This window comes from Ranitomeya variabilis, chromosome 1 (genome assembly GCF_051348905.1).
Source record: "Ranitomeya variabilis isolate aRanVar5 chromosome 1, aRanVar5.hap1, whole genome shotgun sequence".
NCBI classification, from domain to species: domain Eukaryota; kingdom Metazoa; phylum Chordata; class Amphibia; order Anura; family Dendrobatidae; genus Ranitomeya; species Ranitomeya variabilis.
Window position 1 is genome coordinate 696,191,473 of NC_135232.1, and position 72,089 is coordinate 696,263,561.

Sequence of the window (72,089 nt, forward strand, 5' to 3'; positions counted from 1 at the left end):
TGTGATACCATTTGGGTTGACAAATGCTCCCGCAGTCTTTCAGCACTTTGTAAATGATATCTTTAGTCACCTGGTAGGTAGATTAGTTGGAATCTATCTTGATTACATATTAATTTATTCACCTGACCTTGAGTTACATCAGGTACATGTCAGGCAGGTCTTATATATATTCAGAAACAATAAATTATTTGTCAAACCAGAGAAATGTATGTTCTTTTTTGAGGAGATCCATTTTCTAGTATATGTGTCATGGTTGACTGGTCTTCGCATGGATCCGGCGGAAGTCCGGGCGGTACTGGATTGAGATCATCCTGAGGATTTGAAGGCATTACAAAAGTTTTTTGGGTTTCGCCAACTACTACCATAAGTTAATCAAAAACTTTTCAGTAGTGGCCAAACCTCTGACGGATATGACCAGGAAAGGGACGGACTTTTCCAAGTGGTCCAGTCTGGCCAGGGAGGCATTTGATACCCTGAAGGAGTGTTTTGCAACTTTGCAACTGCATTGATTCTCATAAAGCCTGACATCACTCAGCCTTTTATTCTAGAAATTGACACGTCTGAAGTGGGGGGTGGGGGCTGTATTGTCGCAGAATGCGTCTCCTGGTAAATAGCATCCATGTGCATACTTTTCTAGAAAAACCGTCATCTATGGAAAGAAATTATAACATTGGAAACAGGGAACACTTGGCAATCAAGTAGGCCTTTGAAGAGTGGTGTCATTTTCTGGAGGGGGCAGTTCATCCACTTATGGTAATCAAGGATCTAAAGAACCTCATATACCTGGAGTCTGTGAAACGTCTAATGCCTCGACAGCCAAGATGGGCATTGTTCTTCACCAGGTTTAACTTTTTTGTTACATATAGGCCTGGGAACAAGAACATAAAGGTGGATGCCTTATCCCATTGCTTTCCTGGGGGTGGAGATAATTGTGAATCAGTTCCCATACTGCAAAAAGTTTATTGCGTCTATATGCTCCAATCTTGAAAGAAAGCTTATGGACGCTCAGGAGAATGCCCCTGCTGCCTTTCTGTTAAGGCTGAGTCACACATAACGATATCGTTAACGATATCGTTGCAACGTCACGCTTTTGGTGACGTAGCAACGATCCCGCTAACGATCTCGTTATGTGTGACAGCGACCAACAATCAGGCCCCTGCTGGGAGATCGTTGGTCGTTGGGGAATGATCAGGACCATTTTTTGGTCACTGATCACCCGCTGTCATCGCTGGATCGGCGTGTGTGACGCAGATCCAGCGATGTGTTCACTTGTAACCAGGGTAAATATCGGGTTACTAAGCGCAGGGCCGCGCTTAGTAACCCAATATTTACCCTGGTTACCATTGTAAAAGTTAAAAAAAAAACAGTACATACTCACATTCTGATGTCTGTCACGTCCCCCGGTGTCCACAGGGTTAAAACTGCTTTCGGCAGGAGCGCTGCTAATGCACGCGCTGCTGCCGAGAGCTTCCCTGCACTGACTGTGTCAGCGCTGGCCGTAAAGCAGAGCACAGCGGTGACGTCACCGCTGTTACTGCCGGCGCTGACACATTCAGTGCAGGGAAGCTCTCGGCAGCAGCGCTTGCATTAGCAGCGCTCTTGCCGAAAGCAGTTTTAACCCTGTGGACGCTGGCGGGGGACGTGACAGACATCAGAATGTGAGTATGTAGTGTTTTTTTTTTTTACAATGGTAACCAGGGTAAATATCGGGTTACTAAGCACGGCCCTGCACTTAGTAACCCGATGTTTACCCTGGTTACCCGGGTGCTGTAGGGGGACTTCGGCATCGTTGAAGACAGTTTCAACAATGCCGAAGTCGTTCCCCTGATCGTTGGTCGCTGGAGAGAGCTGTCTGTGTGACAGCTCCCCAGCGACCTTCACAATGACTTACCAACGATCACGGCCAGGTCGTATTGCTGGTCATGATCGTTGGTAAGTCATTTAGTGTGACTCCAGCTTTAGGTAAACTGTTTGTGCCTGTGAATCTCCGTCTTAGCGTTCTTAGTGAACATCATGTTTCGATCTCTTACATCCTGGTAATAAAGCCACCACAGATCTTCTTACTCAATGTTTTTGGTGGTCAGGGGTACATCAGCATGTCTGGGAGTATGTAGCTGCCATCAGTGTCTGTGCGCATTCTAAGACCTCTCATACTCGTCCGTCTGGGTCTCTCCAACCATGGGTGATTCCCAGTAGACCTTGGACTCATTGATCAGTCGATTTTATCACTGATCTACCCTTGTCGGCAGGTGATACTGTAATTTTGGAGGCGGTGGACAGATTCAGTAAGATGTCTCATTTTATTGCTCTACCCACTTTACCTAATGTTGCCTGCTTACCTTACCTTAATTTGCGGTAAATAATCATTGTCATGAGTCTACTGGTAAGTCTCCGTTTTTCGGAGCATATGGGCTTCATCCTCAGTTGAGCTCATTTAATAGGAATCGTTCTTCTGGATACCTGAAGAAGAATGATTCTCATCATCAATTATGTCTGCAGCAGGAGGTTGCTAATAACTTGAGGAAGATGGGGTCCAAATATAAGAGTGTGGCTGATCGGACATGTTTGGTGGGTCCGGACCTGTGTGTTGGTGACTTGGTTTGGTTGTCCCCAAGGAACATCAAGTTGAAGGTCCTATTTTGAAAACTGGGTCCCCATCGGTCCTTATAAGATTGTGGCCGTCATCATTCCCATAGCATTCCGCTTTGCCACCCACTTTTAGGACCCATAATGTGTTTCATCGATCATTACTTGAAAAATACATTGCATCCTCTGTACCATCACCACTAATACAATCTCCAGTCATTGTGGATGGTAATTTGGAATTTCAAATAGCCAAGATTGTTGATTCTCTCTTACTTCGTCGGTCGCTTCAGTATCTGGTGCACTGGAAGGGATCCTGAAGAGAGGATGTGGGTACCAGCATCTGAGGTCTATGGAGCCAAGCTGATCCAGTCTTTTCACGTGGCACACCCTTATAAACCTGGTTCTGAGGTTCTGGAGGTCCCTTATAAAAAAGGGGGGTACTGTCACTGGTATACCGCAACAGAGAGGGGCCAGAAGTCCGCAGTGTCTGATTTCTCCTCCTCCTGCACAGATTCAAAGCAATTCACCTTCTTATTAAGCAGTGTAAATTTGTTTGGGCAGTGCAGGGGTTAATCTGCACTGTTAGCCACTCCTATCCCTTATATAATCTGGGTCATGGCTAGCACTCATTGTCAGAGGATAGCTTATGCTGCATGGCTGAAGGTTGTTGTTAGTTATAATTGGGGAAAGGTGGATTTATCTGTGACTGTTGCTAGGTTTTGAGTGCGTGATTATTCCCTTTTTGTATCCTACTTTGGTTTAACCCCATCCTCCACTCCCCGGTGCATTCGTCTGTTTTATGTGAGTGTATATTTGTATGTTTGGACACTTTTTGTTACCCCTGTTTGTTTTACTTTGTTAGCCTGGTTGGTGTATTACGGTATACTACTACTCCCCTATTCCATGGGTGGGGGAAGGGTACAGACAGAGGGCGGATTCGGGAGCAAAGGCAAGGTATGTGGTCCCAGTGTCTTCACCATCAGAAGTAATCCGGGAAACAGGGAGAGCTAGAGCGCCCCTAGCATTTGAGACAGGGAAGGGGCCCCTGGTCCCAAGACACCCGACAGAGTCGTGACAGCACCCTTATATAAAGGAGCAAACCCATTGATTTAAGTAGAGATAGTATAATGCTACATTTTCCACGGTGGTGGTGCTGCAGGAAAATTGAGTACTTGCAGTCTGGTTACCTCAGCTGATTGCCGGGGGGTCACCATGTGATCAGCTTATGGTTTGCGGAGGATTATCATGGATGGTATAAGTATAAGGATTTGTGTCCAGGGATAATGAACGTGGAGTGGAGAAAAAAAATCCCACTTTGATTTCCTGCATTTAGTGGCGCTGGTTCACACACTGTAATGTTTGAGGGCCACTCCCAATTCCTTAGAATGGAATTAACCTTGTTACATTAGTAAATGGAATTAGGCAAATTTGTAGCCCAGTCCTAGGTGGGAGTTATGTAAATGACCACATTGCGCTCGTGTTGTGATTATCCCAATGTTCATTCATTAAGCAGTAAAACCATTTACATTTTCCTGCTTAATGATCTCTTTATCGTGTACAAGAACAGTCCACAGGTTCACAGCTGGTATATGAGCAATTTAAAGGGGGTGTGTGCAATTAAAAATGATGGCTGTCTTGAAACAGTGCCACAACTGACCATAGGTTGTATTTGGTGTTGCAGCACAGCTCCATTTTGGAGGTGCAATACCAAACTCAACCAAAAGACAAGTATAAGATAAGAAACAAATCCTGTGTTAATCTATCAGCCAGCAGAGGAGTGCTCCCTTATCCATATTCACATCCCTTGTAAAATAAAGAAAAAAAGGAGTATAGATTTTTTTATTTATATGCTCAATGGGCTAGGAACCATTGAGAGCTGTTGCTTTCTAGTAAGTGTTTTGTTTCATCTCTGTGCTGGATTCAAAACTGCACTGCTGCTTTCTAGTGTTTTGTCCAGTAGTGTAGCTACCGGGGGGCAGAGGGGGCCCACCCGGAGCTACGTTACTGTAAGGCCGGCCTCACACTAGCGAGTTTTACGGACGTATGAGCGCATAAACTACGTCCGTAAAACTCGCAAAATAAACGGCACAATTATTCTCAATGGGGCTGCTCCTATTAGCCGTATATTACGGTTCAGTATTATATGGCTTTCTACGGCCGTACAAAATCGCAGCATGCTGCGTTTGTCACCGTATTGCGCAAAAAAATCGCCAATGAAAGTCTATGGGGGCGAGAAAAATACGGATTCCACACTGACCAGCAGTGTGACTTGCGAGAAATATGCAGCGGTGTTAGTGAAAAGTCGGTAATTCAATTGCCGGCTTTTCATTTCTCCTGCACAAACCCGACAGGATATGAGACATGGTTTACATGTAGTAAACCATCTCATATCCCCTTTTTTTTTGCATATTCCACACTACTAATGTTAGTAGTGTGTATGTGCAAAATTTCAGCGCTGTAGCTGCTGAAATAAAGGGTTAAAGGGCGGAAAAAATTGGCGTGGGCTCCCGCGCAATTTTCTCCGCCAGAATGGTAAAGCCAGTGACTGAGGACAGATATTAATAGCCAGGAGAGGGTCCATGGTTATTGGCCCCCCCCGTGGCTAAAAACATCTGCCCCCAGCCACCCCAGAAAAGGCACATCTGGAAGATGCGCCTATTCTGGCACTTGGCCACTCTCTTCCCACTCCCTGTAGCGGTGGGATATGGGGTAATGAAGGGTTAATGCCACCTTGCTATTGGAAGGTGACATTAAGCCAGATTAATAATGGAGAGGCGTCAATTATGACACCTATCCATTATTAATCCAATTGTTGGAAAGGGTTAAAAAACACACACACATGATTTAAAAGTATTTTAATGAAATAAACACAGCGGTTGTTGTAATAATTTATTGTTCTCTCAATCCATCAGGAACACCCTCGCTTGGAAAAATAATAAACGCACAAGATACATACCTTCTGGTGAACCGTCTCGTCCCACGAAGTAATCCATCTGAAGGGGTTAACTAATATTACAGGCAGGAGCCCTGCTAAATGCAGCTGTGCTCCGTGCTTGTAATTCCCCAGCGAATGAATGAAATGTAGGTCATTGACCTACATTTCCTTCAGTCGCGGTGAGGCGCCCTCTGGTGGATGTTCTCATGAACTGCAGCCTGGGAACTTTTTCCCACGCTCCAGGTCATATGAGGACATCCACCAGGGGGCGCATCACCGCGACTGAAGGAAATGTAGGTCAATGACCTACATTTCATTCATTCGCCGGGGATTACAGGCATGAGCACCGCTGCATTTAGCAGGGCTCCTGCCTGTAATATTAGTTAACCCCTTCAGATGGATTACTTCGTGGGACGAGACGGTTCACCAGAAGGTATGTATCTTGTGCGTTTATTATTTTTCCAAGCGAGGGTGTTCCTGATGGATTGAGAGAACAATAAATTATTACAACAACCGCTGTGTTTATTTCATTAAACTACTTTTAAATCATGTGTGTGTGTGTTTTTTAACCCTTTCCAACAATTGGATTAATAATGGATAGGTGTCATAATTGACGCCTCTCCATTATTAATCTGGCTTAATGTCACCTTCCAATAGCAAGGTGGCATTAACCCTTCATTACCCCATATCCCACCGCTACAGGGAGTGGGAAGAGAGTGGCCAAGTGCCAGAATAGGCGCATCTTCCAGATGTGCCTTTTCTGGGGTGGCTGGGGGCAGATGTTTTTAGCCACGGGGGGGCCAATAACCATGGACCCTCTCCTGGCTATTAATATCTGCCCTCGGTCACTGGCTTTACCATTCTGGCGGAGAAAATTGCGCGGGAGCCCACGCCAATTTTTTCCGCCATTTAACCCTTTATTTCAGCAGCTACAGCGCAGAAATTTTGCACATACACACTACTAACATTAGTAGTGTGGAATATGCAAAAAAAAAAGGGGATATGAGATGGTTTACTGTATGTAAACCATGTCTCATATCCTGTCGGGTTTGTGCAGGAGAAATGAGAAGCCGGCAATTGAATTACCGGCTTTTAACACATATCGCGCTGAATGAAATCTAAATACAGAATATATATATGTGTCTCAATGACATATATATATATATATATATATATATATATATATATATGTATATATATATATACTGTATATATGTTTTCCCGAACATTTGAGCACATAAATCCATTAGATGTCGGTTTTGCAAGCCTGCGCGAAAATCTCGCAGTACGGATGCCATACGGATTACATACGGAGGATGCCATGCGCAAAATACGCTGACACACCCTGACTACGGATCAATATTTTGGGAACATTTCTCCGTATTACGGCCGTAGTACGGACGTATAATACGTGGCGTATTGTCTTACGCCCAGTGTGAGGCCGGCCTAACTGTATTGGCAGCTACATTCTGCGGCAGAGCATGGTGAATAGATTTCCCTGCACTGCCGCCCAGCCGCTATGGGGCCCCTAAGCAGGCGGGGGGCCCGGTGCCATCAGTGGGGCCCCCCGCCTGTCATCGCAGGTTCAGCTGTATCGGCTAGATGCCGATACAGCTGACCGCATTGATGAGAGAACTCTACGCTCCCTCTCCCATCATCCCCGTCAGTGTCGACACTGACAGTGGGCGCGATGATGTCACTACCCGGAGATGTGCGGGCGCTTGGAGCAGCGGAGGAGCCAGGAAGAAGAGAGGTATTTATTTTTATGGGGGCTGCCATATACTACAGAGTCTGCCTATGGAGGGTCTGCCTTATACTACAGAGTCTGCCTATGGGGGGGTCTGCCTTATACTACAGTCTGCCTATGGGGGATCTGCCTTATACTAGTCTGCTTATGGGGGGCTGTCTTATACTAGTCTGCCTACGGGGCAGGGGGCTTCCTTATAGTAGATTCTGCCTGTGGGGGGGTCTGCCTTATACTAGAGTCTGCCTATGGGGGGTCTGCCTTATACTAGTCTGCCTATGGGGGATCTGCCTTATACTAGTCTTCTTATGGGGGGCTGTCTTATACTACAGAGTCTGCCTATGGGGTGGGGGGCTTCCTTATAGTACAGAGTCTGCCTGTGGGGGGGTCTGCCTTATACTACAGAGTCTGCATATGGGGGGGGGCTGCCTTATATTAGAGTCTGCCTATGGGGGGCTGCCTTATTACAGAGTCTGCCTATGGGGGCTGCCTTATACTACAGTCTGCCTATGGGGGGCTGCCTTATTACAGTCTGCCTATAGGGGGCTGCCTTAGTACAGAGTCTGCCTAAGGGGGGCTTCATTATACTACAGAGTCTGCCTATGGGTGCTGCCTTATGCTATAGAGTCGGTCTATGGGGGCTGCATTATACAATATAGAGTAGGTCTATGGGGGTGCATTATACTATATTGAGGACTATCTTGGGGTGCATCATACAGTGTGAGTACAGTTACAGGGCCATCATACAGTGTGGAGATTACAATGAGGGGGTCATCTTACAGTGTTGGAGCCATCAGTTTGGGGGCTACTAAGGGGTCAGTATACTGTGTGGGCGGTACTATACAGTACAGTACGGTACTATACAGTGAGGGGGCATTATACTGTGTATGAGAGCATCATACTGTGTATAGGGGAGCTGTACAGGGGGGAGATTCGGGACATTATTACATGTAAAGTGGGCACTTATTGTTATAGGGGAACTCAGGTTACCGTGACTATTAAAGGGGTACACAGAAGGCATTATTACTTTCTAGGGGGCAAAATATGGCCAGTTTTCTAGGGCACTTGCATCCGGCATTACCACACAGCAGGTGCAGTAATAGGGACACATACAGCAGCAGCGGATCAGTATTGGGGTATCAGGTGCAGTAATAGGAACACATACGGCAGCAGCGGCTCAGTATTGGGGTATCAGCAGGATGAGGGGTTTGTGCAGGTTGGGAATAGATGGTGATGGGGCTGGAATGTGAGAAGTGAAATGTGTCTTTGTTGTATTCTCTGCAGCCGAGTCGTGGCTGGAAGAAGTTGTCATGTCGGTCTGGGCCAGATGGAAGACGGGAAAAATTAATTACTCCATCAGAAGGAACATCAGCGGTAAGTCACCATCTGTAACTGTGCTGAGATCTCTTATATATTATAATAATAATAATTTTTATTTATATAGCGCCAACATATTCCGCAGCGCTTTATATATGTTCTATAGGACTGACCATATGGCGGTAATATTCATGTTGGTCTTTATATAGAGATTATCTTCAGTAACAGCGCGGTCATCTGCTGAGGTTCTCCTCCACTATTAGGGCGCGTCACCCAGTTGTAATGAAGGTTACCTGGTTAGAGGCCCACTCAGAAGCTTCACCCCCCTGAACCAAAGCCCTAGCTACGCCTCTGGTTTTGTCTCACCTCCTCTGAGAGCAGCTACTCTGCTCTATAAAGACTGTAGTGTGACTTCTTCTGGAGATGTGGTAGAGACAGGGTGGGCTGAAAACCCTCATGTCTGTGACATCATAGAAGCTAGTGCTCCACCCACTAGCTAAGAGACAACTGAACAAGTGAAAGAAAAATGCAGGACACAAGTCATATGATGGCTAGAAATTGTCATAGTTATAAAAGGAATTTGGACATTTGTTTTCTTAAAAATAGAAAAACAGATGAAGGAGTTACACGATTCATTAGCATCTCTATAGGCAGAAGAATAAAAAAAAAGAGGGTAGAAATATTCGACCTTGAATTAATGTGGCACAAATGAACATCAATTTCTCATGAATTCTCCAGTCAGGAGACGATGCAGCTTTTAATTTACTATCCTGTAAAAATAAATTAATCTCGATTCCTTGACAGCTCCACAATTAATCAAATATATTGCGGTGCATTGTGCAAATGACTATGGCATAATTTTAAAAAGTAAACACTCCCACCCCCCACAAAAAGTTCCTGCACCAGCGAAACGCCCGTCCCTCAAATATTATCTGGTATCAGTTATGTAAATGCATTTATTGTTACTCCTGGTTTTATGTCTTGGCCCATAAATAGAGCGACGAGCAATATCCGGGGCTTGCGGCGACTCGCCAGGGCTGAGAGCGGCCCGAATATCACAGATGAGGGGCAGGATAAAGAAAACATAACAGAAGATGTGGAGTCCTTACAGCCCGGCGCGGTTGTTGGGGACGGCAGTGTTTGACTTTAAAAATTCAGAGAGTCTGATATCACGTGGAAATATAGTATTACACATAATATGGCTGCACTTCGTTATTTATAACGCTTGTATTGCCCTTTATTAAATCAAGTGGTAGGAAAATGTTTTTTGGCCCTGGGAAAGATGAAAGCAAGAAATACACACAATGTGTGTGAGAGGTTAATACTCAATACTCTCCTTTTAAGAGGCTTAGGGCTCATTTCCACTGGCGAGGAAAACGGACGAGTGCAATCCGATAAAAAATCGGATTGCACTCGGACCAATGTCATTCAATAGGTGTCTTTTCATTTGCGATTTTTTTCTCAGCCGAAATCGGACTGAGAAAAAAATCGCAGCATGCTGCGAGTCTCGGACGAGACTCGCCAATGCAAGTCAATGGGTGCGAGAAAAAAAAAAAATCGCACAGCACTCGCACCGGTGTCCTTTGAAAAGCAGGTAATTCAGCGCGGTGTACAGTAAAATCACACTGACAGGTTAGAATAGAGTAGATATATACACATAGAATAGGTATATATACATATATATATATATGTCAGTGAGACACCTATATATGTATATTTATATTTAATGCAGCGCAAGATAGCATTAAAGCCGCTAATTCAATTACCGGCTTTTCATTTCTCCTTCCCAAACCCGACAGGATATGAGACATGGTTTACATACAGTAAACCATGTCATATCCCCCTTTTTTTTTGCATATTCCACACTACTAATGTTAGTAGTGTGTATGGGCAAAATTTCGGCGCTGAAGCTATTAAATTTAAGGGTTAAATCGCGGAAAAAATTGGCGTGGGCTCCCGCGCAATTTTCTCCGCCAGAGTAGTAAAGCCAGTGACTGAGGGCAGATATTAATAGCCAGGAGAGGGTCCATGGTTATTGGCCCCCCCTGGCTACAAACATCTGCCCCCAGCCACCCCAGAAAAGGCACATCTGGAAGATGCGCCTATTCTGGCACTTGGCCACTCTCTTCCCACTCCCGTGTAGCGATGGGATATGGGGTAATGAAGGGTTAATGCCACCTTGCTATTGTAAGGTGACATTAAGCCGGGTTAATAATGGAGAGGCGTCAATTATGACACCTATCCATTATTAATCCAATTGTATGAAAGGGTTAAAAACACACACACATGATTAAAAAGTATTTTAATGAAATAAACACACAGGTTGTTTTAATATTTTATTGCTCTCTCAATCCATGTGATGACCCTCGCTTGGAAAAATAATAAACCAACAATATACATACCTTCAGATGACCTGTCACGTCCCACGAGGTAATCCATCTGAAGGGGTTAAAATATTTTACAAGCAGGAGCCCTGCTAATGCAGCTGAGCTCGTGCTTGTAAGCCCCGGGGAATGAAGGAAATGTAGGTCAATGACCTATAGTTACCTTCAGTCGCGGTGATGCGCCCCCTGGTGGATGTCCTCATGAACAGCAGCCTGGGAACTTTTTCCCACGCTCGAGGTCATATGAGGACAACCAGCAGGGGGCGCATCACCGCGACTGAAGGTAACTATAGGTCATTGACCTACATTTCCTTCATTCCCCGGGGCTTACAAGCACGAGTTCAGCTGCATTATAGCAGGGCTCCTGCTTGTAAAATATTTTAACCCCTTCAGATGGATTACCTCGTGGGACGTGACAGGTCATCTGAAGGTATGTATATTGTTGGTTTATTATTTTTCCAAGCGAGGGTCATCACATGGATTGAGAGAGCAATAAAATATTAAAACAACCTGTGTGTTTATTTCATTAAAATACTTTTTAATCGTGTGTTTTTTTAACCCTTTCATACAATTGGATTAATAATGGATAGGTGTCATAATTGACGCCTCTCCATTATTAATCTGGCTTAGTGTCACCTTACAATAGCAAGGTGGCATTAACCCTTCATTACCCCATATCCCACTGCTACACGGGAGTGGGAAGAGAGTGGCCAAGTGCCAGAATAGGCACATCTTCCAGATGTGCCTTTTCTGGGGTGGCTGGGGGCAGATGTTTTTAGCCACGGGGGGGCCAATAACCATGGACCCTCTCCTGGCTATTAATATCTGCCCTCAGTCACTGGCTTTACTACTCTGGCAGAGAAAATTGCGCGGGAGCCCACGCCAATTTTTTCGATTTAACCCTTAAATTTAATAGCTACAGCGCCGAAATTTTGCACATACACACTACTAACAGTAGTGTGGAATATGCAAAAAAAAGGGGGATATGAGATGGTTTACTGTATGTAAACCATGTCTCATATCCTGTCGGGTATGGGAAGGAGAAATGAAATGCCGGCAATTGAATTAGCGGCTTTAATGCTATCTTGCGCTGCATTAAATATAAATATACATGTATAGGTGTCTCACTGACATATATATATATATGTATATATACCTATTCTATGTGTATATATCTACTCTATTCTAACCTGTCAGTGTGATTTTACTGTACACAGCACTGATTTGCCAGCTTTTCAAAGGACACCGGTGTGTAAAAATCGGACAGCAATACGGATGTCATACGGATGTTGCGATTATAAAATCGCATGACACTCGCATGACAATCGCACGATTTTCCTCCGTTTTTTCGGTCCGTTAATCGGACCGTTTTGTCTCTCGCATGTGGAAATGAGCCCTCATTGAAAGAATAGCAAAAATTAGCTTTGCATATTTGTTTTTCCCCATAAACGGCGCCACTCTTGTTCACAGGTTGGGTCTGGTATGGCAGCTCTTCCCTAGTCAAGTTAAACGCTTTGTTCACTTTAAGCAAACTGGTTGCAAATCGCTTTTCTATTTGTAAAATGACAAAAAGAGCAGATACTCGCCCTCCCCTCTCTGCCGCTGCTCCGGTTTAATGTTTTCGCTGCAGCAGTGATGTCAGCGGCTCTAAACAGTCATTGACTGGGGCAGCGGCACAGAACCGGTGCTGAACCCAGGGAAGACGAGGACCTGCTCTTTTTCTAATAAAGTATAAAAGCGTCCGAGAACTACTTTCCTCAAAGTGGAAATTGTACTTATCGTGGGTGGGCTGCAATACCAGACAAGGCCATGGAAAGGAGTGGTGCTGTTTGAGGAAGAACTACAGCCCCCTTTTTTTTCTAATATCAGCACCCATTTTTAAAGATCATCATCCTATCAAATAGGAAGTAAAACAATTCTCCAGCTTCTTGTCTGAGGTAGGGATCAGACGGCCGTGGTGGATGTGACTGGCTTCATGGGTAACTCTGTGCTTGTCCGCATTATGGACGGGTGCAGCAGCTGCCGGCATCTATGGACTATTCCGGTTTGCAAGACTGATGAGAATGGCGCATGTAGACAAAATCCCAAATTGGATGATGAAGTCAGAGATGAATTTTGGGCCATTGATTTCTGGTCTGACTCATCTCCTGTCTTTAGGATGGGTCATCAGTATCAGCCCCCCTATCCCTACAGTCTAACAACCCCTCACTGATCAGCTGTTTGCTGCTACCACATGTGCAGAGTGTACAGAGCCAAAGCAGCACAGCGCCTCCACACTGTGTAGTGGCCATAATCAGGTACTGCAGCACGCAGGAAGACAACTGCAGTGCAAAGAGCTCTGTACAGAGTGGTACCAGCAGATCAGCGGCGGACCCCCAACTCATCTAATAATGACCTATCCTTGGAAAATGAACAATGTGTATGCAGAACATGCACCAAATTAAAAAAGTGTTTGTAGTGTGGTGACTATTTCACTCTAGGCTTTCATCAAATATCAAGTAAAAAAAAAAAAGCAGAGAAATACCAGAAAAATGTATGACTGCGGTGAGAATCCGCCCTAAAGGGGCATTCTAGTAACGTAGAAATGTGGCTTCATGTTAGCAATGGTGGCAGCACTATGTCAAATGAGGGCTCTGGGGTTTCTCTTCTTCCTTTGATGGCTGTAGATTACAGCCTGCAGTCTGACCCCTGGGGATAGTCCGGCATCTGCAGTTATGTGGCCATTTTCATGATTGATGCCGTCTGTTGTACGTCCTGTGCACGTGGTAAGATGGTTCTCGGACAGCCATGTGACCTAGTGGGGAGGCTGCCACTCTCGGACATGTGGGCACAAAAGCTCGCGCTCCGTTATAGTACCAGGGAGTGATCGCTGGATACGTGCGCCATGACTTAGACATGACCTAGATCTTATGGAAATAGAGGAGCGTTTCAGATTGGTGCTCAGAATACACCATTATGTAGTCTGATTAATAGCGCTGAGGTGCCCCTGGTTGGCATGGCTCGTCTTCTGCCAGAACCGCGCCGTTCCAGCCACGAGTGGCCAAATGCTGCCAGGCTCTTACATTCCAGTCCCATTCAGTCATGTGTCGCTGTGCTGGTCTTAGGTCCCAGCTGATGAGAACAGGGCTGGTTTTGTTCAGAAGCAGCGCCTCTCTTGTCCGGAGGCTGGATCTGGTATTGCAGCATTCAGTGGAATAGGATTGAGCTGCAATGCCAGACCTAGCCCACAGACAAGAGAGGATGCTATATAATTTAATAATAAATAACTTTATGTCATTTGCCTGGAAACTTTGAGATGAAGCGATATATCGATGATTTGTTTTGATAAAACTTTATTGCTAATACTGATTGACACAGAAGAATGTGGCCTGAGAAGCCTTCATGTATAGTACAGATAATATTGCATTGTTCTGGACACACGCCTGTAGCAGATTCCTGCTCTCTTCACAGGTCCATCTTGTGCACCTCCCTGCCCCGAGACAAAAAGCAACGGAGTGGAAACATCTCAGCCATGTGCACAGCAATGCGACACACCCGTCATGTTGCGGCGCCGCAGATTATAACCTGTGGTGCACTAACATTGGAGGAATACAACGATACAATGAGAGCTCACACGCACACTACACAACGTGTATACAGCACGGCTGCAGAGGAATGGCTGCTGTCCCCCGCAGTGCGGAGCAGGTCCAGCATGAAGCTCAGCAGCAGTCACTCCGGACAGACAGGTTGTTAGGGATGAAATACCCAACGGCTGCTGTCAATGAGGAAGTCAAGAAACGTCCATAGCGAGGAGTCTGGCTCAATAATATGTAGGGCTTCAGGTCAGCTCTGAAATGGCAGGAGTTAAAGGGGTTTTCCAGTTCTGTTTATTACAAAACAAACAAACTGCTGTACCTCCCCCAGCCTGAGTCTCCACCACTGCACCTGGTGACGTCAATGAGTGAGCCAAGTGGGCGAGACCTAAACTCAGGCAGAGCCAATGAGCTCCGTTATGTCACTGTGACATCAGCGCTGCAGCCAAACAGGCCGGAGCAGTGGTGGAGACTCTGGGACTTACCCACCCTCCCCAGGTCCACTACTAGCTGTTGTCTGCCTAGAGCAGTGCGTTTATGGAACCTGTAAAACCCCTAAAAAAATACTGTACACAAATAGAAAACAGGGTCCAGAGCCAACGCCGGGCGCGGTACTGCTGTATTCACCCAAGTTGGGATATGCTGCAATACCACAAACACAATGGGGGCGCTGTATTTAAAAGGCAAACCAAACCCTGTTTTCCAATTCCAGTCAAACTTTGCTCCCTCCCTGTATCTTATTTCCTAGCATGAAATATTTACCAGAAGTTGTACAGAATCAGAATAAGAGGTAATTTTTTCCCCGAAACAGCGCCACTCTTGTGCATAGGCGGTGTCTGGAATTGCACGTTCATCCATGTGTAAGTTACAATACTGGACAGAAGCCCTAAATGGGAGCAGTGCTGTGTTTTAGGATTCTGGAAAGTCCCTTGAAGTCATGTTCACATTGTGCTTTAAATGTAGCCACGCCGGACTTGGAAATCAGAGACCAGAAATGGGGAACCAAAGTGTGCTGAGCCTGGTCCTGAGCCCAGGGCGGACAGGTGGTGACCCTGCAGCACCTACAAGTCCGAGAGGTTGTGCTTTGGAAGAATACAATCAGCCACTGAAGTGCCCACATGTGGGGCGTCTTCAGCTACTCAGGTAGTTTTCTTTATCACTCGTACTGCCATTGAGGAAAACCTGAAATAGCAAAAAAAGAAAAAGCGAGTAAGTGAGTAATTCAGCCATGGTCAGCGGTGAGGTTTGTGCCGCCGGCCCCTCTGGAGCTCTGTGATGGAGAACATACAAGTCAATAAAGTGTAAAAAAAAAAGTGAAGGACCACAACGAGAGTGGCTCTATAGGAATCCTGTGGAGTGGGATACACTGATAATAAGGGGTTACTCAGCAGGAAAATCTCCCCCTCCCCGCAAGGCTCGTGCTTGTGGCATTAGGTGCCCACAATGGTTTGGCACCCACTATGTAACATGTATGAGGGGGTTTATTAGCTCTGATGGCAGATGTTGGAGGGTTAAGAAGGATGGGGCATGCTGGATTTCAATATGCCGAATCCTCTGCCCTCATGCGACACTGGCCACCAACAATGTTATCTAGCAATGCGTTACTCCTCTCTACCCTCAGAAAAAAAAATGCAGGAATACCAAACTGCTCATGTACAGTGGGGAAAATTAGTATTTGATGCACTGCCGATTTTGCACGTATTCCCACCTACAGAGAATGGAGAGGTCTGTAATTTTTATAGTAGGTATACTTCACCTGTGAGAGACAGAATCTAAAAATAAAATCCAGAAAATCACATTGTATGATTTTTACATAATTAATTTGCATTTTATTGCATGAAATAAGTATTTGATCACCGACCAACCAGCAAGAATTCTGGCTCTCACAGACCTGTAAGTTTTTTAGAAGCCTCCTACTCTGCACTCATTACCTGTGTTAATTGCACCTGTTTGAACTCATTACCTGTGTAAAAGACACCTGTCCATACAATCAATCACACTCCAACCTCTCCACCATGGCCAAGACCAAAGATCTGTCTAAGGACACCAGGGACAAAATTGTAGACCTACACAAGGATGGAATGGGCTACAGGACAATAGGCAAGCAGCTTGGTGAGAAGCCACAACTGTTGGTACAATTATTAGACAATGGAAGAAACACAAAATATCTGTCAATCTTCCTCGGTCTGATGCTCCATGATCTCGCCTCGTGGGATAAGGATGATTCTGACAAAGGTCAGGAATCAGCTCAGAACTACACGAGAGGACCTGGTCAATGACCTGAATAGAGCAGAGTCCACAGTCTCTGTTAGTAACACACTACGCCATCATGGATTAAAATCCTGCAGGGCACGCAAGGTTCCCCTGCTCACACCAGCACATGTCCAGGCTCATTTGAAGTTCGCCAATAACCATCTCAATGATCCAGAGGAGGCATGGGAGAAGATCATGTGGTCAGATGAGACCAAAATAGAACATTTTGTTGTTATCTCCACTCGTGTTTAGATGAAGCATGAAGCATGGTGGGGAAACATATTTTGGGGATGCTTTTCTGCAAAGGGGACAGGACGACTGCACCGTATTGATGAGAGGATTCATGGGGTCATGCATTGTGAGATTTTGGCCAACAACCTCCTTCCCTCAGTAAGAGCGTTGAAGATGGGTCGTGGCTGGTCTTCCAGCATGGCAATGACCTGAAACACACAGCCAGGACAACTAAGGAGTGGCTCCGTAAGAAGCATTTTAAGGTCCTGGAGTGGCCTAGCCAGTCTCCAGTCCTAAACCCAATATAAGATCTTTGGAGGGAGCTGAAACTCAAAGTTGCCCAGCATCAGCCTCGAAATCTGAAAGCTCTGGAGAAGATCTGTATGGAGGAGTGGGCCAAAATCCCTGCAGTTGTGTGTGCAAACTTGGTCAAGAACGACAGGAATCGTCTGACCTCTGTAATTGCAAACAAAGGTTTATGTACTTAATATTAAAGTATTTGGTACAAAAGAAAAGCAAAAAACTTATTTCATGCAATAAAATGCAAATTAATTATATAAAAATCATACAATGTGATTTTCTGGATTTTTTTTTTAGATTATGTCTCTCACAGTTGAAGTGTACCTACTATAAAAATTACAGGCCTCTCCATTCTTTGTAGGTGGGAAAACTTGCAAAATAGTCGGTGTATGAAATACCGTAATTATTTTCACCACTGTACGTGTATGGATGTAATGTGAGAACCTGATGAGTGGAGATAAGCAGCTCGGTTCCTATGTGGCAATGCTTACCACTCCCCGCAGTGGTCTACAGTTTTTTTTTCCTTTGGTGCTAACCAACGATTACATGTAGTGTAGATTTCTTTCAGTGTTTATTAAGAGGTTCTTCAGCAGCTGAGGAAAGACAATAAATGTAATGTAGAAAACCCAAACCTCTCACCTGTCCTCTTTTTTGATGAAAAAACTCCAAGATCTCCTCATTCCCCACAGCTTCTGCCTGGAAGTAAATGTACAGATGAGAGCGGCGGTCACACAGCACGGACACCACATTATTATGTTCTACTTAGTTTTTGTGACCCCAATGTGAGATCCGCTGCATTTTACAGGAACGGCATCGTACAGGAGATTTTAAAGGGAACCTGTCACCCCCAAAATAGTATATGAGCTGCGGCCACCGGCATCAGGGGCTTATCTACAGCATTCTGGAATGCTGTAGATAAGCCCCCGATGTAACCTGAAAGATGAGAAAAAGAGGTTATATTATACTCACCCAGGGGCGGTCCCGGTTCGGTCCGATCCGATGGGCGTCGCGGTCCGGGGCCTCCTATCTTCATGCGATGACGTCATCTTCTTGTCTTCACGCTGCGGCTCTGATGCAGGCGTACTTTGTCTGCCCTGTTGAGGGCAAAGTACTGCAGTGCACAGGCGCCGGGAAAGGTCAGAGAGGCCCAGCACCTGCGCAGTGCAGTACTTTGCTCTGCCCTCAACAGGGAAGACAAAGTACACCTGCGCCGGAGCCGCGGCAAGAAGACATGAGGATGTCATCTGATGAAGATAGGAGGCCTCGGACCGGACCGCTACGCCCATCGGATCGGACCGAACCGGACTGCCCCTGGGTGAGTGTAATATAACCTTTATTTCTCATCTTTCAGGTTACATCGGGGGGTGATCTACAGCATTCCAGAATGCTGTAGATAAGCCCCTGATGCCGGTGGCCGCAGCTCATATACGATTTTGGGGGTGACAGACTCCCTTTAAGGAATCCCGCAGCCTATATGGACTATTGCTGCCGCCTGGAGGTCCGCAGCCCTTTAGTATCTGCTGCGGATGTCACCGCAGATTTCAGCCTCTACAATACGAAGGGTGAGTATTATGTGATACGTCTACTGCAGAAATTCCTGCAATTCTGGGCAAAACCGCAGATCTCCTGACCCAAACTAAACAGCGTCACATGTGATTGAGGTTGAAACCAGCAGTCAGGCCAGGAGACTATAAAATATGGCTGTCAATCTAGCCTACGGTGCAATACCAGACAACGCCCATGGATAAGAGCGGCGCTGTGCAGCAGTTCTGCCAGACAAGGCTTTCTGGGCGACATATTTGCACATCTTAGCGCTGATAGAGGCTGCAGTGTTAGTTTCTTTGTACATTATGCAGTCACAGCCGCTCGAGCCTGTTCACACTTGCTTTATTCTGCTTGCACGTACTGGTCAGTTTTCTGTGGACTTACAACTTGATACGCGGTCTGCCCATCATAACCGGCTTGGTCCATGTCAACTCCGGCCAGCTCCCAGGCGGTTAACCCATCGACGTCACCACTGGCGGCCAGGCTGGAGAACCAAATGGAAAGGGGTAGTGTCACATCATCATGTCGATCAAGCAGAGGGTAAATATCAGGTTTTAGCTTAAACTTTTACCAAGTCACTTTTTTTTTTTTAAAGTTTTTAATTCACCCAATAGTTGTGGAAAAACCGCACCGAGGGGGACGGATGGGCTGTGATGTACGGGAAAATGTTTTCTCTAAAAGGGTTGAACCTCATAAGACGCTTGGGCTGAATCTACTTTCCAGCCATAAATGATACATTGTATCATGTAGAAGTTACTGCTGTCCTTATACTTAGGTCTCTCGAAACTACAACTCCCAACATGTCCTGACAGAGCAGCACCTTCCAACCTGTCACAATTCTACAACCTGTCTCCTCCACCTTGAAGAAGTGGTTTTGTAGAACGTGTGCCAAGATCGGGAGCTTACTACAAACTTCTCCCAGTATTTCAGATGTAGCTTGCCATTAGACCCCGTGTCCCACCGACAACACTTCCTGCTCTGCTGCTTAGAGGCACAGATACAGACATGGCGGCGGTATCAGATTTTTGTTTTCCATTAAAGTAGCTTTAGAAAAATAAAACAAAACTGGATCTGTTAGAACCAAAGCAATTCCTGATACAGGCTTTAGTTTTAGTTTTTTTCTCCCAATTTGTGAAGGTTCCGTTTTTTGTTAGCGGTGTTTCTGAATGGCCCAGATAATAGATGACAGCAGATAACCAACTGTGGTCCATTTCTCATTGACATCAATGTAAAAAAAATTACATACAAAAAGATGGCCAAACCCACCACTGTGTAAGGGGCCCCCAGACAGACGTTGGGGAAAGAAGGATATTGCGGTGGGTTCCATTTTAGCGATCAATCCTTTTGTGCTCTGTGAAATGATAATGGCTCTCTGAGACCACCGGAGCTCACAACAGGAGCTGTCTCTATGGGGGAGTCGGGGAAGATAGGGACCAAATGATCTAATTTATATGGGGCCTTTATTACTGGATTCACTCATTTCAATGTTGGACACAAGAAGTGAAGACCTCTTTACTTGTGTATTAGGGGACGTACCGCTGTATTCCTCCTTAGCAATAATGGCGCCTGCATTAGCCACCCATGGTTGGCAGAGATTGGGAGACATTGCCCCTTGATATGTTTGTGTACACAGCTCCTTTGCAGAATTAGGACTTCAGGGCTTGTTTGTAGCCTGCTAACCATCATTCTGCAGCCATGTTCCCCTACAATACTAGCCCCCACATCTGACGGCTGCACACCATGGAGGGCGGGTGGCCGAACGCTTATTCCGCCGACAACTCCCCCATACACATTTTGGTGGGACTTAACCCTCATCAGCAGACTCGTGCATCGACCCTTAGGGTAATCGGGTGCCCCCAATACTAAACCACACTTGTCCCAAGGTTGTGTCTGGTCTTACAGCTCAGATTGACTAAAGTTATGGGGCAGGGCTGCAGACACATGGAAGAAAGCTTCTTTCCATTCTGTAGGATCCCTTTAAGACCGGTTACATCATTACAGATGATGCTCCAAAGCTTTATTCTCATGTAAAATAGTAACTTTATAAATGTCTTTATGTTGTGAACCTCCCCTCTAAGGACAGTATACACTTCTATTGTGTCATGTGATCTGCTGGCCGGACTCGCACCACACATACCGCGCTTCTGTGAATACATTCCCTCCGTGCCAGGACATCAGACTGAGTAAACCAGTTCCTCAGGATGAGCGGCGTGTAGTGTGTGTACAGGAATGCCATGTGCGAGCCTCTCCCCGCATACAGCGCTTCCTGAGTGGCCCGGCCTGCACCGTATCCTCCACATCGCCAGCCCTCCGAGGGATCAATGCACTCGCCAATTACAACAACCCGGGCAGTGATTGCAAGTAGCGCCCCAGGGCCGTCAGGTCTCCGAAATCTCCAAAAGTGACTGCAAGTTCAGACATGAGCAGGGATTGAGCCAATGTCCTATTCTAGTCAACAGGAGTGTATGCCGTTATCAGGCAAACAGCAGGGGCTGCCACGTCCGGGTGAGAAGATGGCCCCAGAACCATCTTGGCCAATACTGCAACCTTGAACATCGCCGATCCTTGTGTCTCTGACAGCTGCGTGATGTTATAACATTACAAAGCTACTTTTCCTACTTCAAACCTACCGACGATGTATTAGGGAGCAGTAATGTTCCGGGGTAGGGACCACCCACTGCGGAGAGGAGGTGGGTCACTATTGTCCATAGATGACCCTTTTCTTCTGACTATTAGAAAATACTTATAACAGTCATCATAAAAATACGATCCAGCATTGTTATCCATGTTGTGACGCCCCTCTTATCATTTGCTAATCAGACATGTCTGGAGAGGTGACGTAGCCCCCATAGAGGCTCTTCCCGCCTTGGCGTGTATGTAATGGCCTAGTATGCTTGGTCATACAGCACTTCTCTTTACCTGCAGAGTTCGGTGCCGCTGTGCTCCAGCTCCTCCCAGGAAAGGTGCGCGCCCGTCTGACGTAGCAGCTTGATCACCTCAACTTGTCTAGAAAATAAAAATAAATCCATTACTCCACAGCTGATTATTGCACACAATGGACACCATAGGCTCGTGTAAAAGGGTCAATAAGAGAGCGCCGATCGGTGGTTAGATTGTCCGCCTGTGGGTGTCTGGTGCAGAGGTGGGAGGAGGCCAGTTTTAGGTCCCTATTCTATTCGCCCAATAATGGACAATAAATACGGCAAACTACAGTGCTTCCATGTCTCAGCAGACCAGGCAGAGGGTCTCGTGTATGGTATTTACTCCACGTGTTCAAGAACAGACCATCGAGCTTAATAGAACTATTCACACATCCAATTTTTGTTTTTCAGGGTAGTCCGTGAAGTTCACCTCGGGAGGTGAGGGGGACGGTGATGTCCTGTCTACAGCTATCTGCCGGCAGATGGACGTCCCCAGGACCGCTCACTGGATCTCTTAGACATTGCAGAAGAGGACGTCGCCTGAGGACATCTGCAAATACCAGCGCCATGTGTGAATAAGCCCCTGCTCCTCTACAATGTACTTCTATGGCGTCCAGCAGAGTTATGGCTCTGCACTATGTGCTGCACATGTGGATATTCGGGCTTTGTTTTACCCACTTGTGTTTGCATCGGAGACATTAGAGTTGTATTTTGCATGTGTCAGTGTGCACGGCCCCTATTCGTACAACTCTTATGGTGTTTTTTAGTCACTTTTTTTTTTTTATATGTTGTGATATTCAATGACCTTTTTTGTGCCAGCGAAATGGTGCACGTTATTCAAAATGTCAAAATACATTGCTCCATTTCCTGGTGTTCATACAATGACGGCAGCAGAGGGGATATGGAAGACATTTGCAACAAATTTTAGCAACTTTTTGAAAAAAGAATCAAGTGAAAACATCTGGAAACCCTAAATTACAGCAACAAAAAGTTTTGAAGGCATAAAATAGACTTCAGAAATGGTGCAAAAGGAAAGATGAATTTGGGTCAAAACACCAAAAACTTGTCAATAATGAATGAATGGGGCTCTTGGTGTTTTTACTCATCGGTCGCACGTTATTACTACTCGACTTTGTAGCATGTCTCGGCCATATACACTTCTGATACCCAGTCACTCCACTATTTTTCCTATTAAATTCCTTGTGGAAACTGCAAAATAAATAAATAATGGATTTGTATTCTCTTTCCCCTAAGGTGGAATGGCCCCCCACATGTTGGCGCTCATAGATCTATTCACATTTGGGGTCCCCTACAGGTTGCAAGTCCTGGGAGGAAAGAAAACAAGCAGTGCCTGCATGATATAATCCCGGCCCGACAAGCCCGTGCAGGAGCGCCCCGCGCTGCGATCCTGTCCCAACATCTCCTCCAGGAATACGTAATGACAGCGGCGTTGTATGGTATCCTGCCTCAGAACAGGGCTGGTACTGATAACTTTCATGCAGAGATCTTCCAGAAGGACCCGAGGCGCTGGCCGGGTGTGGCACCACAGGACGACTTTCTCACATTAGTAAAGTTCAACTCTTACACAGAAAAATCAACTTTAACCTTTTTTGTTTCCAATGCAAAAAAAACTGAACGCGCAGAAGTGACCAGAGGGCACAGGCATATGTAACAAGTTACACAAATATTATTTAGTATTTGGTAGGGTCACCGAAAAAAAAAAAAAAGTTGATGAGAGGGCGACCTGCTGTGGGGACCCCAGAAATCAGGAGTATCCCTGCAGCAAGTGTGCAGCGCCTCCACAGGGACAGTGAAGCATTACATTGTACCCTCGGATTCTCTAATATTTCGGAGGGTTGGCGTCTCCTGTCCAGGGCAATCATCTATTAGCCAGAATGGAGATTGGTTCTCTCTTATCTTGGAGGACTCGGCCTGTCCATACATTATACAGAAAATATATCGAGTGCAGTAGGCGATGTGTAATACTTCACCTCCCCTGTGGTGGCGCTGCAAGAAAAGTGAACACTTGCTGCTGCATTCCTGATCACTTAGGCTAGTTTCACACTAGCGTCGGGAACAACCCGTCGCTGTGCGTCGGGCCGCCGTTCCCGACGCTAGCGTGGTCTCCGCCGCACAACGGGGGCAGCGGATGCATTTTTCCCACGCATCCGCTGCCCCATTGTGATGTGCGGGGAAGTGCGGGGAGGTGGGGGCGGAGTTCCGGCCGCGCATGCGCGGTCGGAAAAAGCGGACCGTCGGGAGCAAAAAACGTTACATGTAACGTTTTTTTCTCCCGACGGTCCGCTACCACACGCCCAAGCGTCGCAAAACGGACGCGACGTTTTGCAATGCGTCGCAAATGCGTCGCTAATGTTAGTCTATGACGAAAAAACGTATCCAGCAAGAACTTTTGCTGGATGCGTATTTTCGGCAAAACGACGCATTTGCGACGTATTGCAGTTAACGCTAGTGTGAAAGTAGCCTTAGGGTGTCAGAAGCAATAGCTCCTATAATCCACTTATCTTCTACCCAAAAGTTTATGTACTTTACAGTACTTACTGGGTATTCACACAACCAAAACCACGGGGCCAATGGCTGCACGATTTTTAAGGTAAGATCTCCCACAGAATCGTGCGGCCATGGTCCACCAGATCGGGCGTGCTTTTTTTCATCATGTGTTAGCTGCAAAGTGAAATCTCAGCCTTAGTTTGATCCATTCTATATTTTATGTGTAGGAGAAGAAGAATCGTGCCCAGAATAGTCTTCTGGTCTAACAAGAGCCTCCATGGGGTAAGTAAGCCAAGGATTGCTACAGAAGGCATCTCGTGTGTCGACAGCGGCTACATTACTAAGGTGGTTCCACCTTTAAGCATCTTTTGCCCGTACATGTCTACATGACGAGCTTACAGAATAAACTTTATTCAGATTCTGGGGACAATTATAAAAGATGAGTGTTTGTATCTGTGAATAATGAATGCACAGTGAGTAGTAGGGCCGGGTCCAGACAGCCGACCAAATGAGCAGTGCAGTTACGGCTGCAAATTATAAGGCAGAAGAATGCATGCAGCCAAAGTGGCCTGTGGGCACTAGTGCCTAGGTCAACGTTGGTCAGGGTGCACTCACTGCACCCACGGACAGTGTACAGACCCAAAATAGGGCCTCACGTGTATAGTGGTCTGGGTGAGGTCACTATTCATTAGCCAAGTGAGCACCTCACCTCTGGCAGCCCCCATACTGACGGGAACGGGTGGCATTTTTTGATACGGTTGGCACTTTGTGTCTCTACCAATTGAATTAGAAAAGCGATAAATTCATATTTTTGCTTTTAGGTACTCAAAAGGCTGGACGCTCTTTCAGCTGGAGCTGATAACCTTCCCACTAGGCCGGTGACTACCCCTGTAGTGGTTTGATGACAGCTGGAGATTGTGGACCTACGCCATTACTTTTAACAAGTACTAACAGTGCAATAATTAAAGGGCCTCTCTACACATCAGCCCTGTTGACTAACATGTGTGAGAGCAGAAATAGAACTATTAGTAGAGTTGGGATTTACATAAGCGGACAATTACCTGAACTTCACGGCGTTCATCAATGGCGTGTCTCCATAACGGTCCTTGGCGTAAACCGTAGCGCCATTATTGAGCAGATATTGGACCACCTGGTAGTGCCCCTCACAGCAAGCCACATGTAATGGAGTACGACCATCATAGTCTTCACTGCTTAAATTGGCCCCCTGGAAAATAAAAATAAGCAGAAAATGTCTGTCCAATTATGGATCCACAGAAGAGAAGAGAAAACGTCCTCTATGGCAGAAATATGCCTCAACTGGCTCTGAAATGACAGCGATCCCCATCATGATGACAGACCATACTGCTGTCAGGCCTGTAATGAACCCTCCCGACATATAAGCTGACAGAAGTATTAGTACCATGTCCCGAATTGCTTCTAGGGCATTAATGTCTCCAGTCTTAGCGGCTGCGCAGGCCAGGGCCGGGGTGAGCGCGTCTCTGACTGCCTCCAATTCCTGCAACAGAGAAAAAGTGATAGTCAGCGGCACCCAGACACATGTGACATCATACAATACATACAAGTATGCTAGAAGCACAAAACCAATGGTCGTCCATACAATTATTGCCTCCTAAATACAATTATTTAGCATTGGGAATACTTTTGGGGAGAAGTTAAATGTTTTTAGTGATGTGTCCCATTACCCTAGAGTTGCTGGTGAGACACAACACCCAGCATGCCCCGATTTCTGGCGACACGCTAGGAGTTGGGTGGTGGGTCCCATTACCCTAGAGTTGCTGGTGAGACACAACATCCAGCATGCCCCGATTGCTGGCGACACGCTGGGAGTTGGGTGGTGGGTCCCATTACCCTAGAGTTGCTGGTGAGACACAACATCCAGCATGCCCCGATTGCTGGCGACACGCTGGGAGTTGGGTGGTGGGTCCCATTACCCTAGAGTTGCTGGTGAGACACAACATCCAGCATGCCCCGATTGCTGGCGACACGCTGGGAGTTGGGTGGTGGGTCCCATTACCCTAGAGTTGCTGGTGAGACACAACATCCAGCATGCCCCGATTGCTGGCGACACGCTGGGAGTTGGGTGGTGGGTCCCATTACCCTAGAGGTGCTGGTGAGACACAACATCCAGCATGCCCCGATTGCTGGCGACACGCTGGGAGTTGGGTGGTGGGTCCCATTACCCTAGAGTTGCTGGTGAGACACAACATCCAGCATGCCCCGATTGCTGGCGACACGCTGGGAGTTGGGTGGTGGGTCCCATTACCCTAGAGTTGCTGGTGAGACACAACATCCAGCATGCCCCGATTGCTGGCGACACGCTGGGAGTTGGGTGGTGGGTCCCATTACCCTAGAGTTGCTGGTGAGACACAACATCCAGCATGCCCCGATTGCTGGCGACACGCTGGGAGTTGGGTGGTGGGTCCCATTAGCCTAGAGTTGCTGGTGAGACACAACACCCAGCATGCCCCGATTTCTGGCGACACGCTAGGAGTTGGGTGGTGGGTCCCATTACCCTAGAGTTGCTGGTGAGACACAACATCCAGCATGCCCCGATTGCTGGCGACACGCTGGGAGTTGGCTGGTGGGTCCCATTACCCTAGAGGTGCTGGTGAGACACAACATCCAGCATGCCCCGATTGCTGGCGACACGCTGGGAGTTGGGTGGTGGGTCCCATTACCCTAGAGGTGCTGGTGAGACACAACATCCAGCATGCCCCGATTGCTGGCGACACGCTGGGAGTTGGGTGGTGGGTCCAATTACCCTAGAGTTGCTGGTGAGACACAACATCCAGCATGCCCCGATTGCTGGCGACACGCTGGGAGTTGGGTGGTGGGTCCCATTAGCCTAGAGTTGCTGGTGAGACACAACACCCAGCATGCCCCGATTTCTGGCGACACGCTAGGAGTTGGGTGGTGGGTCCCATTAGCCTAGAGTTGCTGGTGAGACACAACACCCAGCATGCCCCGATTGCTGGCGACACGCTGGGAGTTGGCTGGTGGGTCCCATTACCCTAGAGGTGCTGGTGAGACACAACATCCAGCATGCCCCGATTGCTGGCGACACGCTGGGAGTTGGGTGGTGGGTCCCATTACCCTAGAGGTGCTGGTGAGACACAACATCCAGCATGCCCCGATTGCTGGCGACACGCTGGGAGTTGGGTGGTGGGTCCCATTACCCTAGAGTTGCTGGTGAGACACAACATCCAGCATGCCCCGATTGCTGGCGACACGCTGGGAGTTGGGTGGTGGGTCCCATTACCCTAGAGTTGCTGGTGAGACACAACACCCAGCATGCGCCAATTGCTGGCGACACGCTGGGAGTTGGGTGGTGGGTCCCATTACCCTAGAGTTGCTGGTGAGACACAACATCCAGCATGCCCCGATTGCTGGCGACACGCTGGGAGTTGGGTGGTGGGTCCCATTACCCTAGAGTTGCTGGTGAGACACAACACCCAGCATGCGCCAATTGCTGGCGACACGCTGGGAGTTGGGTGGTGGGTCCCATTACCCTAGAGTTGCTGGTGAGACACAACACCCAGCATGCCCCGATTTCTGGCGACACGCAGGGAGTTGGGTCCCATTACCCTAGAGTTGCTGGTGAGACACAACACCCAGCATGCCCCGATTGCTGGCGACACGCTGGGAGTTGGGTGGTGGGTCCCATTACCCTAGAGTTGCTGGTGAGACACAACACCCAGCATGCCCCGATTGCTGGCGACACGCTGGGAGTTGGGTCCCATTACCCTAGAGTTGCTGGTGAGACACAACACCCAGCATGCCCCGATTGCTGGTGGCACGCTGGGAGTTGGGTGGTGGGTCCGATGTACAGGGCGATATAGCCGATAGCCACAGGCCAGAGACCCCGGCACTGGGAGTGAGACATCACTGGCGAGTGCTGCAATATTACTATGCAAACTACTGTGCAGTAAGAGAATACCGCCCCTGTGTGCGCTCTCTGCTGCGGGGTTTGCACACTTGTACATGTAGACCAGATACAGACTTCCCAACAGGGGCCTCAGATAATATGAAGAAAGGAAACTTACTTACATATGTGGAGTTATAAAAATGTAACTTGAGTTTCCGATGAGACTGTACCTCCTTGCAGCTCACACCGACAGACTTGGCAACAACCTGAATGAACTTGCTGTCTCTCAGGGAGATTTTGGCTCCTGTCGCACTGACCGTCATCTCCCCCCTGAGGTTCTCATACAGCATCTACAAAAAACATGATGTGGGCTAAATCCCTGGTATATTCCCATTAACTGCTCACTGGTAGCAGCAGAGACACATGGGGGCAGACACTGGGAGCAGAACAGCACTGGTGCAGGGAAGGAGCAGATGCTACTTTTATTTTATTAGGGAGACTCCGGCATTGAAGAAGGGGTGGTCCAAGGAGTGGCAAATCCAGGATAACGGCCCTACGAAATTTGCTAACTTTTTGGGAATTGGGCAATAAAAAAAATATATTTTGTGTACTAACGCTATAAATGGGGAGAGCAGCAGAAATAGGGAGTAATGTCATGTCCCCAAGCGATTATGTGTTTTAGTCACTGGACAGTTTGGACGACCCAGCGCATCCATGCATTACACAAACCATTGATGTCTATAGGAACTGTGCAATGCTTTAATACTCCTGTGGTGGCGCTACAATGAAAAAGACAGTGATTGTAGATTCCAATTAAAGGGGCTGTCCAAAATAAAAGAAACATGGTGACCCACCTGACTGTAGGTTGTGCCTGGCATTACAGCTGAGCTCTACTATAGCGGAGCTCCAATACAACCTGTGACAGGAGCCTTGCTTACTAATCTAGGACAACACCTTTAACCCTTCAGACATACTCCCTGGAAACAGGCTGCTGGGATTTTAAGAGAAATATCCCCCCCACCCCCCCAAAAAAGACATCCCCTGTAAGGAAAAAAAAAAGTAAAGAAAGTCCGGTCCCTCATACATTACATAGTCAGACTATGTGATATATTATATTCTCTGCTCGCCTTCAGTATAAAATGTAATTTCATTTTCAAAAACAGAATAGCAATAAAGTCTGGGACGCGAGGTCCGTCGTTCTTTAATAAAGGAAAACAGCGAGAAATGAAAAAAATAATGAAATATGAATGGGCTTTTATTAAGAAAATGTTATTAAAAAGGAAAAGGGAAAAAAGTTTTTATAGTGAGACACTGATATTTAATTTCAGCCAGGTGGTCCTCAGTATACATGGCGCGATGTGTGCATGCGTGATCACTGCTCCAATAGCTTCTATGGGTCTACAGGAGCGCCAGTGACTGCTGTGTATGGAGCGGTGGTCACACATGCACGAGTGACGCCTGAGTCCCATCATCCCCCACTGAACGTACATTCGTCACCGATCCGGCGGGATTATTGGAAATCTACTGTAAAAACTCCTACCGATCAGCTGTGCCAAGCGTAGCACCTGGCACAGCGACACCTACAGGAGTGTGGCCATGCCTGGTACTGCAGCGCAACTAGAACAGCCAATAGAAATGAATGGACCCCTGTCCTGGACACAGGGGAGATCACGTAGTCCTGTGAGGGGCACATACCTGTTTTTTCTGCTCCAGGGTGAGATGGGTTTTGCCTAAAACATAGGATAATTTTGCCAGTGCGGCTTCTGGAGTCAAATCACATCCTGGAATCACTCCGACCACAGTAAGAGCCTACGTGCAAAAATAAGTCAAAAGTAAAAATTATTTTAGTATCTAACAAAATGATATAGATAAAAAAAAGCACTTCATCAGGCATGAGAAGACTGCATAATTAAACGGGAAAGTAAAACCTGCAAGTGATTTGCTTCTAGTGTACAAAAGGGAAGGGAACAATGTCCTGTGAGGGCAGAAGAGCGCCCCAAACGGCCCACCCGCCTGTGCAGGGGACTGGAGCAATACAGATCCCTGCACAGCCAGAGGACCGAAACGTCGTGCAGGAGCAACCCAGCACTGCGCCACATAGTGCCATCAGTTTATCAGACTGGAATACCACTTTAGGGGTGACCCCACACAGAATAGCTGGCCAAGATACCAAAAATGTAAAAACCAATAATGATGCAATCATCGTCCACCTCACGGCCAGCCGCACCCCAAGCTTAATCTTTTTATCCTTTACATTTTGCGTTTCCATTCCCCAGCATTTCCGGGTGCGATCAGAGCTGCTTGACATGTAACAGGCTGGAGCGTACGGGGACTGCCAGGACGGTGTACAACAGTTACCACCGTCAGGACAGGTGGAGACAATAATGCGGTCACTCACTGACAGCAAGCAGACGTCTGGAAATGTGATGTCTGGAAGTTACAGAACTTCTCGTGACGTCATGATCACACTTTATTCCCACAGATCAGGAGATCCCCTTTAAGCGGCTGCACTTTTGCTGCCTGTTTAGATTGTCGCTGGGCGACAGCTTCCTGCATTGTGTGCGCCCGTGGCACAATTACAGAATGTTAGCCCCCCCGCGTAAACCTGAAAGAAATATAGCGGGGGTCTCATGGCCTCATGGACCCTGTCATTTAATATGACTTTCTGTCAGAAGAAAGGTCAAATAAAGGTCAGGTCAGTCATCTCTGAAAGTGTGACACTGGTTTTATCCAGTTTTTTTCTGGTATGTTTGGCAGCTATTGTAACGGTTTTCTATTGGCTGTTAGCAGCTTTGCCGCTCTTTTTTTTGAATATATAAACACCTGTTTTGTGGTATCTGGTCATTCTGTCAGCAGAAGATAAAGAAGACACATACCCCAGGATGGAGAATCTCCTGCAACAGCTCCTGACTAGAGCCGACGGCGAGGATGGAGCGGACTGGCTGAGGCAATGCCTGGCTATGAAACCTATCTTAGCGCCTGCCAATGCTGTCCCTCATCCTCCAGAAGATACCCTTCGGTCGCCGTGTCAAGCCTCTCCGGTCCTGCCGACACCCACCGCTTCAGGGAGGCGCAGGAGGCAAAGGACCCCATACTCTCCGAAGTCGCTGTCGCCGCCTGCTTCCAGACGCAGTGTCCAAGAAGGAAGAAGGAAGTCACGGCGCCGCCCTCCTCAGAAGTCTCGCAGCCCAGCGCGAGACTTCCACTGCCAGCGTCATGACAGAGCGCCGACCGCCTCATCTGAAGTGGCCGGGATGTCTTCAACACACCGCAGCCGTAAAAGCGCTGCGGTGTCATTGGATTCAACAACAGCAGTGGCTTCTGCAGCTGCGGTCCAGACCACCGGTTCGGGAGGACCCCCTGTCGTCACACTCAGAAGAGGATGAAGAAACGCCGCTTACAGCAGCTTCCCATATGAGCTTGCCCAACATGGAGGGCTCGAGCTCCAGCTGCTGTATGGAGCAGAGAAACGACCAGCATTCATCGAGGGGTGAGACTTTCAATGTTCCTTTGTCTGTTCCACACTCACATTTAAAAGACATCATAAAGAAAGTGTTAGCTGAAACTTTAAGAGAAGCTATTCCCCCCCCCTTGCTGTCACATCAGCTGTCACATCAGCTGTCACATCAGCTGTCACATCAGCTGTACACAGTGCTGCAATTTCTGACATTTCATCAGCTAACACCGCCCCTGTTAACCCTTTTAAAGAAGCTCTGACATGCGAGCTGTCTCCCTTAGGATTCCATTTAAGCCCTTCTGTTAAAGAGCTTATTTGGAATAATCATTTAGTCGATATTTTTTCTTTACTGCCTAGAAAGGACCAGCTTTCAAAATCCGAAAAGAATGATGAGAAAGCTGATTCAGATGAATTTAACCGCACCAACTTTAAATCTTTCAACAACTGGGTGAAAGCTTTTTCTATTTTTGCTGCAGTTTTGGGTGAAAAATCTCCCCATCTCTGCAACAAGTTATTTCAGCCCCCTTCTAGTTCAAGTAAACGCGGTGTTTGTTTCGCTTTCAACGATTCCTTTTGTAAGTGGAACAACAACTGTAGATTCCGCCATGAATGCTCGTTCTGTGGTAACTCACACCCTATGTCTAAATGTTTTAAGTAACAAGCAGGTCAACAGTCCTCAGGTAAGGAGCCTAATTCAAAAAGCACAGACGCCAGTGATTCTGGCAAACATGTCAGTGTGCCTAAGCAAATATCCCGACCAGGGGACCAGTGAGCTGCTTTTTAATGGTTTTTCAGAATGATTTTTTAACCCACAATTTAAAGGGGCAGGCTGTTCTGTTGTTCCTAATTTACCCTCTTTAAAGGCTCACCCTGAGGCAGCTAGGGATAAAATTATTAATGAAATTCAGCTAGGCAGAGTTTCAGGCCCTTTTTTAACCCCGCAGTTTGTTAATTTCCATATATCACCATTGGGTATTGTACCAAAAAAAAAAAAAAAAAAAAGATGAGGGCTCTTTCCGGCTAATTCACCACTTATCATATCCGCTGGGTTCATCCATGAACGATGAAGTGGACAAGGCTTTATGCTCCGTGTCCTATTCATCTTTTGATTCTGCATTAGAAATCCTCAAGAAATTTGGTTTTAATGTTTTAATGTCCAAGTCAGATATTAAGTCTGCTTTTAGACTCCTTCCTGTTCACCCGTGCGGTTTTAATTCTTTAGGTTTTTATTTTGATGACTTTTTTTTTTTTTTTTTTTTTTTTTATCCAAATGTGTGAGCACTTCGGTGTTCCTATTGCTCACAGAAAAACAGTTGGTCCATCTAGATCTATCGAATTTCTGGGAATCACTCTTGATTATCAAAAAATGGAATCTGACTTCCTGATGAGAAAATTTTTAAACTGCGCATTGTGTTATCAAATTTTTTAGCCAAGAACAAGGTCACTCTTAAGGAAATTCATTCATTGTTAGGTCTATTGCATTTTGCGGTTTGCATCATTCCTATAGGTCGGGCTTTTTGCAGAAGTTTATAGGATGCCACTTAAGGTGTGTCTTCACCTCATTCGCATGTTAGTATCCGTTCTGACCTAAAGGAAGACGCTAGAATTTGGCTCTCCTTTTTGTCAGAGCACAACGTCAGATCTTTGTGGCAGTCATTTTTTGTCTCTGGCGATTCTTTTCCCTTTCTTTTCACAGCGGATAGCCAGCGTGGCTTCAGTATTTTATTTGACTCCCATTGGATGTCCATCCTGTGGCCAATAAGTTGGGTGTCTAAGAAAGTAACTTCAAACGTAATGGTGTTGGAACTTTTTTCTATTTTTGCAGGAATATTAATTTGGAGATCACTAATGCAGAATTCCAGGATTTTACTCCTTTCCACTAACCAGGCAGTAGTTGTTTTTATTTATTTTATTTTATTTTTTTTTTTTTTTCTATCAACACGTTATCTTCTAAAAATACTTTTGCTGCCAGAATTTTGAGACAATTGGTTTTACAATGCCTGAAAGCAAAGTTGGGAAAGAGCAAATTTCTTTTCATAACTGACTCTTTACAAAATCGTCAGTGGTCGAATTTTTTCCTGCAGGTTCCCAACGTGGATTCGGAAGGACCCTCTTACCCCTTTCAATTTGGGACATGATTGCACGCTGATACAGTATTTTATAAAAAAAAAAAAATAAATAAATAAATAAAAAATCGTTATCTAATAGATCATGGGCTGACTATTCGGCTGCATGGCTGAATTGGAACAATTTTTGCAACCTACATTATTTTGACCCAACAGTTTCTAATCCGGTAGCAGCACTAAAGTTTGCTGAATCTTTAGTACAAAACGGTTTGTCTTACTATGCAATAGCGAAATGCATAGCAGGAGTTTCATTTTTCCTTAAACTTTCTGGCAGTATTGCTTTAACTAATCTTTTTCCAGTAAAGCAGTTTTTAAAAGGCTTTAGGAAAACCAATTTTATACCTGACTCGAGACGACCTATTTCCCTGTCTTTATTGAAAGAATTGTGCTCCTGTCTCATCCACGTTTGTGTAAATTTTAAGGAAGCCTTATTATTTAGCTCTATTTTTTTTTTCTCTGTCCTTTTTTGGAGCACTTCGCGTTGGTGAGGTGGTTTCTGTTAAGAAATCGGAGCCTTCGGGACTCATGATTTCGGATGTCCAGATTCATGAGTAGTTTTTTTTTTTTTTTTTTTTTCATTTTATTTATAAGAAAATTAAAGACAGATTAATTAGGCAGGGGATCTAGGTTGAAAATTAACGCGATCCATGTCTCTATCATTTGCCCTGTTGATAACACGGCAAATTGGTTTAAGGTCAGACCTATGGGACAGGGCCCATTATTCATTCATAGAGATTTTTCTCCTGTTACTGTCTTTCAATTTAATTTTGTCCTAAAGAAATGTTTACGCTTTTTGGGTAAAAAACACCTTAAAATCACATCTCATTCATTTAGAATCGGAGCAGCTACGGAGGCCTCTAGGGCCGGGCTTTCCGATTCAGGGATAAAGGAATTGGGAAGATGGAACTCCAAAAGGTTCAAATTATATGTACGACATGATCTGTATGACTATTAATTATTGGTTTTCTTTCAGGTCCGCTAGTCATTTGGATAGTCGGACATTCTTTTATCTTCTGGGCCAGGAAGAGGGCCAGCCAACGATCTTATGCTGAAAATTTATCCTTTAATCCTTCTGATATTCAGGTCTGGTGGCATGGAGTTCGCGGCTTGAAATGGCATTGCCTGGTTGCTGAAGTGAAGAAATGGCTAATTAAATTTCCTTCCCCTGATTTAATTATATTTCATGTAGCTGGGAATGATCTCGGAAAAATCCGGACTCTTGACTTATTATTGGACATTCGATCCGATATTATTTATCTTAAGCAAATTCTGCCTGAATCAAACTTCGTTTTTTCAAGATTATTCCCAGACTTTTGTGGCACGACAATCAATTTTCTTTTTTAGATAAAATCCGGAGAAGGGTCAATAAATCTATGGAAAAATGTTTTCTTTTAATTTCAGGGTTTTCATTCCGGCATTTGGATTTGGAGGGTTTTTTACCGGGCCTTTATAGGCCTGATTTGGTTCATTTATCTGATATCGGCCTTGATATTTTTAATTTAGACCTACAAACTATCATTGAAAAATGGCTGTGTGGTTTGGGGGGGCCATGTCTCGCTGAGTCATGGCCTTGTGGGAAAATCACCCATGTCTGGGTGGATTGGTTTATTGGAAAAGTTTGGTACTTTGGTTTTATAATTTATGGAGTTTATTTATTGGTGATTAATTAATTTATGTAACCCTAAATAAACTACACGGCCATTTTTATCCACAATTAAAGCGTTTTGTGTTTTTATTGTATGAATGGGTTCTATGAGGCCATGTTAGCCCCCCCGCGTAAACCTGAAAGAAATATAGCGGGGGTCTCATGGCCTCATGGACCCTGTCATTTAATATGACTTTCTGTCAGAAGAAAGGTCAAATAAAGGTCAGGTCAGTCATCTCTGAAAGTGTGACACTGGTTTTATCCAGTTTTTTTCTGGTATGTTTGGCAGCTATTGTAACGGTTTTCTATTGGCTGTTAGCAGCTTTGCCGCTCTTTTTTTTGAATATATAAACACCTGTTTTGTGGTATCTGGTCATTCTGTCAGCAGAAGATAAAGAAGACCCCACCCTCCCTCCCCTGAATTCTTGTAATTTTACTGTCGTGTAGTTTACTTGTGGGAAAATCACCCATGTCTGGGTGGATTGGTTTATTGGAAAAGTTTGGTACTTTGGTTTTATAATTTATGGAGTTTATTTATTGGTGATTAATTAATTTATGTAACCCTAAATAAACTACACGGCCATTTTTATCCACAATTAAAGCGTTTTGTGTTTTTATTGTATGAATGGGTTCTATGAGGCCATGGCAGCGATGCCCTTGGCTGCCGCCAAGTTCACTGTAATGTAAACAACCACCAATTAAAACATTTAAAGCTCGCACAGAAAGGAAAGTATCCCCAGCCAAAAGCAAAGTTCATGGGGGCGACCTGTCCCGGGGCTCCAGTGTGATGTCCCAGTACATCAGGTGCGCCATGGTGAGCACCAAACAGCTCCCAAAAGTCTCCATCAATGGATCCAAATGGAGTAAACTTCCCAATTACTCAGAAGGAAGTGTCTGGACAGATCAGAGCAGTTGCTGAATGGCTGCGAAAGATCACAAGGATGAAGCCTATGCGACTATCACTTCCAGCCTAGGTTGTGTGTCATCTTCTAGTATGGCTCCACACCCACCAGAAAAGCACAATGTCAGCATATATGGGTTGCAGGATTCTTGAGCTCTAGTAAAGGGTGTGTTTATGCATTAATTACTAGCCTATGCCACCACTTCCCGATTAGTGGGGTGCCCAGAGACCCCCACTGATCCTTGCAATGGTTCCTTCATACCATACTCTGGTCCCACCTTCAGGTAATCTGCCGCGGTCATAAAAGTCAGATCACCACCAACCAAAGGTGAGTGTATACTTGTCATGGGTTTACCACAACAGAGAGGAGCCAGAAGACCGCAGCATCTTATTGCTCCTACTCCTGCGCTGAATAGAAGCACTTCACCTTCTTATTAAACGGTGTAAATTTCTTTGAGCGGTGCAGAGGTTAATATTGGGAGCTCTGGGAGTCTGGGTCTTCAGCTGTGCACAGTTATATGTGTGAATATATTTCTATTCTCCTTTATCCCTTTTCGTATTACCTTATTAGTCTGTGGTTGGTGTATTACGGTACACTACTACTCCCCTCTTCCCTGGGTGAGGGAAGAGTACGGCCTGAGGGGGGATTCAGGAGCTAAGGCAAGGTACGTGGCCCCGGTAGCCTCACCTTCAGGAGTAACCCGGGGATCAGGGTGAGCTAGGGAGCCGCCTAGTGTTAGGGACAGGGAAGGAGCTCCTGGTCCCAAGACACTCGATAACGAAGCCATGACAATACTGCTAGGTTATGCTTCCTGAATAGTTGCTCCAGCGCCACTCACTTCCATGCTCAGATCCCAATGCAGACGTGACCAGTGCCAGAGCAACCCTTTAATAACGGTAATACCCCCCTCATAACCGTCCATATACACACACCTTTCCAGTGGCATAAGACTCTGTAACAGAGCCCCGCAGACATTGTGTGCAGTTGATGATCGCCACGCCACGCTCCGTAGCCGCCTTCAGTTCTTGCAATAGATCGATTCGGCAATCGGGGGCGTTTCCAGAGCCGTACGTCTCCAGCACAATGGCCTCCATGGGTGGCTGAAGAAAAGCTTTTACCTGCACATTGAATGACATATTAGATTGTGTAGTGAGACATGTACAGCTGGTCATATACAGTCACATACGGACACATACCGTGGCAGCGGTGATCCCAGGGAATATGCGGAGCAGGCCCACGTTTCTGTTCATGTCTGTGTGCACATGGAACTTCTTTGTAGTGTTTGCTCTCCAAACAGTTTCCCAATTAACTAGAAATAAAAATACCGCTCACTATTCAGGTTCACTCATAATACATGGCCGGATGTGCAGGAGACGTTTCAGTCCCTGTCTGAAGCCTGTTTAAAGGGGTTGTCCAAGATTCAGCTATCAGATTGGTAATGGGACAGCCAACACACAACTGTTACCGGTTCACAGCGCCATACACTCTGCAATGGCTGTTCATGGGTACTACAGCTCAGCTCCTGTTCACTTCAATAGAAACTGCAGCACCTGAGAACATCACGGCATATGGAGATGTGATGTTGTGGTGTGCCATACACTTACTGATGAGGTGGGACCTGCAAACAGCTGACTTAAGGGTAGCTCATCAGCATTGTAGTAAGGGACAGTTCCTTTAAATAAGAACAGACAGGCCCATTGCCAGGCACAGACGTGTGAAAATGTTTTCCAGTCTCGCTTCCAGGCGGAGATAGGATTGGTTGAAGTTAGAAATCAAAGACATTTCTGCTGGCCACTTCCCTTCCTGTCCTTTAAAAACAAAAAGCACAAAAAATCGAATTGCTCAAGCAGAGGCGAATACCATGAAAGGTTGATTGTGACGAATGCAGCCTTTGTGTTACTTGCAGCTGCTTATTTACCCACAACGAGTATATAGAGGATGTTATATATTGCACAAAGAGTCGGTGTGCAGGAGGAGGCGAAGTGTGAGCAGCGTCGGCGTGCAGGAGGAGGCAAAGTGCGAGGAGCGACGGCATGCAGGAGGAGGCAAAGTGCGAAGAGCGTCAGCATGCAGGAGGAGGCAAAGTGCGAGGAGCGTCGGCCTGCAGGAGGAGGCGAAGTGCGAGGAGCGTCGGCGTGCAGGAGGAGGCGAAGTGCGAGGAGCGTCGGCGTGCAGGAGGAGGCAAAGTGCGAGGAGCGTCGGCATGCAGGAGGAGGCGAAGTGCGAGGAGCGTCGGCGTGCAGGAGGAGGCGAAGTGCGAGGAGCGTCGGCATGCAGAAGGAAGCAAAGTGCGAGGAGCGTCGGCATGCAGAAGGAAGCAAAGTGCGAGGAGCGTCGGCATGCAGAAGGAAGCAAAGTGCGAGGAGCGTCGGCATGCAGAAGGAAGCAAAGTGCGAGGAGCGTCGGCATGCAGAAGGAAGCAAAGTGCGAGGAGTGTCGGCATGCAGAAGGAAGCAAAGTGCGAGGAGCGTCGGCATGCAGAAGGAAGCAAAGTGCGAGGAGCGTCGGCATGCAGAAGGAAGCAAGAGGCAAAGTGCGAGGAGCGTCGGCATGCAGGAGGAGGCAAAGTGCGAGAAGCATCGGCGTGCAGGAGGAGGCACAGTGCGAAGAACGTTGGCATGCAGGAGGCACAGTGCGAGGAACGTCGGTGTGCAGGTGGAGGTACAGTGCGAGGAACGTCGGCATGCAGGAGGAGGCACAGTGCGAGGAACGTCGGCATGCAGGAGGAGGCATAGTTCGAGGAACGTCGGCGTGCAGGAGGAGGCACAGTGCGCCATGGTGAGCACCAAACAGCTCCCAAAAGTCTTCATCAATGGATCCAAATGGAGTAAACTTCCCAATTACTCAGAAGGAAGTGTGTGGACAGATAAGAGCAGTTGCTGAATGGCTGCGAAAGATCACAAGGATGAAGCCTATGCGACTCGCCATCTCCTATCACTTACAGCCTAGGTTGTGTCATCTTCTAGTATGGCTCCACACCCACCAGAAAAGCACAATGTCAGCATATATGGGTTGCAGGATTCTTGAGCTCTAGTAAAGGGTGTGTTTATGCATTAATTACTAGCCTATGCCACCACTTCCCGATTAGTGAGGTGCCCAGAGACCCCCACTGATCCTTGCAATGGTTCCTTCATACCATACTCTGGTCCCACCTTCAGATAATCTGCCGCGGTCATAAAAGTCAGATCACCACCAACCAAAGGTGAGTGTATACTTGTCATGGGTTTACCACAACAGAGAGGAGCTAGAAGACCGCAGCATCTTATTGCTCCTACTCCTGCGCTGAATAGAAGCACTTCACAGTGCGAGGAACGTCGGCATGCAGGAGACACAGTGTGAGGAGCGTTAGCATGCAGGAGGAGGCAAAGTGCGAGGAGCGTCGGCGTACAGGAGGAGGCAAAGTGCGAGGAGCGTCGGCATGCAGGAGGAGGTGAAGTGCGAGGAGCGTCAGCGTGCAGGAGGCAAAGTGCGAGGAGCATCGGGGTGCAGGAAGAGTTGCCTCTGTATACAAGACTGCACCCAAACATAACCAATGCTACTAATGTAAGACCAAGGCTGGCTTCAAACGTCCATGGTCCGAGTACACGGCTCTGTAGTGGTCAGCCTCATAATGTCTGTAAGGTTGGTGTGTTCTGGTCAGGAGACCCCTGGATGCTATGTACTTGGGACAGTGAAGTATGAAAGTCTGAAACCTGCCTAAGATTTGAAAGGGGTTGTCCAGGACTGAATAAAAACACACAAAAAAACCTGATTTTTTCCAAAATTTGCACCACGCCTGACTGCTCACTTCTATCCAGCTGAGCTGCCATATGGGGTGCAAACTAGAGACAGGTGTGGCCTTTTTTGGGGGAAAGAAAGCCGCCATGTTTATCTAATCCTGTACAAATTTAATAGACTGGCATACTGACCAGTTGTATGTGACATTAGGGTATGACACCAGAGGTTTGGGTAACACGAGTACCCCAATTTCAGGTCTGTATGGACTTTGGTGGGTACTGTATTAATGAAGGCTGGCCATACACCTAAGATGAATCCTGCTCTAACCTGCTGATTTTGGCAAGATGGGGCCACCATCTAATGTGTAAGGGGGTATCTGACCCCTCCGCCAGCAGACAACAGAAGAAAGAGTTGGAACTATTGTATTTAACAAGACGTTTGACAGTATCCTATTTCTTTTTCTGTACTGAAAACACATGTGCTTGTATGGAGCTCGAGATATATATATATATTAATATTATAATATAATAATAATAATAATTTTTATTTATATAGCGCCAACATATTCCGCAGCGCTTTACAACTTATAGAGGGGACTTGTACAGACAATAGACATTACAGCATAACAGAAATCACAGTTCAAAACAGATACCAGGAGGAATGAGGGCCCTGCTCGCAAGCTTACAACCTATGAGGAAAAGGGGAGACACGAGAGGTGGATGGTAACAATTGCTTTAGTTATTTGGACCAGCCATAGTGTAAGGCTCGGGTGTTCATGTAAAGCTGCATGAACCAGTTAACTGCCTAAGTATGTAGCAGTACCGACAAAGAGGGCTATTTACTGCATAAAGTGTATGAAAACACGATGCAAGGAACCTGATTATGTGTTTTGTTTTTTTTCTATTTTTAATAGAAAAAAAATATATATATATATATATATATATATATATATATATATATATATATATATATATATATATATATATATATATATATATATATATATATATATATATATATATATATATATATATACACACACACACACAGTTAGGTCCATATATATTTGGACAGAGACAACATTTTTCTAATTTTGGTTGTAGACATTACCACAATGAATTTTAAGCAAAACAGTCCAGATGCAGTTAAAGTTCAGACTTTCAGCTTTCATTTGAGGGTATCCACATTAAAATTGGATGAAGGGTTTAGGAGTTTCAGCTCCTTAACATGTGCCACCGTTTTTAAAGGGACCAAAAGTAATTGGACAATTGACTCCAAAGCTATTTCATGGACAGGTGTGGGCAATCCCTTCGTTGTCATTCTCAATTAAGCAGATAAAAGGCCTGGAGTTGATTTGAGGTGTGGGGCTTGCATTTGGAAGGTTTTGCTGTGAAGTAAACATGCGGTCAAAGGAGCTCTCCATGCAGGTGAAACAAGCCATCCTTAAGCTGCGAAAACAGAAAAAACCCATCCGAGAAATTGCTACAATATTAGGAGTGGCAAAATCTACAGTTTGGTGCATCCAGAGAAAGAAAGAAAGCACTGGTGAACTCATCAATGCAAAAAGACCTGGGCGCCCACGGAAGACAACAGTGGTGGGTGATCGCAGAATAATCTCCATGGTGAAGAGAAACCTCTTCACAACAGCCAACCAAGTGAACAACACTCTCCAGGAGGTCGGCGTATCAATATCCAAATCTACCATAAAGAGAAGACTGCATGAAAGTAACTACAGAGGGTTCACTGCACGGTGCAAGCCACTCATAAGCATCAAGAATAAAAAGGCTAGACTGGACTTTGCTAAAAAACATCTAAAAAAGCCAGCACAGTTCTGGAAGAACATTCTTTGGACAGATGAAACAAAGATCAACCTCTACCAGAATGATGGAAAGAGAAAAGTATGGCGAAGGCGTGGTACAGCTCATGATCCAAAGCATACCACATCATCTGTAAAACACGGCGGAGGCAGTGTGATGGCTTGGGCATGCATGTCTGCCAGTGGCACTGGGTCACTAGTGTTTATTGATGATGTGACACAGGACAGAAGCAGCCAAATGAATTCTGAGGTATTCAGAGCCATACTGTGTGCTCAGATCCAGCCAAATGCAGCCAAACTGATTGGTCGTCGTTTCATACTACAGATGGACAATGACCTAAAACATAAAGCCAAAGCAACCCAGGAGTTTATTAAAGCAAAGAAGTGGAATATTCCTGAATGGCCAAGTCAGTCACCTGATCTCAACCCAATTGAGCATTTCACTTGTTAAAGACTAAACTTCAGACAGAAAGGCCCACAAACAAACAGCAACTGAAAACCACCGCAGTGAAGGCCTGGCAGAGCATCAAAAAGGAGGAAACACAGCGTCTGGTGATGTCCATGAGTTCAAGACTTCAGGCAGTCATTGCCAACAAAGGGTTTTCAACCAAGTACAAGAAATGAACATTTTATTTAAAATTATTGAATCTGTCCAATAACTTTTGGTCCCTTTAAAAACAGGGTGGCACATGTTAAGGAGCTGAAACTCCTAAACCCTTCATCCGATTTTAATGTGGATACACTCAAAAGAAAGCTGAAAGTCTGAACTTCAACTGCATCGGAATTGTATTGTTTAAAATTAATTGTGGTAATGTTTATAACCAAAATAAGAAAAATGTTGTCTCTGTCCAAATATATATGGACCCAACTGTATTATATATATATATATATATATAGATAGATAGATAGATAGATAGATAGATAGATAGATATATATATATATCTATATCTATATCTATAATTGTCTAAGGGGTACTTCCGTCTTTCTGTCTGTCCTTCTGTCTGTCGGCAACTTCCGTCACAGTTATTCATTTGCTGATTGGTCTCGCCAGCTGCCTGTCATGGCTGCCGCGACCAATCAGCGACGGGCACAGTCCGATTAGTCCCTCCCTACTCCCCTGCAGTCACTGCCCGGCGCCCGCTCCATACTCCCCGCAGTCACGGCTCACACAGGGTTAATGCCAGGGGTAACGGACCGCGTTGTTACAGCCGCTATTAACCCTGTGTGACCAAGTTTTTACTATTGAGGCTGCCTATGCAGCCTCAATAGTAAAAACATCTAATGTGAAAAATAATAAAAAAAAACAACAAGTCATTATATTCTCACCTTCCGCCGCCTTTCCGACGCTCCGGTGACCGGTCCATGCAAGCGGCAGGTTCCGGTGCTAAGTTTGGTGTGCGACAAGGACCTGCCATGACGTCACGGTCATGTGACTGCGACGTCATCACAGGCCCTGCGCGAATAAGCTGCGGTACCATGGGACAGCGCCAGGAGCAGGTGAGTATTTCATATTCACCTGTCCACGTTCCATCCGCCGGGCGCCGCTCCGTCTTCCCGTCCTCTTGCACTGACTGTGCAGGTCAGAGGGCGCGATGACGTATTAGTGTGCGCGCCGCCCTCTGCCTGAACAATCAGTGCGGAGAGACGGGACGCTGAGGAGCAGCGACGAGAGGTGAGTATGTGATTGTTTTTTGTTTTTTTTTTATTGCAGCAGCAGCATTACATGGGGCCATAACTGCATGGAGCATTATATGGGGCATCTATGGGGCCATAACTGCATGGAACATTATATGGGGCATTACATGGGGCCATAAACAACTGCATGGAGCATTATATGGAGCATCTATGGGGCCATAACTGCATGGAGCATTATATGGAGCATCTATGGGGCCATAACTGCATGGAGCATTATATGGGGCATCTATGGGGCCATAACTGCATGGAGCATTATATGGGGCATCTATGGGGCCATAAACATCTGCATGGAGCATTATATGGAGCATCTATGGGGCCATAAACAACTGCATGGAGCATTATATGGAGCATCTATGGGGCCATAAACAACTGCATGGAGCACTATATAGAGCCATAACTGCATGGAGCATTATATGGGGCATCTATGGGGCCATAACTGCATGGAGCATTAAACTACGTGACTGGGCAATATACTACGTGACTGGGCAATATACTACGTGGACATGCATATTCTAGAATACCCGATGCGATAGAATCGGGCCACCATCTAGTGTATATATATATATATATATATTTTTTTTTTTTTTTTTTTTCTTTTATCCATATGTTCCCAGAGGAAAGAAAAGATCATATTGCAGAGAAATCCCCCGCCAGAGCAAGGTGTACAACCACTGGGGTCCCCGTGTGCGTTGTGACAATGTACTCTCTGTGCACACAATGCACACCTGGCTCTGCTACATTGAATTGTTTTCTGACGGTAACATGATATGGCAGTGTGCAGGTCTTAGTTACACCCTCCATCCCCCTGTAAAATGAGACCCATTATAAACCAGCGGCATTACCACCGCCTACATACATGATCAACACATCAAACCGTCCTACGCTTCTAACTCTGCTGTAACCTAGGTAATGGATCGTCAGACACTTTGATGGATCTATTAGAGCAGTTTACGAGCGGAGCGTTCTGCGTCCCCATGCGATGTTTTATAATCAGGCCCTGTGTAGTTTTGTATCGGGGTCGCTGCTGTGGTGACTCTTCTCGATCCTGCAAGCACGGACACCATTCTCAGCCAGAGACATTTCCATAGGAAAGTGTCATCTCAGCAGCACCGTGAGGAATGGAAGAATCCTTAAAATCACAACTCCCTAAGGAGTGGCGCATCCACTCAGTGATGAAATCAAACTAAACCGGTGTCTTAATGACAGCGCAGCACAGGCCGAGCAGAAAATCAGGTGAATCCAAGCCCGGATAGAGAGGGTGTAACTTAGGTACACGGCTGGCACCGCAAATACACGGCTTGTTAGGCAATCCTCTCCATGTGCAGAAAAGGAAGAAAATCCGCTGCGTTTTACAGCGCCACCATAGTGCATGGCATTTCTTAGAATCCGCTGCACAAATTGTAAAAAATATCTGCAGGGTAAATTGACAAGAACTCCGCAATAAACTAATTTATGCTGCAGCTGTAGGTGCGATGCATTTTTGACTGATTTGAGTGAAGTCAATGGTGAAAAGCCCTGGCAAAAAACCACACAGAGAACTGACATGCTCCAGAATGTCACGAATGTGCATGACACTTCAGGTTTCTCATTCACCTTGCTGGTATGAGGATTGCTTCAGGCTTATCGAAAAAATCTGCAAGTAAAAAAAACGCACCAAATCTGCAACGTGTGCACACAGCCTAAAGAATCACGTTCTTTAAACAAGTTCATTTCAAATGATTATCAGAAAACCATGGCCGCCTCTTCCAGAAACAGCACCGGCACTACGCCTCTCTGGCTCCTCCACAACCTCTCTTGTGCTGCGCCTACTCTTTGGAAACGTCTTCTTTAATAACTCTGCCCCTGAACGGTTCCATGGTGAATATTGATAATGGCCGGATGGAGCACTAGTTTGCACGATGGTACTGGGAAATTCTTCTAGTACTTGCACATTGCGGGTCCGAGGCACAGAACAAGCATTTCCACTTCTGACCGGATTCCTCTCACATTTTTAAACTCCGGTGAGAAACATCCTGTGTAGTATTTCATCAGGGAGATTTTTGTGAAATGCTCACTCCTATGCAACAGGTGTTTTGATGGAGCAAATGTTAGTTTGGTTTAAGGAAACACTTCCCTGTTTTCCACATAAAATGGGTGGCGGGAACCTATGAGACTTCATGGATCAGATGATATAGTAAGAACTTAAAGCTAATATTAATGGTCTTTGGCACTGGGGCTGCTGAGGAAGGGCGCCAGCTGTTGTGGGCACGTCAGATGAGGTACTCATGCTGTTATGCGGGCAGGCTAACCAGGGCATTCAGGCTGGGGTTCTAACTTAGGCATTAAGGGTCCTAGTTCTCCATGTCCAAGTACCATATTGTCGGAGATCTTGGATGACACCCGCTTGCTCCAGAAGACGAGAGGACCTTCCTGGTGCAGGTTCTGGAGCACGGAGAGGTGACAGGTGAGACTCCACCATTAAAAAACAATCATTAAAACCACAACCCTGGTTTGTTCTACAAGACCTTCATGACTTCACCCCACTTCCGTTCACAGACTCTCACACGGGGGAGAAATTACAGGGATTACATGGCCGGGCATCTTACTTGTAATATCAACTTCAGCGTTGGCAAGTGGAGGCAAGTTGGGAGATGTGAACGCATTGAAACTTCCAGCATCCACCTTAGTCACCCGGTTTCCCCTGTAGAGCTTGTGATGAAAATAGAGACACACCTGAAAAAGCGAGCAGAGAGAAGAACAGAGCGAGTGTTACAACATGACAGACCTGCCCTGTAATGCCCCATTATTACAGCAGATAATTCACAGGGATCCCAGGAGGCCCCACAGCCACAGACGCTAACAATCCCAACACAATCCACAATCCCTGACCCGATACCTCCGATGCCATCAGCCGCTTTTCTACAACTAGCCCTGAATCTCATTCAGCAAGGTTCCTGGGCTGTCAGGAGAACCTGTGATCTCCAATCAGACCGGCTGCAGCTCCATTACATCTAGGAGAACCCTGCAATATATAGATTCTCTTCTCTTCAGAGCCATCAGGACTTTAGTAATACGTTATCTATGGTACTAATAATTATTTAGCTGTCTGCAGCTCACTCTTCTAGAGTCGGCCAAACCTGGGTCTCCAGACTCTGCTCAGACAGAAGGGCCCGGAGAAGTAGAAGGAGGAGGACAGAAAAAAAGAGCCCGGAAGACAGAAAAAAAGAGGACAGGACAGAAGAGCCCGGAGGAGTAGAAGGAGGAGGATAGGACACAGAAGAGGCTGGAAAAGAAGAAGGAGGAGGACAGGACACAGAAGAGCCTTGAAAAGTAGAAGTAGGAGGACAGGACACAGAAGAGCCTGGAGGAGTAGAAGGAGAAGGACAGGCCAGAAGAGCCTGGAGGAGGAGAAGGAGGAGGATGACAGGACAAGACAGAAGAGCCTGGACTAGAAGGAGGACAACAGGACAAGGTAGAAGAGCCTGGGATGAGAAGGAGGACAAGAAAAGACTGAAGAGCCTAGAGGAGGACCGGACAAGACAGAAAAGCCTGTAGGAGAATGAGGAGAACAGGACAAGACAAGAGCAGGACAAGATAGAAGAACTTGGAAGAGAAAAAGGAAGCAGAAAGGACAGAAGAGCCTGGAGAAGGAGGAAGAGGAAGACAGGACAGAAGAGCCTGAAGGAGGAGGAGGGCGACAGGACAAGACAAGCAGAAGAGCCAGGAGGAGGAAAGGGTGACAGGACAAGTCAGAAGAGCCAGGACTAGAAGGAGGTGGACAGGACAAGACAGGATCCTGGAGGACAGGAGAAAACAAGAGAGAAAAGCCCGGAGGAGAAGGAGGACAGGGCAAAACAAGAGAGAAAAGCCTGGAGAAGCAGGACAGGACAAGACAGAAGAGGAGGAGGACAAGACAGAAGAACCTGGAAGAGAAAGAGGAGGTGGACAGGACAAGACAGAAGAGCCTGGAGGAAAAGACAGGACAAGACAAGACAGAAGAGACTGAAGGAGGAGGAAGATGACAGGAAAAGAAAGAAGAGTTTGGAGGAAGAGGACAGCAGGGCTGTGGAGCCAGTAAGGCAAACCACCGATTCAGACTCCTCAATTTCCCTGTCTCCAGACTCCACAGCACCGGTCACTACTGAGCATGTACATAAAGTGCAGCACAGATTCATCTCAACTAGAAGCCAAGATCCTTAGATCAGGAAAAGAACAGACATTTATAGGACATTTCATAACTTTCCCAAATTCTTATGAAAACATTTACAGCATGTCCTGCACTGTACTACTGAACCCAATTTATTATATACTTTAGGAGTCTGAGTCGGTCCATTTTATACCGACTCCAACAAACTGGACACTGACTCTACAGGCCTGGGGGACAGGACAGCTTTGAGAAGACCGACAGGACACAAGTGTCTGGAAGAGAGCAGAAGATCCGGCGGAAAGGAGGAGCATAGAATAGCTGGAGGATCTAAGTCTGGTAGCAACTCTCTACGGTAGTAGAGAACACGGGAGTGCCCTGTCAAGCTGAGCGCTCCTCAGAATGGAGCAGTTGGGAGAGAGAGCCATCAGCCAAAGCATTGTTTGCCAACAGTTGTCTAATGTGTAAGAAGGCTGATGCTTTAGGAACTATCTAAAAGCGTAGAATCTTGAAGGTGTCAGACGTTAGTTCCAACTGTCCATATAATTCACCTCTTTCTCTAAGGTTGTATTACATTTCTATTCTTGTTAAACACTGTTTGCTGAAGAAAGATAATCCAGAACCTGTGCAGTACTGAAGGAATTTTGCAGCATTTTTCCCCATATTCTTATATACTATTGTTACAGCAAACACTACAGAAGTGTACGTCCCATCATAAAGAACTATCACCAGAGTCCTGGAGCGTGCCCATCAGACAGGGCTACAGACAGCAATTCTTTGTGCACCTTGATGTCATGCCACTATTTTAGAGATGCAAGTTTGGCTGTAAAACAGCAGCCAAATCGCAGACTGACGAGGCGTGCATCAAAGGCTACGGCAAGTCAGTCACATACAACTTGTGACCAGGGTCTTATAATCCAACACATTCATGATAAATCGCAATGCGACACCTGTTCTAAATGTTGTATGATGCTCGTCGCCATGCAGACCAGGCCTTATTCGTATTTTTGAAGCAGGGGCTACAGAGTGGCTTTGGCAGCGACGCAGGTCCTGTGGCCGAAGATCGCTGAATGCCACCGCTACATCATAATGTAATGATACCACATGGTGAACTGCATTATACCGTGAGCGCACCTAGCAAGTGACGAGGGGAACCATGATAAGTCCCAAATAGCCTCCTCGGTTCCCACCTTGCATCATATGTCTGCATAAAGACTGTCAGACACTGCGGACCCCATCCGCTGCAAACAGCCATTTAGTAACACCAGCAATGCAAGCGATTTAGAAAAATGCTAATTGTGCAGCAGCAGAATTGGCCCAGGCGGTGTGAGCGGAGCGAGCCTGACATTTGCAGAGGGAGCGCAGCGACGGCCGGGGTTTCTCTGGATCTGTGTGTACAGTGTTTAATGCCGATTATGAATCTAATCCATTTAAACACTGTACACACATTACCAGGGAACAAGGGCCCAACCTACGTGCAATACACCATGCATCAGCCAACAATAGTCCCTTCTGCCCCACAATACAGATACATGGGTTAGAGCTATGGCTACGTCTAATCATTCCACTGGGAATGGTCCCCTATGATGGCAGAGGAGGAGGTAACTGGTGAATCCAAAAACTGGGTCCGAAGTGGGGGACGGAGGTTTCCCACAGTTTAGCTCTACATACCTGAAACAGTGAAGACGGCGCCCCCTACAGCTTTTTAAACCCTGACCTGACTCTTGTGTAACTTGGGTACAAACAGAAGCTGGAGACTGCCCCCTTGTGTCCAGATACAGAAATTCACATGTAAATGAAGAGCACACAGCCCCATAGGACAAACCACAATCTACTAAATGAACGGGAATAAGATCCCGGCAGAGGACCCCTGGGCATCGAAGGAACAGCCTGCTCTAATATTGTTGCTAATTTAATAAATGAGGGAATAAATCATGAGACAATAAATATGCCATATTGCCCATAGAGCCCCTTGGTAGTCGCATAGGCAAGTCTGTCCCCGACAAGCACTAGTAATAAGCAGCAATCGATAAACTTTCAAAGCAAAACTGACCTCTGGAATGACAAACTGGCCGGCAATCATCAGCGCCCCCAACAGGTTGTCACGACCATCGTTCCGCATCTCATAGATAGGAACCTGCAACAAAATTAAAGCAAGTTTTTTTCCTGCAGAGAACAGCCGTGGCTGGTCAGTAAGGCCACACACAACCTGCGGACAGCTGGGCCCTGTTTCCTAAAGAAAGCAGACTTTTTTTTTTTTGACAACCCCTTGGGGGAAAAAAAAAAAAAAAAGTAGCTGCCCACAACAAGTATTCGGGATGCAGCATTTATTTAAAAACCTGAGAGCGGGAACCAAAGTAGCGCCAAGAAAATGTAAAGTTTTCATCATGTTGTTAATGGCGAGAGTGACCTAGTAAAAGAGAGATGGCTCCTAAGTGGGCATGCAGCCGGGGATGACAGTGGGTAGGAGGTGGTCCGCAGGGCTCCCATCCAGAAGCAAAGGAGTACAGACATGGCCTCCAGACCTAATGCCTAGGCATCTGTCCACCACAGGAACCAAGAAGGAAAATGTATTTCTGTATAGGACAGCACAGTCTGCTGCGCTTTTCTATATAGTAAAATATATAGTAGGCATATCAGTCAGGCGGAGGCCGAAAAAGCACACTGCTGCCCTCTGTCTGGTGAATGGGGGATGTAGTAACGCTACTGTATACGTGGGGAGAAACTGCAGACATGTACCATGGGCAAAGACACAGCCTTAGCTCAGCAAGTCATAGTGTTCATCCAGCTTCCCACAAGTGGGAGACGCAGATGAATTGTTAGAGGTGGTCTATGATTTTCTGCCCAAGTGCATTCGGCGCGGCAGACCTTTCCCCAGACCACCAGGTACAGCTATATGTCGTGACTTACCTGGGATCCGGTCAGCACAATGGTTTTCCCAAGGTTCTCGCACATAAAGGATAACGCTGACGCAGTGTAAGCCATCGTGTCGGTGCCGTGAAGAATGACGAAGCCGTCGTAATGCTCGTAGCATCTCTACAGGGGGCGCCATTCAGTCACAGACATGAGAAAGAAAGAAGAGAATAAGACTCCTGTTACAATAATGCTGTGAAATGAAGGGCTCAATGGTGAGACCCGGTCATAGGGCTGAACTGGCACAGACAGTAGAAGGATATCAGGAAAACCACAGACATCCTATTACTTCGTTCTTAACAATAACAATTCCCTAAAGTATTCTCAATAGGGTGAACCAAGAAGATAAATACAGGCGAGAAAACGAGGAGACTCCATTTAATGAGGGATAACAGGGAGTCCTGATCTTCACAGATCCAATGCTGACCCGGATCACTGCGGATCTCGCACCACAGACTCATTCACCTGTATAGGACTGTAATGAAACTCTCTGCAAAGCACCTGGGTAAAGGACATGGACACCTAAGGGGGCTCCTGTAATACTAGGAAGGTGCCAGCTGTGATTCACAGCCAGCATCTGCCTCTAAGAACAGTGAGCAGAGATGCCACTATGATTTAAATGGCTGGGTTACTAGGGTGCCCAAGCACCAGCTCCCATCGCCTCCCCTCGACAGGATCGCAGGCAGCTGGAGTCTGCTGAAAACCCCCATCGCGTCTAGCTAGGCTTCAAAGAAGAATGTCAATTTCACTATAGACTGCAGTACTGGGGGGGTAGTATAAACGATCAAACATTCACTGGTTAAATATAAAAAAACAACAAAAATAATCATCCCCTTTTCCCCAGTTCAAAATACATTTAAAAAAAGCTTAGTTGCCAAACGGCGCTCGTCGGGCACTGGGCAGGACACAGCTCTGTCTCAGCCGCACGGCACCGCAGCATCCACGTATCCACTTCAGGTAATATCCATGTTATTGCAATACCTAAGTATGGAACTTGTCCTTCATGTGTTTGCAGCACGGAGATTTAGAAAGGGCATGGCAATGGGGCATTTCATCATGTGGGTGTTGGGGTTCTAACCAGTGTATGTGGCCTCTTTGCATATACAGAACAGACCAAAAGTTTGGACACACCTTCTCATTTAAAGATTTTCCTGTATTTTCATGACTATGAAAATTGTACATTCACACTGAAGGCATCAAAACTATGAATTAACACATGTGGAATTATATACTTAACAAAAAAGTGTGAGACAACTGAAATTATGTCTTATATTCTAGGTTCTTCAAAGTAGCCACCTTTTGCTTTGATGACTGTACAATTTTCATAGTCATGAAAATACAGAAAAATCTCTAAATGAGAAGGTGTGTCCAAACTTTTGGTCGGTACTGTATATATTCTTTTAGGCACTCTCTTGGATTCTGGTTGGCTAGCCCCTCCACTTTTATAAGCCCTTTTTGATTTCTAACACTGTTGATTCATATTGCATGCTATGTCCCTCTAATACCACTGTTACAGTGCAGGGATTTGTGATTTTGCGGTTTCTTCCCCACCTTTTTTGGAGGTATTTTTCTTCCCCCTGTCTTTTTAAACATTTTCTTGTAAACCTTGTTATTAATAAAGAGATTCTTTTAACTATGCTTCTTCTTTCTTTCGGCACTTCTTACTGTTATGGCACATTTTCATATCAGTGTAGTAAATAGCTAGTATATTGAAGTGCTTTCAGCCAGCCTATACTTAGACTATGGGAATCATTAAAAATATTGGGTGCAGCTGCATCCACAAAAGTACGATCTAGCAAAATATAAAAAATGTTAACTGTTAAAAAGGGGAAATAAAACAAAAAAACATAATAGCTGTGTTTAGTTGCTACAGTTCCGAGTACCCCCCCCCCCAAACCCTCCACAAAAAAATGGAATAAAAAGCAATCAAGAAATAGCATGCTCCCCAAAGTGGTATCAATAAAATCAGATCGGCAAGCAAGAACAAAATATATATATTTAGTGATTAAAATCATTTCAGAAAAATCATGTTGCCAAGAGAAATTTAGCACATAGACTGTAAAAAAAAAAAAAAGAAAGAAAGAAAAGAAAATATATATATACACACATACATACATAACTAATAAGCAGTACATAGCATTAATACCACAGCTCCATCTAGTGGCCAAGCAGAGATAGGACTAGACACTGAAACTAAAGGGTAGTAGGACATAAAGTCTTTTATTCCCATCATGACATAAGTACGGTTATTTTAGTTTTAAGGGCAAGTCTAATATCAGTATAGTGAGAAGCTCCATCAGTTCAGCAGAGGAGGTGGTGATAATGACACTGGTTAGAAACATTTGTAGTTGATATTTCCACACCTCCTACCTTGATGTCCTTGGCGATTTTGGCCCAGTCGTCAGTGGTCATGTTGCAGGAGTCGAGCAGAGGGGAATACTCCAGAACGGTGTACACAATGCGTTTATTCTGTTTGGAAAGACTGGAAAAGAAGAAATATCAAGAAGAAATTAGGACACGAATGTAGAAAAATATAATCCACATAACATGTCGTGTGCTTGGCAAATACTGAGTGACAGGAGCTTTCTTCTCCGGTTACGTCTAAAGCTAAACTTTAGAATCCTGAAGGTTTCCTGGATCAACATGTTAGGTTAGGCTATGGGTTGAACTAGATGGACTTAAAGTCTTCCTTCAACTTTAATAACTATGTAACTACGCAATGCATTATGGGAGCACAGAAGCATGTTACGATTTTGGGAATAAGCCTTTAATGAGTAAAAATGGGGCTCTAGATTCCAGTTTTGAATGGAGCAGAGATGCACATGCTCGTTGTATGGGACTGCCGGAGAAAGCCGGGTGTAGAGCTCCGCTATTTCCATCAGTCCCATAGACAATGAATGGAGCAGAGATGGACGGGGGCTGCAAAGTTCAGTTTCTGGAATACTGCTCTAAGAACAAAGTGAAACTTAACCCTTTAAGAGCTAAGGGTTTCACAGATTAGGTCTACATTGGTAGATAGTGTAAGGCTCTGTTCCCCAATGCATGCCACTGGAGAGTGATAATGTGCTATACATTGGTGACAAAGTGTAAAATAAACATTTGAGTTTCCTGCTGGCAAATACCAACCAGTTGGGTCTACAAGGACACCGGCCTCGAGGCCTATGGCTGCATTTAGCGTATATGCCAGGAGGGTTCCCAAAGGCGCCCCCAGATAGAGAGTATGGGGGAAACCGACAAACGTCAACGTCTGCTTGTGAGACGGGAGAAAAAGTCTGGACAGCCCAGAGTGTGCGCTCCCATATAATGAAGACGCCTCAGTGACTGGCATCTGTAATGGGCGATCCCTCCACGCACAGTCACTGGCGGATCAGTGGGAAAGGAGGAGCCTCGCGCTTTCATCCCACAAGATTTGCAGGAATTAATTTCGCCTCACGTCTCACTGCACTCCCCCGACATTCAAGGACCAGAAGCCTCATGTAACCCGCAGAGGTCGGCAGTGTCGGACACATCTGCAGGACCAAGAGCCCACGTGCCCACCATGCCTCTACACTTCTCTCCCTGCATGTAGGAGGAAACTAACCTCGGCGTGGGATTCATTTACAGCTGCATGTATTATGTCATGTTCAGGGGCCGGAAAAATGATCAAAACTGGTGAAGAATTTTCCAAAAAAGCTGCGCAGTCCGTGGTCTTAATGCAGCACTAAAGCCATTCATTTCTAGCCCCTCAGCAATAGTCCTTTGTGCATGCATTAATATATAGATGGCAGCCTTCTTCCACCCTCTGCCTCCTGATGACTGACAGCCGGGCAGTCGGCATGGCTGAGCCGCTCACCTGAACTGTGCGCTCCTCCGTGTGCTAGCAGAAAAGCACAGGGGCATGCTAGCGCACATTGGTGACGAGCAGAAAACGATAGAATTAAGCATCCCTCCATTCTTGATAACCCAGGGATTTTTTTTATAAGAGGTTTGCAATGTTATCCTTTAACAACCATGAGGCAACCCCTTTAAGGAAGTTGTGCTTTAAGGACACAGTCAGACAGTCGTACAAAGTTGCACACACAAAAAAGTGAGGAGTGCAGCGCTTGGGGGACATCATAAGACAATGTTTCCATAGACTGAAGTTTGTGGCAATAATGAAATAGCTGTGGATTTTAGGGTACGTCCCCATGGTGGAGGGGTCATAGACAGAAAATCTGCAGCGTACGACAGATTGCTCCATCAATACTTACGGGAGAACCAAAGTGTTTTCAGGAAAGTCATGAAAGTCATAGAGTTTGGTTTGCTGGGCGTACTGCTCATCATGGAGGATGGGGAGCTTCTTCAGGGCGTTAGCGAAGGCGTTAGCCTGAGGAGCCAAAACTAAGGAGAAACGCAAAGTAAGAAAAATTCAAAAGCCAAAATTACAATCACACACAATTCAATGTACACTCCCCAGACTCTCCGCACAGCAGGCGACCAAGCTTTCGTTTTGGGCAGCCCCCTCCTCAGGTCACCCTGTCCCAGCAATCTACAGTCTTCCCTGTCTCCCACCTACTTTGCAGTGTGGAAGCTGCTTATCTTGGCTCAGCTCATCCCCAAAAAACACTAATTCAATAACCACCAACAAAAGTGGCTGCAACAGCCAGCTTTACCGTACGCTGCAAAGCAAAATGTCTTCTAGTATTCTGGTCTGCAGCATGACGATACACACACAATATAAGATGTGTAATACTTCATTTCTCCTGTAGGAGTGCTAGAGGAAAATAAAGAGGGAATCTATGATCAGGAAAAGACCAATTGTTTTCAAACAGGTTTCTGTGCTAAATGAGAGGAGGCGAGTTGTTTTTGCAATATTCGCCGAGCACAACCTTATAATAAAAGTTATTTTTCAATGCAGACAACCCCTTTAAGATGAATTAAAGCTAAGTAATGAGATGAAATGAAGACAAGTTGCTGCGATGATAATCCTTTCCAGTAGTGAAGGTCATAGAGTAACACAATAGTACAGTAACCACATCACTAACAATGGTGTCGGCCTCCAGACCGTCCCTCGCCGCCGTGCTGGGACTGAATGAGTAATCTTGCAGCCGCTTTGCATCAGGTTGGAGAAACAAAGCGCGTTAATAACCCCGGTCACCACATTCGTGGCCCAGTCCTGCCCCTTAGGCCAGTGCATGGATCGGACGTGACTTCTTCGCCCAGTCAGCAAGCTCCAGGGCACTGGCTGCATGCTGGGAAACTGCTAGAAAGTCCCCGCACTCCGCTCACTAGTCAGACTAAACCTGGGCATCTGTATATGCACTAAACTGGCATCTGGAGGTTCCCGATCTAACCCCCGCCAATCAATAATATATCGCCTATCCTGTGGACCACCCTTTTAAGCTTCTCCTAATGGGCAGAGTCTACCTTTACATGTCTGCTGTCAGTCCTGGAGATACGCGAGAAGCCAGAGATACCAGGGGCAGGTGGTTCTGTGTGTCCTCGAACTTTGTGCCAGTGATATCACCTGTCAGTGGGAAATGGCTGACAACAGGGAACAATAACATGCATTCAATACGGGCAGAGAGATTGGCGATTTGCTTTTGTAGCACATGATTATACGACACTTAGATAGCGGTTATAATCCTCCGCGTTGCTAATCCTCACGACTGGCTCGGAGTTCCTACTTTGTTGTGTTGTGGCCAAGGTGGTGTTACCCAATACTTGTAGTCGTCACATGGTACAGTAGGAATGTATTCAGCCTTCACCTCCTGCCCGTCATGTGAACACAGGAAACTCTCCCCTACAGCGCCCCCGCCCGATAACAGGACGAGCCGTGATCACCGGGGAGGATTAGACCACTCTAACAATCAGATGACATTTGTAGGGGTCCTTTCAGGAAAGGCCGGGGGCTTATACTTACAGCAGTTCTTTAAATTACTGCTCCACTACTTGACAACCCCTTCTGAATGACCCCAGTGCGCTACGTAAAATAGAAAAAAATTAAAAGAATATTGAGCACCCGTACCGGCACCGCAGTCGCAATCCGTCGAAAGTTGAAAAAAACGGATCTGTCAAAGATTGTGAAAACCTGATGCGATGGATCCGTTTTTTTGCCGGATTTGACTAGCTGATCCTCCAGCTAACTGGATCCTAAAAAAATCGGAGCATGCTCAGTTAAAAAAAAATGAAATCCATCGACGGATTCTGTTATTTGACGGATCCGACACCATAGGCTTCCATTCTAGCAAACGACGGACGGCAACGGATCTGTCACTTTCCGTTTCTTCAGACAAAAAATGTTACTATGTCCGTTTTCTCCGGCCGCCGGCGAAAAACGGATGAAACGTGAGGCCATCCGTCGCAAATACAAGTCTATGAGAAAAAAACGGATCTGTCACCGGATTGTGACTGACGGCAAAAAACTGATGTGTGAATGGGGCCTAAGTGTCCTCAGCTATTTTCTGAGCTCCCACAGAAGTGAGCGGAGACACTCGTGCATGTACACACTGGGGCACAATGGGGGTCAGGGGGCTCCGTTCTCACCATGTGGGGTCTACACTGGTCAGACATCGGCCTAGCCTGTGGATACCCCATAAGCAGCAAACATACAAATACTCAGATTTGGTACCAATCATTAGAGCGAGTCTAAAGTATCCGGACAGAGGTGTAGAATCTTCAGGCCAAAATACGCGATCAGATGCCAACATTCAGGACCGGCACAAATATTGTGCAAAATCTTATCACTGAGCTAACAAAAACGTGGCGAGAGCGGCGCCTCCACAATAACAGCCTTTACTTATTAACCAGAAAGGTTACCCATATACATAACGTTACAGGGGATTACACACGGACCGCCATAGGGAAAGCGGACCCCAACAGATAATCCCACACAAAGGCCTTATTTTTACACAGGTTTATGACAATGGTCTTGTTCCCCATAGCAACCAATTACAGGACAGCTTTCATTCTTCCACAGCACTCCAAGCAATGTAAGCTGCGCTCTGATTGGTTGCTAAGGTCAGAGTTGTGTATCTAGGGTTTGAACTCCCAGCCCAGGCCTAAGGCTCTGGTGACAGGGGCGTCATGCTGCTCCCGACAGGCGCCATCGATTTATAACTGTCAGTAGTGACAGCAACCGCCACCAAACCCCGGACAGAGGCGCAAACACTTTGGGTCTAATAGCAATTACTTATAATGCAAATGTTTTCACTTTTCAAAATGCATTTAGCAGAACAGCAGCAGCCAATCAGAGAGCGCAGCAGCCAATCGGAGAGCGCAGCAGCCAATCAGAGAGCGCAGCAGCCAATCAGAGAGCGCAGCAGCCAATCGGAGAGCGCAGCAGCCAATCAGAGAGCGCAGCAGCCAATCAGAGAGCGCAGCAGCCAGTCCGAGAGCGCAGCAGCCAGTCCGAGAGCGCAGCAGCCTGTCCGAGAGCGCAGCAGCCAATCAGAGAGCGCAGCAGCCAATCAGAGAGCGCAGCAGCCAGTCCGAGAGCGCAGCAGCCAGTCCGAGAGCGCAGCAGCCTGTCCGAGAGCGCAGCAGCCTGTCCGAGAGCGCAGCAGCCTGTCCGAGAGCGCAGCATCCTGTCCGAGAGCGCAGCAGCCAGTCACCGAGCGCAGCAGCCAGTCACCGAGCGCAGCAGCCAGTCACAGAGCGCAGCAGCCAGTCACAGAGCGCAGCAGCCAGTCACAGAGCGCAGCAGCCAGTCACAGAGCGCAGCAGCCAGTCACAGAGCGCAGCAGCCAGTCACAGAGCGCAGCAGCCAGTCACAGAGCGCAGCAGCCAGTCACAGAGCGCAGCAGCCTGTCCGAGAGCGCAGCAGCCAGTCCGAGAGCGCAGCAGCCAGTCCGAGAGCGCTGCAGCCTGTCACAGAGCGCAGCAGCCAGTCACAGAGCGCAGCAGCCAGTCACAGAGCGCATCAGCCAATCAGAGAGCGCAGCAGCCAGTCACAGAGCGCAGCAGCCAGAGCGCAGCAGCCAGTCACAGAGCGCAGCAGCCAGTCACAGAGCGCAGCAGCCAATCAGAGAGCGCAGCAGCCAGTCACAGAGCGCAGCAGCCAGTCACAGAGCGCAGCAGCCAGTCACAGAGCGCAGCAGCCAGTCACAGAGCGCAGCAGCCAGTCACAGAGCGCAGCAGCCAGTCACAGAGCGCAGCAGCCAGTCACAGAGCGCAGCAGCCAATATTCCATCCTATCTGCTCTGATAAGATAGTAAAGGCTGCAGCCCATCAGTGGTCACGAGAACATCATGCACACGTGCACTTATAAATGAATTTGGATGAGGGGAATAAATATTACTCGTCATGGACAGGAGCGCAGTTCTGACAAATTCTGGGGGGTAAAATTGTCCATGTCTGCGAGTTTTTCCTCTTTCCACTGAGAAAGTGACCTGCACCGGGGAGGATGGACGCCCACATGCCCGATCCCTCTTTCCCGAGATACACATTGACTTTTTAGCCCATCCCAGTAGAGTTTATGAGTCCCTGACTAATTTAGACCTAGTTGTCACTTTTGGACAATCATTTCCCACCAATTATAATAACAGCGCCCCCCACATCCGAGCTATATATTTGTGGGGCATAAAGGGAGGCCGCCATTACCACAAATATGGCCACCACAACCCCTTTAAGGGTCACTACTTCTCAATGGGGTCTAAGGGGTAACGTTTCTCCTTATGGAGAGTGACATACCATCTCTGGCTTGTCAAGGTAAGGAGGCTTATTCGCCGTGCAATGCTCCTCTGGGAATTTAAATATGCAAATTGCCTCTGCTGAAAAAAGAGGACTTAACTCTACAGCGCCACCTATTGGAAGTAGCGATCCTACAAGTCACAATCAACCCTTTAACGAGTCGTGCAATATGACTTAGGATAAAAGCCAAATCAGTATCTCAATTCGCAGACACGGTGTTTCGGGCTGTTGGCCCTCGTCAGTGCGAAGCATGAGAACTGATTTGGTTAGGTAAGTCATATTGCACGACTCGTTAAAGGGTTGATTGTGACTTGTAGGATCGCTACTTCCAATAGGTGGCGCTATAGAGTTAAGTCCTCTTTTTTTCAGCAGAGGCAATTTGCATACTTCTCAATGGTAAGTGACCGAGTGTAGACACCAGCAGCACACTGGCAATAACTCCACAGCGCCCAGTACGTCCCGTGCGCGGCAGTGCATGCTGGGAGCTGTAGTTCCCCGTCAGCTGTGCCTTCCCTCCCCGGTCACCTTCGTTCTGGTACATCATGCCGATGGTGCCCCCGGTGTTGACCACCAGCACCCGGGCTTCGCTGACGAGGCCGCTCAGACTCTCCTGGGAGCCGGACAGGCTCTGGCTCTTGGACAGCTTCCTCTTGCGGCTGCTGGCAGCAGGGCCGGGGGGTCGCGGGGGCAGCAGGGGTGACGCCACCATGGCCTCTTGCTCCAGCAGGTCCAGGTGGGTGTGTGACAGGGCCTGGGAGAGCCGGGACATGGAGCAACTGCCCCGGAGAGGGGTGCCGGCACTGTCCTCCTCCGCCATGCTGCGATCAGTGAGGAGGACGACACTACAACACGACACGGCACTCCCCCCACGTGTGCTGCCTGCACCTCCCCCACAACACGAGCCGGGGGTGCGCCTGATCGGGGATCTGCGACCTCTAGGTGACCAGGGGGAGAGAGCGCTGAGCAGGACACACCCTGGGGAGTGGGGGCAGGGGATAGTGGTGGGCACCGGTCCAAGACAGGAGATACTGGTGGGCACTGGTCCAAGACAGGAGATACTGGTGGGCACTGGTCCAGGACAGGAGATACTGGTGGGCACTGGTCCAGGAGAGGAGATACTGGTGGGCACTGGTCCAGGACAGGAGATACTGGTGGGCACTGGTCCAGGAGATACTGGTGGGCACTGGTCCAGGAGAGGAGATACTGGTGGGCACTGGTCCAGGAGATACTGGTGGGCACTGGTCCAGGAGATACTGGTGGGCACTGGTCCAGGAGATACTGGTGGGCACTGGTCCAGGAGATACTGGTGGGCACTGGTCCAGGACAGGAGATACTGGTGGGCACTGGTCCAGGAGAGGAGATACTGGTGGGCACTGGTCCAAGACAGGAGATACTGGTGGGCACTGGTCCAGGACAGGAGATACTGATGGGCACTGGACTGGTCCAGGAGATACTGGTGGGCACTGGTCCAGGAGAGGAGATACTGGTGGGCACTGGTCCAGGAGAGGAGATACTGGTGGGCACTGGTCCAGGAGAGGAGATACTGGTGGGCACTGGTCCAAGACAGGAGATACTGGTGGGCACTGGTCCAGGAGAGGAGATACTGGTGGGCACTGGTCCAGGAGAGGAGATACTGGTGGGCACTGGTCCAGGACAGGAGATACTGGTGGGCACTGGTCCAGGAGAGGAGATACTGGTGGGCACTGGTCCGGGGTAGGAGATACTGGTGGGCACTGGTCCGGGGTAGGAGGTACTGGTGGGCACTGGTCCAGGACAGGAGATACTGGTGGGCACTGGTCCGGGGTAGGAGGTACTGGTGGGCACTGGTCCAGGACAGGAGATACTGGTGGGCACTGGTCCAAGACAGGAGATACTGGTGGGCACTGGTCCAAGACAGGAGATACTGGTGGGCACTGGTCCAGGACAGGAGATACTGGTGGGCACTGGTCCGGGGTAGGAGGTACTGGTGGGCACTGGTCTAGGACAGGAGATACTGGTGGGCACTGGTCCAAGACAGGAGATACTGGTGGGCACTGGTCCAGGACAGGAGATACTGGTGGGCACTGGTCCAGGACAGGAGATACTGGTGGGCACTGGTCCAAGACAGGAGATACTGGTGGGCACTGGTCCAAGACAGGAGATACTGGTGGGCACTGGTCCAGGACAGGAGATACTGGTGGGCACTGGTCCGGGGTAGGAGGTACTGGTGGGCACTGGTCTAGGACAGGAGATACTGGTGGGCACTGGTCCAAGACAGGAGATACTGGTGGGCACTGGTCCAGGACAGGAGATACTGGTGGGCACTGGTCCAGGACAGGAGATACTGGTGGGCACTGGTCCAAGACAGGAGATACTGGTGGGCACTGGTCCAAGACAGGAGATACTGGTGGGCACTGGTCCAGGACAGGAGATACTGGTGGGCACTGGTCCGGGGTAGGAGGTACTGGTGGGCACTGGTCCAGGACAGGAGATACTGGTGGGCACTGGTCCAAGACAGGAGATACTGGTGGGCACTGGTCCAGGACAGGAGATACTGGTGGGCACTGGTCCAGGACAGGAGATACTGGTGGGCACTGGTCCAGGACAGGAGATACTGGTGGGCACTGGTCAAGGACAGGAGATACTGGTGGGCACTGGTCCAGGGTAGGAGGTACTGGTGGGCACTGGTCCAGGACAGGAGATACTGGTGGGCACTGGTCCAAGACAGGAGATACTGGTGGGCACTGGTCCAGGACAGGAGATACTGGTGGGCACTGGTCCGGGGTAGGAGGTACTGGTGGGCACTGGTCCAGGACAGGAGATACTGGTGGGCACTGGTCCAAGACAGGAGATACTGGTGGGCACTGGTCCGGGGAAGGAGGTACTGGTGGGCACTGGTCCAGGACAGAAGATACTGGTGGGCACTGGTCCAGGACAGGAGATACTGGTGGGCACTGGTCCAGGAGATACTGGTGGGCACTGGTCCAGGAGAGGAGATACTGGTGGGCACTGGTCCAAGACAGGAGATACTGGTGGGCACTGGTCCAGGACAGGAGATACTGGTGGGCACTGGTCCAGGAGATACTGGTGGGCACTGGTCCAGGAGATACTGGTGGGCACTGGTCCAGGAGATACTGGTGGGCACTGGTCCAGGAGAGGAGATACTGGTGGGCACTGGTCCAGGAGAGGAGATACTGGTGGGCACTGGTCCAGGACAGGAGATACTGGTGGGCACTGGTCCAGGAGAGGAGATACTGGTGGGCACTGGTCCAGGAGAGGAGATACTGGTGGGCACTGGTCCAGGAGAGGAGATACTGGTGGGCACTGGTCCAGGACAGGAGATACTGGTGGGCACTGGTCCGGGGTAGGAGATACTGATGGGCACTGGTCCGGGGTAGGAGATACTGATGGGCACTGGTCCAGGAGATACTGGTGGGCACTGGTCCAGGACAGGAGATACTGGTGGGCACTGGTCCGGGGTAGGAGATACTGATGGGCACTGGTCCGGGGTAGGAGATACTGATGGGCACTGGTCCGGGGTAGGAGATACTGATGGGCACTGGTCCGGGGTAGGAGATACTGATGGGCACTGGTCCGGGGTAGGAAATACTGATGGGCACTGGTCCGGGGTAGGAGATACTGATGGGCACTGGTCCAGGAGAGGAGATACTGGTGGGCACTGGTCCAGGAGAGGAGATACTGGTGGGCACTGGTCCGGGGTAGGAGGTACTGGTGGGCACTGGTCCAGGACAGGAGATACTGGTGGGCACTGGTCCAAGACAGGAGATACTGGTGGGCACTGGTCCAGGACAGGAGATACTGGTGGGCACTGGTCCAGGAGAGGAGATACTGGTGGGCACTGGTCCAGGACAGGAGATACTGGTGGGCACTGGTCCAGGAGATACTGGTGGGCACTGGTCCAGGAGAGGAGATACTGGTGGGCACTGGTCCAGGAGATACTGGTGGGCACTGGTCCAGGAGATACTGGTGGGCACTGGTCCAGGAGATACTGGTGGGCACTGGTCCAGGAGATACTGGTGGGCACTGGTCCAGGACAGGAGATACTGGTGGGCACTGGTCCAGGAGAGGAGATACTGGTGGGCACTGGTCCAAGACAGGAGATACTGGTGGGCACTGGTCCAGGACAGGAGATACTGATGGGCACTGGACTGGTCCAGGAGATACTGGTGGGCACTGGTCCAGGAGAGGAGATACTGGTGGGCACTGGTCCAGGAGAGGAGATACTGGTGGGCACTGGTCCAGGAGAGGAGATACTGGTGGGCACTGGTCCAAGACAGGAGATACTGGTGGGCACTGGTCCAGGAGAGGAGATACTGGTGGGCACTGGTCCAGGAGAGGAGATACTGGTGGGCACTGGTCCAGGACAGGAGATACTGGTGGGCACTGGTCCAGGAGAGGAGATACTGGTGGGCACTGGTCCGGGGTAGGAGATACTGGTGGGCACTGGTCCGGGGTAGGAGGTACTGGTGGGCACTGGTCCAGGACAGGAGATACTGGTGGGCACTGGTCCGGGGTAGGAGGTACTGGTGGGCACTGGTCCAGGACAGGAGATACTGGTGGGCACTGGTCCAAGACAGGAGATACTGGTGGGCACTGGTCCAAGACAGGAGATACTGGTGGGCACTGGTCCAGGACAGGAGATACTGGTGGGCACTGGTCCGGGGTAGGAGGTACTGGTGGGCACTGGTCTAGGACAGGAGATACTGGTGGGCACTGGTCCAAGACAGGAGATACTGGTGGGCACTGGTCCAGGACAGGAGATACTGGTGGGCACTGGTCCAGGACAGGAGATACTGGTGGGCACTGGTCCAAGACAGGAGATACTGGTGGGCACTGGTCCAAGACAGGAGATACTGGTGGGCACTGGTCCAGGACAGGAGATACTGGTGGGCACTGGTCCGGGGTAGGAGGTACTGGTGGGCACTGGTCTAGGACAGGAGATACTGGTGGGCACTGGTCCAAGACAGGAGATACTGGTGGGCACTGGTCCAGGACAGGAGATACTGGTGGGCACTGGTCCAGGACAGGAGATACTGGTGGGCACTGGTCCAAGACAGGAGATACTGGTGGGCACTGGTCCAAGACAGGAGATACTGGTGGGCACTGGTCCAGGACAGGAGATACTGGTGGGCACTGGTCCGGGGTAGGAGGTACTGGTGGGCACTGGTCCAGGACAGGAGATACTGGTGGGCACTGGTCCAAGACAGGAGATACTGGTGGGCACTGGTCCAGGACAGGAGATACTGGTGGGCACTGGTCCAGGACAGGAGATACTGGTGGGCACTGGTCCAGGACAGGAGATACTGGTGGGCACTGGTCAAGGACAGGAGATACTGGTGGGCACTGGTCCAGGGTAGGAGGTACTGGTGGGCACTGGTCCAGGACAGGAGATACTGGTGGGCACTGGTCCAAGACAGGAGATACTGGTGGGCACTGGTCCAGGACAGGAGATACTGGTGGGCACTGGTCCGGGGTAGGAGGTACTGGTGGGCACTGGTCCAGGACAGGAGATACTGGTGGGCACTGGTCCAAGACAGGAGATACTGGTGGGCACTGGTCCGGGGTAGGAGGTACTGGTGGGCACTGGTCCAGGACAGAAGATACTGGTGGGCACTGGTCCAGGACAGGAGATACTGGTGGGCACTGGTCCAGGAGATACTGGTGGGCACTGGTCCAGGAGAGGAGATACTGGTGGGCACTGGTCCAAGACAGGAGATACTGGTGGGCACTGGTCCAGGACAGGAGATACTGGTGGGCACTGGTCCAGGAGATACTGGTGGGCACTGGTCCAGGAGATACTGGTGGGCACTGGTCCAGGAGATACTGGTGGGCACTGGTCCAGGAGAGGAGATACTGGTGGGCACTGGTCCAGGAGAGGAGATACTGGTGGGCACTGGTCCAGGACAGGAGATACTGGTGGGCACTGGTCCAGGAGAGGAGATACTGGTGGGCACTGGTCCAGGAGAGGAGATACTGGTGGGCACTGGTCCAGGAGAGGAGATACTGGTGGGCACTGGTCCAGGACAGGAGATACTGGTGGGCACTGGTCCGGGGTAGGAGATACTGATGGGCACTGGTCCGGGGTAGGAGATACTGATGGGCACTGGTCCAGGAGATACTGGTGGGCACTGGTCCAGGACAGGAGATACTGGTGGGCACTGGTCCGGGGTAGGAGATACTGATGGGCACTGGTCCGGGGTAGGAGATACTGATGGGCACTGGTCCGGGGTAGGAGATACTGATGGGCACTGGTCCGGGGTAGGAGATACTGATGGGCACTGGTCCGGGGTAGGAAATACTGATGGGCACTGGTCCGGGGTAGGAGATACTGATGGGCACTGGTCCAGGAGAGGAGATACTGGTGGGCACTGGTCCAGGAGAGGAGATACTGGTGGGCACTGGTCCGGGGTAGGAGGTACTGGTGGGCACTGGTCCAGGACAGGAGATACTGGTGGGCACTGGTCCAAGACAGGAGATACTGGTGGGCACTGGTCCAGGACAGGAGATACTGGTGGGCACTGGTCCAGGACAGGAGATACTGGTGGGAACTGGTCCAGGACAGGAGATACTGGTGGGCACTGGTCCAGGAGATACTGGTGGGCACTGGTCCAGGAGATACTGGTGGGCACTGGTCCAGGAGATACTGGTGGGCACTGGTCCAGGAGAGGAGATACTGGTGGGCACTGGTCCAAGACAGGAGATACTGGTGGGCACTGGTCCAGGACAGGAGATACTGGTGGGCACTGGTCCAGGAGATACTGGTGGGCACTGGTCCAGGAGATACTGGTGGGCACTGGTCCAGGAGAGGAGATACTGGTGGGCACTGGTCCAGGAGAGGAGATACTGGTGGGCACTGGTCCAGGAGAGGAGATACTGGTGGGCACTGGTCCAGGAGAGGAGATACTGGTGGGCACTGGTCCAGGAGAGGAGATACTGGTGGGCACTGGTCCAGGAGAGGAGATACTGGTGGGCACTGGTCCAGGACAGGAGATACTGGTGGGCACTGGTCCAGGACAGGAGATACTGATGGGCACTGGTCCGGGGTAGGAGATACTGATGGGCACTGGTCCGGGGTAGGAGATACTGATGGGCACTGGTCCGGGGTAGGAGATACTGATGGGCACTGGTCCAGGAGATACTGGTGGGCACTGGTCCAGGACAGGAGATACTGGTGGGCACTGGTCCGGGGTAGGAGATACTGATGGGCACTGGTCCGGGGTAGGAGATACTGATGGGCACTGGTCCGGGGTAGGAGATACTGATGGGCACTGGTCCGGGGTAGGAGATACTGATGGGCACTGGTCCGGGGTAGGAGATACTGATGGGCACTGGTCCGGGGTAGGAGATACTGATGGGCACTGGTCCAGGAGATACTGGTGGGCACTGGTCCAGGACAGGAGATACAGGTGGGCACTGGTCCGGGGTAGGAGATACTGATGGGCACTGGTCCGGGGTAGGAGATGCTGATGGGCACTGGTCCGGGGTAGGAGATGCTGATGGGCACTGGTCCGGGGTAGGAAATACTGATGGGCACTGGTCCAGGACAGGAGATACTGGTGGGCACTGGTCCAGGACAGGAGATACTGGTGGGCACTGGTCCAAGACAGGAGATACTGGTGGGCACTGGTCCAAGACAGGAGATACTGGTGGGCACTGGTCCAGGACAGGAGATACTGATGGGCACTGGTCCGGGGTAGGAGATACTGATGGGCACTGGTCCGGGGTAGGAAATACTGATGGGCACTGGTCCGGGGTAGGAGATACTGATGGGCACTGGTCCAGGAGAGGAGATACTGGTGGGCACTGGTCCAGGAGAGGAGATACTGGTGGGCACTGGTCCGGGGTAGGAGGTACTGGTGGGCACTGGTCCAGGACAGGAGATACTGGTGGGCACTGGTCCAAGACAGGAGATACTGGTGGGCACTGGTCCAGGACAGGAGATACTGGTGGGCACTGGTCCAGGACAGGAGATACTGGTGGGAACTGGTCCAGGACAGGAGATACTGGTGGGCACTGGTCCAGGAGATACTGGTGGGCACTGGTCCAGGAGATACTGGTGGGCACTGGTCCAGGAGATACTGGTGGGCACTGGTCCAGGAGAGGAGATACTGGTGGGCACTGGTCCAAGACAGGAGATACTGGTGGGCACTGGTCCAGGACAGGAGATACTGGTGGGCACTGGTCCAGGAGATACTGGTGGGCACTGGTCCAGGAGATACTGGTGGGCACTGGTCCAGGAGAGGAGATACTGGTGGGCACTGGTCCAGGAGAGGAGATACTGGTGGGCACTGGTCCAGGAGAGGAGATACTGGTGGGCACTGGTCCAGGAGAGGAGATACTGGTGGGCACTGGTCCAGGAGAGGAGATACTGGTGGGCACTGGTCCAGGAGAGGAGATACTGGTGGGCACTGGTCCAGGACAGGAGATACTGGTGGGCACTGGTCCAGGACAGGAGATACTGATGGGCACTGGTCCGGGGTAGGAGATACTGATGGGCACTGGTCCGGGGTAGGAGATACTGATGGGCACTGGTCCGGGGTAGGAGATACTGATGGGCACTGGTCCAGGAGATACTGGTGGGCACTGGTCCAGGACAGGAGATACTGGTGGGCACTGGTCCGGGGTAGGAGATACTGATGGGCACTGGTCCGGGGTAGGAGATACTGATGGGCACTGGTCCGGGGTAGGAGATACTGATGGGCACTGGTCCGGGGTAGGAGATACTGATGGGCACTGGTCCGGGGTAGGAGATACTGATGGGCACTGGTCCGGGGTAGGAGATACTGATGGGCACTGGTCCAGGAGATACTGGTGGGCACTGGTCCAGGACAGGAGATACAGGTGGGCACTGGTCCGGGGTAGGAGATACTGATGGGCACTGGTCCGGGGTAGGAGATGCTGATGGGCACTGGTCCGGGGTAGGAGATGCTGATGGGCACTGGTCCGGGGTAGGAAATACTGATGGGCACTGGTCCAGGACAGGAGATACTGGTGGGCACTGGTCCAGGACAGGAGATACTGGTGGGCACTGGTCCAAGACAGGAGATACTGGTGGGCACTGGTCCAAGACAGGAGATACTGGTGGGCACTGGTCCAGGACAGGAGATACTGGTGGGCACTGGTCCGGGGTAGGAGGTACTGGTGGGCACTGGTCCAGGACAGGAGATACTGGTGGGCACTGGTCCGGGGTAGGAGATACTGATGGGCACTGGTCCGGGGTAGGAGATACTGATGGGCACTGGTCCGGGGTAGGAGATACTGATGGGCACTGGTCCGGGGTAGGAGATACTGATGGGCACTGGTCCGGGGTAGGAGATACTGATGGGCACTGGTCCGGGGTAGGAGATACTGATGGGCACTGGTCCGGGGTAGGAGATACTGATGGGCACTGGTCCGGGGTAGGAGATACTGATGGGCACTGGTCCGGGGTAGGAGATACTGATGGGCACTGGTCCGGGGTAGGAGATACTGATGGGCACTGGTCCAGGAGAGGAGATACTGGTGGGCACTGGTCCAGGAGAGGAGATACTGGTGGGCACTGGTCCGGGGTAGGAGGTACTGGTGGGCACTGGTCCAGGACAGGAGATACTGGTGGGCACTGGTCCAAGACAGGAGATACTGGTGGGCACTGGTCCAGGACAGGAGATACTGGTGGGCACTGGTCCAGGACAGGAGATACTGGTGGGAACTGGTCCAGGACAGGAGATACTGGTGGGCACTGGTCCAGGAGATACTGGTGGGCACTGGTCCAGGAGATACTGGTGGGCACTGGTCCAGGAGATACTGGTGGGCACTGGTCCAGGAGAGGAGATACTGGTGGGCACTGGTCCAAGACAGGAGATACTGGTGGGCACTGGTCCAGGACAGGAGATACTGGTGGGCACTGGTCCAGGAGATACTGGTGGGCACTGGTCCAGGAGATACTGGTGGGCACTGGTCCAGGAGAGGAGATACTGGTGGGCACTGGTCCAGGAGAGGAGATACTGGTGGGCACTGGTCCAGGAGAGGAGATACTGGTGGGCACTGGTCCAGGAGAGGAGATACTGGTGGGCACTGGTCCAGGAGAGGAGATACTGGTGGGCACTGGTCCAGGAGAGGAGATACTGGTGGGCACTGGTCCAGGACAGGAGATACTGGTGGGCACTGGTCCAGGACAGGAGATACTGATGGGCACTGGTCCGGGGTAGGAGATACTGATGGGCACTGGTCCGGGGTAGGAGATACTGATGGGCACTGGTCCGGGGTAGGAGATACTGATGGGCACTGGTCCAGGAGATACTGGTGGGCACTGGTCCAGGACAGGAGATACTGGTGGGCACTGGTCCGGGGTAGGAGATACTGATGGGCACTGGTCCGGGGTAGGAGATACTGATGGGCACTGGTCCGGGGTAGGAGATACTGATGGGCACTGGTCCGGGGTAGGAGATACTGATGGGCACTGGTCCGGGGTAGGAGATACTGATGGGCACTGGTCCGGGGTAGGAGATACTGATGGGCACTGGTCCAGGAGATACTGGTGGGCACTGGTCCAGGACAGGAGATACAGGTGGGCACTGGTCCGGGGTAGGAGATACTGATGGGCACTGGTCCGGGGTAGGAGATGCTGATGGGCACTGGTCCGGGGTAGGAGATGCTGATGGGCACTGGTCCGGGGTAGGAAATACTGATGGGCACTGGTCCAGGACAGGAGATACTGGTGGGCACTGGTCCAGGACAGGAGATACTGGTGGGCACTGGTCCAAGACAGGAGATACTGGTGGGCACTGGTCCAAGACAGGAGATACTGGTGGGCACTGGTCCAGGACAGGAGATACTGGTGGGCACTGGTCCGGGGTAGGAGGTACTGGTGGGCACTGGTCCAGGACAGGAGATACTGGTGGGCACTGGTCCGGGGTAGGAGATACTGATGGGCACTGGTCCGGGGTAGGAGATACTGATGGGCACTGGTCCGGGGTAGGAGATACTGATGGGCACTGGTCCGGGGTAGGAGATACTGATGGGCACTGGTCCGGGGTAGGAGATACTGATGGGCACTGGTCCGGGGTAGGAGATACTGATGGGCACTGGTCCGGGGTAGGAGATACTGATGGGCACTGGTCCGGGGTAGGAGATACTGATGGGCACTGGTCCGGGGTAGGAGATACTGATGGGCACTGGTCCGGGGTAGGAGATACTGATGGGCACTGGTCCAGGAGAGGAGATACTGGTGGGCACTGGTCCAGGAGAGGAGATACTGGTGGGCACTGGTCCGGGGTAGGAGGTACTGGTGGGCACTGGTCCAGGACAGGAGATACTGGTGGGCACTGGTCCAAGACAGGAGATACTGGTGGGCACTGGTCCAGGACAGGAGATACTGGTGGGCACTGGTCCAGGACAGGAGATACTGGTGGGAACTGGTCCAGGACAGGAGATACTGGTGGGCACTGGTCCAGGAGATACTGGTGGGCACTGGTCCAGGAGATACTGGTGGGCACTGGTCCAGGAGAGGAGATACTGGTGGGCACTGGTCCAAGACAGGAGATACTGGTGGGCACTGGTCCAGGACAGGAGATACTGGTGGGCACTGGTCCAGGAGATACTGGTGTGCACTGGTCCAGGAGAGGAGATACTGGTGGGCACTGGTCCAGGAGAGGAGATACTGGTGGGCACTGGTCCAGGAGAGGAGATACTGGTGGGCACTGGTCCAGGAGAGGAGATACTGGTGGGCACTGGTCCAGGAGAGGAGATACTGGTGGGCACTGGTCCAGGAGAGGAGATACTGGTGGGCACTGGTCCAGGAGATACTGGTGGGCACTGGTCCAGGAGATACTGGTGGGCACTGGTCCAGGAGAGGAGATACTGGTGGGCACTGGTCCAAGACAGGAGATACTGGTGGGCACTGGTCCAGGACAGGAGATACTGGTGGGCACTGGTCCAGGAGATACTGGTGTGCACTGGTCCAGGAGAGGAGATACTGGTGGGCACTGGTCCAGGAGAGGAGATACTGGTGGGCACTGGTCCAGGAGAGGAGATACTGGTGGGCACTGGTCCAGGAGAGGAGATACTGGTGGGCACTGGTCCAGGAGAGGAGATACTGGTGGGCACTGGTCCAGGAGAGGAGATACTGGTGGGCACTGGTCCAGGAGAGGAGATACTGGTGGGCACTGGTCCAGGAGAGGAGATACTGGTGGGCACTGGTCCGGGGTAGGAGATACTGATGGGCACTGGTCCGGGGTAGGAGATACTGATGGGCACTGGTCCGGGGTAGGAGATACTGATGGGCACTGGTCCAGGAGATACTGGTGGGCACTGGTCCAGGACAGGAGATACTGGTGGGCACTGGTCCGGGGTAGGAGATACTGATGGGCACTGGTCCGGGGTAGGAGATACTGATGGGCACTGGTCCGGGGTAGGAGATACTGATGGGCACTGGTCCGGGGTAGGAGATACTGATGGGCACTGGTCCGGGGTAGGAAATACTGATGGGCACTGGTCCGGGGTAGGAGATACTGATGGGCACTGGTCCAGGAGAGGAGATACTGGTGGGCACTGGTCCAGGAGAGGAGATACTGGTGGGCAATGGTCCAGGAGAGGAGATACTGGTGGGCACTGGTCCGGGGTAGGAGGTACTGGTGGGCACTGGTCCAGGACAGGAGATACTGGTGGGCACTGGTCCAAGACAGGAGATACTGGTGGGCACTGGTCCAGGACAGGAGATACTGGTGGGCACTGGTCCAGGACAGGAGATACTGGTGGGCACTGGTCCAGGACAGGAGATACTGGTGGGCACTGGTCCAGGAGATACTGGTGGGCACTGGTCCAGGAGATACTGGTGGGCACTGGTCCAGGAGAGGAGATACTGGTGGGCACTGGTCCAGGAGAGG

The 72,089-nt window shown here is 48.7% G+C and overlaps 1 protein-coding gene across 1 annotated transcript; it reads right to left on the minus strand.

The window, feature by feature from the left end:
- Positions 1–14,281: 14,281 nt before the first annotated feature.
- ASPG (asparaginase) lies at positions 14,282–60,107 on the minus strand. Its single transcript, XM_077266602.1, has 16 exons — positions 59,752–60,107; positions 54,807–54,936; positions 52,948–53,059; positions 50,575–50,700; positions 49,718–49,801; positions 46,127–46,253; positions 37,509–37,621; positions 37,245–37,430; positions 29,878–29,991; positions 28,413–28,532; positions 25,717–25,812; positions 25,358–25,521; positions 21,787–21,873; positions 19,252–19,351; positions 17,962–18,018; positions 14,282–15,720 (listed from the first exon to the last, which is right to left on the minus strand). The coding sequence occupies exons 1-16, from the start codon at positions 60,041–60,043 to the stop codon at positions 15,670–15,672; spliced, it is 1,959 nt and encodes a 652-aa protein (XP_077122717.1). The 5' UTR covers positions 60,044–60,107; the 3' UTR covers positions 14,282–15,669.
- Between the last annotated feature and the right edge of the window lie 11,982 nt (positions 60,108–72,089).

Excerpts from the sequence above, each read along its gene's own strand:
- ASPG (XM_077266602.1), bottom strand. The coding sequence starts at position 60,043 with ATGGCGGAGGAGGACAGTGCCGGCACCCCTCTCCGGGGCAGTTGCTCC. Across the intron at positions 54,937-59,751 it reads CATGATGTACCAGAACGAAG|TTTTGGCTCCTCAGGCTAAC; the intron begins GTGACCGGGGAG and ends GTTTCTCCTTAG. Across the intron at positions 29,992-37,244 it reads AGTCTTATGCCACTGGAAAG|GCTCTTACTGTGGTCGGAGT; the intron begins GTGTGTGTATAT and ends TTTTGCACGTAG.